The 63,040-nt window shown below is 40.0% G+C and overlaps 1 protein-coding gene across 1 annotated transcript; it reads right to left on the reverse strand.

Annotated features, from left to right (window-relative positions):
* Nucleotides 1-8,235: 8,235 nt before the first annotated feature.
* parvg (parvin, gamma) lies at nucleotides 8,236-60,614 on the reverse strand. The gene is made up of 13 exons (XM_028808962.2): nucleotides 59,659-60,614; nucleotides 59,002-59,098; nucleotides 51,095-51,159; nucleotides 50,904-51,006; nucleotides 48,994-49,137; nucleotides 39,492-39,607; nucleotides 36,385-36,440; nucleotides 36,277-36,302; nucleotides 35,631-35,686; nucleotides 35,469-35,537; nucleotides 33,926-34,027; nucleotides 31,689-31,761; nucleotides 8,236-9,104 (listed from the first exon to the last, which is right to left on the reverse strand). The coding sequence occupies exons 2-13, from the start codon at nucleotides 59,087-59,089 to the stop codon at nucleotides 9,037-9,039; spliced, it is 966 nt and encodes a 321-aa protein (XP_028664795.1). The 5' UTR covers nucleotides 59,090-59,098; nucleotides 59,659-60,614; the 3' UTR covers nucleotides 8,236-9,036.
* Between the last annotated feature and the right edge of the window lie 2,426 nt (nucleotides 60,615-63,040).

A 63,040-nucleotide genomic window follows, 5' to 3' on the forward strand; every position in this document is an offset into this window, starting at 1 on the left:
CAAGACAGTCCTACAACATCCAGAGCCTTGAGGAACTCCGGGCGTATCTCATCCACCCCCGGGGCCCTGCCACCAAGAAGTTTTTTGACCACCTCGGTGACCTCAGTCCCAGAGATGGGGGAGCCCACCTCCGAGTCCCCAGGTTCTGCTTCCTCATTGGAAGGCATGTTAGTGGGATTGAGGAGGTCTTCGAAGTACTCCCCCCACCGACCCACAACGTTCCGAGTCGAGGTCAGCAGCACACCATCCCCACCATATACAGTGTTGACACTGCACTGCTTCCCCCTCCTGAGACGCTGGATGGTAGACCAGAATCTCCTCGAAGCCGTCCAAAAGTCATTCTCCGTGGCCTCCCCAAACTCCTCCCATGCCCGAGTTTTTGCCTCAGTAACCACCGAAGCCGCATTCTGCTTGGCCTGCCAGTACCTATTAGCTGCCTCATGAGTCCCACAGGACAAAAGGGACTCCTTCTTCAGCTTGACAGCATCCCTCACCACCGGTGTCCACCAACGGGTTCGGGGGATTGCCGCCACGACAGGCAACCGACCACCTTACAGCCACAGCTCCGGTCGGCCACCTCAACAATAGAGGCACGGAACATGGCCCATTCGGACTCAATGTCCCCCACCTCCCTCGGGATGTGGTCGAAGTTCCCAGCAGACCCTCACAACACGTTTGGGCCTACCAGGCCTGACCGGCATCCTCCCCCACCATCGAAGCCAACTTACCACCAGGTGGTGATCAGTTGACAGCTCCGCCCCTCTCTTCACCCGAGTGTCCAAGACATGTGGCTGCAAGTCCGATGACACGACCACAAAGTCGATCATCGAACTGAGGCCTAGGGTGTCCTGGTGCCAAGTGCACATATGAACACCCCTATGCTTGAACATGGTGTTCGTCATGGACAATCTGTGACGAGCACAGAAGTCCAATAACAAAACACCACTCGGGTTCAGATCGGTGGGGCCATTCCTCACAATCACGCCCTTCCAGGTCTCACTGTAATTGCTCACATGAGCATTGAAGTCTCCCAGCAATACGAGGGTATGCCCTCTAGCACCCCCTCCCGGGACTCCAAAAAGAGTGGGTACTCCAAACTGTTGTTCGATGCATACGGACAAACAACAGTTAGGACCCGTCCCCACACCTAAAGGCGGAGGGAGGCTACCCTCTCATCCACTGGGGTAAACCCCAATGTACAGGCTCCAAGTCGGGGCGCAATAAGTATGCCCACACCCGCTCAGAGCCTCTCACTGGGGGCAACACCAGAGTGGTAGAGAGTCCAGCCCCTCTCAAGGAGATTGGTTCCAGAGTCCAAGCTGTGTGTCGAGGTGAGCCCGACTATATCTAGCCGGAACCTCTCGACCTCGCACACTAGCTCAGGCTCCTTCCCCTTCAGAGAGCTGACATTCCACGTCCCAAGAGCCAGCTTCTGTAGCCGAGGATTGGACCACCAACTCATACTGCACCCGACCTCCTTGGCCCCTCTCATAGGTGGTGAGCCCATGGGAAGGGTGGTCCACTTTGCTTCTTTGGGCTGTACTTTAGTTCTTTCCATTTTAAGTTAAAAATAATTATTTAACAGACAAATTTAAGCGTGATGACTGATTTCATTCGGTGGTGGTTCATTTCTCACTTGGACCCATTTGAGCTGGCCAGGATCTGACGGGTAACATGTAAACCTCACAGACAAGGGATGCGTTTCTGTAAAATTGTGTTAATCTATTGAAACTAAGAAAACAATTGCGCTGAAGCATTATAAAACTTCTCTGCATTTTCCCAAGCCTCCTTTATTAACTTCACAGATCTAGGGAAGAAAGTGGAGGCTCCTCCATTAACAAGTACAGCTGCTTCATAACAAATGGTATATAACTATAAGTGCTTCTCATGCCAACCCAAAGTTAATTATTTTTGACATATGAGCTCATTAAAGCACATCTGTTAATCTGCATTATAGTACTTTGTATTTTTCTGCCAAAAGGTTCATGTTCAAAATTTCCCCAAATGTACTAAAATCCAATTGATTAACTAACTGTGCTATTTACGTTTTATTTAATGTTGCCATTACATTTCCATCCATTATGAAATCCACCCTTAAGCAAGTTTTACCATGACAGAATAGAGCACAATGCAGGACAGAACTAGACAACGAGTGTGCCACCATGCTACCCATATCACATTTCAAAAAATGTTTTTCAAACAGTAGGTTACCAAGACCTACTTCTTGGCAGCGCAAGTCTACCGTGTCTTTTTTTTAGCTTCACAGGCATCAGAGTGAGGCAGCATCTCTCAAATACAGTCACTTTCAGATGATGCAACAATATTGGAAATTATATATTGACATATTTTTAGTGACAGTACTTCCTACATTTTAAAATATGAATTGCAGAAAATATGACTTTATTTTTGAACTCACTGAAATTTCTGAAAAAAAAATAGCAATGAGGAGAGGTACTAAAATGGAAAGGAAAAGAGTGTGTTTATAATATATATATATATATATTTATTTATATATATATATATATATATATATATATATATATATATATCGTGGACGCTAGGTGGCACTGTTGCCCCTTAAACCCAACAGACAGACACTCCAGGCACCAGGTAAAAGCACGGAGAAGTATTTTTAATTCTTTTTACTTCTTTAAATACTGTTCCCCAAGCACCACAGCCACAATAACACAGGTAAATAAATCACAAAGCACAATACAAAACAATTCTTCTTTTTTTATATATCCGCACCACACCTCCCAGCAAGCATTATCCACCTCCTCCCAACTCTGGCTCGCTTGCTGGGTTTTCAGCAGTCCTTTTTATATGGTCTAACCCGGAAGTGCTTCCATCCTCCTGTCCCACGTGACTTGCCAAGCACTTCCCGGGTCAGATTCAGTTTCTCTTTAGCCCAGAAGTACTTCTGGACTCGTGTCTTGATAGTACTTCCAGGCTATGTAGGAAATAAGAGTCCCAAGGTCTTCTCATAGCATCCCCTGGCAGCACCCACGGTACCCAGCATGGCTGTGATACGGAACTCCAAAGTCCATGATGCCCTGCAGGAATCTGGGGCACTGTTATGCTATAGACAAGCTGCCATCTAGTGCTTTGAGAGAGGCTGTGTCCAAACGTAGCTGCCTTCCACAATCCTTCCATCCTTGGAGCGTCCTGGCCGGCCTGAGCTACTGGCTGTCACTTACAATATATATAATGTATATGAGTCATAAATGGGCTTATGTCTGTGTGAAGTAAGCTTATTAAAGCAAATTGTATTGTTAAAACGTCTTAGACTATTAACGCTGGCCCCTGTATGTATTATAATGAGGCTGTATGTGAAAAAAGGTGAATGCCTTGCTGCTTAACTCTAACCTCATCATTATGAGACATGTGATATAAGATGGGGGCAGAATGTTAGACTTGTGTTAAGCGAATATTAGAGATGTAGCAACTCACCAAGGATTGGTTCCCACCTTGCATCCAAAACTGCCGGGATAGGCTCCAGTATCTTGGACCCTGCAGTGGATAAGTGGCATAGAAAACTGATACACGCATATATAGATTGCAGTACATCTGACCAATTTACTATACAGTGACTTCCACCAATTTAAATGCGCTAAAAGAAAATTAGGTAGAAAAAAGAATAAGTCAAGGAAAATCTCAAAAGGCATTGGAGGTGCTTCATTTTCTTCTCTGTGTGGAAAGTGTGCAAGAAAAATCATTCACTGGATGAATCTGCTCTTTCTGCCACCTCTTACATGCACATTTCAGATGCCTGAAAAACAGCTACAAATACTCTCAGTGGTGATCCAAACAACGACCAAGTGATAAGAGGACTGTGGTGTAGAGCAGTTTTTAAAGTAAACATTTTTAGGGGAAACAGTTGGCACTTAATACCAGCTAGCTCTCAAAAGTATTCTCTCTTGATGTCTCCCCAGACTGAATTAGAATCCAGCATCTTTTCTGGCTTTAACTTCTTGACATCTTACTTACACAATTGAAGAGCTTTGTTCTATTCCAAGAAACAAGGTAGCAAAATAAAATCACAACTAGCCAATGTGGTTAACATCAGTTATGGTAAAAGGTTTGGAAGGCCTGGCTTTTGCTTGCCTCACAGGAAACGTGGTCCCCTAAATCAAGTGTAACAGTAATTAGGCAAATGATTGTATGCATTTTTTAAATCAACTATCAACACCAAGGCAATCCAGAAGAAATTAAAGACAGTGCCATTTTAATTTGAAGATCTTAAATGTCTATGCCTGTTCATATATACTGCTCAAAAAATTAAAGGAACACTTTGAAAACACATCAGATCTCAATGGGAAAAACTGATATGGACTGGGTAATGTGTTAGGAACAAAAGGATGCCACATTGTTTGATGGAAATGAAAATTATCAACCTTCAGAGAGCTGAATTCAAAGACACCCCGAAAATCAAAGTGAAATAATGATACAGCAGGCTAGTCCATTTTGCTGAAATTTCATTGCAGGAACCCAAAATTGTACTCAGTAGTTTGTATGGCCCCCGTGTGCTTGTATGCATGCCTGACAACATCATGGTATGCTCCTAATGAGACGACGGATGGTGTCCTGGGGGATCTCCTCCCAGATCTGGACCAGGGTGTCACTGAGCTCCTGGACAGTCTGAGGTACAACCTGGCGACGTTGGATGGACCAAAACATAATGTCCCAGAGGTGTTCTATTGGATTTAGGTTAGGTGAGTGTGGGGGCCAGTCAATGGTATCAATTCCTTCATCCTCCAGGAACTGCCTGCATACTCTCACCACATGAAGCCTGGCATTGTCGTGCACCAGGAGGAACCCAGGACCCACTGCACCAGCATTAGGTCTGACAATGGGTCCAAGGATTTCATCCCGATGCCTAATGGCAGTCAAGGTGCCGTTGTCAAACTTGTAGAGGTCTGTGCGTCCCTCCATGGATATGCCTCGCCAGACCATCACTGACCCACCACCAAACTGGTCATGCTGAACGATGTTACAAGCAGCATAACATTCTCCATGGCTTCTCCAGACCCTTTCACGTCTGTCACATGTGCTCAGGGTGAACCTGCTCTTATCTGTGAAAAGCACAGGGCGCCACTCGTGGACCTACCAATTCTGGTATTCTACGGCAAATGCCAATTGAGCTCCACGGTGCCAGGCAGTGAGTACAGGGCCCACTAGAGGACATTGGGCCCTCAGGCCACACTCATGAAGTCTGTTTCTGATTGTTTGGTCAGAGACATTCACACCAGTGGCCTGCTGGAGGTCATTTTGTAAGGCTCTGGCAGTGCTCATTCTGTTCCTCCTCGCCCAAAGGAGAAGATACCGGTTCTGCTGATGTGTTAAGGACCTTCTATGGCCTTGTCCAGCTCTCCTAGAGTAACTGCCTGTCTCCTGGAATCTTTGCCATGCCCTTGAGACTGTGCTGGGGGACGCAGCAAACCTTCTGGCAATGGTACGTATTGATGTGCCATCCTGCAGAAGTTGGACTACCTGTGCAACCTCTGTTGGGTCCAGGTATCGCCTCCTGCTACCAGTACTGACACTGACCATAGCCAAATGCAAAACTAATGAAAAAACAGTCAGAAAAGATGAGGAGGGAAAAATATCAGTGGCCTCCACCTGTTAAACCATTCCTGTTTTGGGGGTCGTCTCATCGTTGCCCCCTCTAGTGCACCTGTTGTTAATTTCATTAACACCAAAGCAGCTGAAACTGATTAACAACCCCCTCTGCTACTTAACTGACCAGATCAATATCCCAGAAGTTTCATTGACTTGATGCTATACTCTGATTAAAAAGAGTTCCTTTAATTTTTTAGCAGTATATTTTCCAGAACGCCATTGAAATGTTGATCACATGTTTTGAAAAGTAATTTTTAAGACTTTCTAGTTTATCTTTTCTGGTAAAAGACCTTGGAATGATGAGCCCAATTTGTCTATTTTCAATTCAAATTCAAAATTCTAATTTAAGTCAATTTTTAATGTATAGTTGTTTTATTATTTTCTAAATTACTACTCTATTACATTACTGAATGACAAATAAAGTCAAAAGTTGTACTATTATGAAGCAGGTGTTAACTTGTAGCTGGGGTGCTGTCAAATCAGCTGCATGAGCGTTACCAGAATTTGACAGACACAAAAAGCAACTCATCAGATTTACACTTCTTTCAGTTCCAAGCCTGATTACGATACTCTCCGTCATGTGATCTTAAGGACATACTGTACAGTAGCTACAGTTCTGACTGTATCAATGTGTATGCACTGTTGTTTTGTGGTATAAAAATGTCCATGAAAGTTAGTTTAACCTCCAAGGTTCTTTTAATATTGGTGGACAAGATAATACTGGAAATTCCTAAATTATTTGCCTTGATTTACATGTACACCCTATATCATCCAACCATCACTCCTATCTCAAACACAAAAATCAAATCAAGCAATGCAGCCAAAGCTAATGACCCTACCTTCAAACCACAGCAAGCAAGAATAACCTTTACAAGGGCCTATCACTGCTCCTGGGTGCCTCCTCTGGTAGGGCTACACTTCAGAATACCATTGGCAAAGGCCAGGAGCCACCCAACAGCTGCTCCCCTACCAGATAACCTTTGAAAGGGCTGCAAAAAACAAACAGAGCAGTTTCAAAATACCTTACTAGGGTCCAGAGAGACACCTTTATCCACCTACATCTCTCATTGTTACCCCCTGAAATTCTAGCAGATTGAGCATGGCTCACACCTGAGCAATTGTAAAAGGCTCCAAAAAGGCCCAGATTGCTACCTTTGAAAGAGCTAAACAAATTAAAGAATCACTCGAACAAGTACACGGGGGGGCAGAATGATATCAATAAACAAGGCAGGTAATAGTGAGGAAATATCCATCCATCCATCCATTTTCCAACCCGCTGAATGCGAACACAGGGTCACGGGGGTCTGCTGGAGCCAATCCCAGCCAACCACAGGGCACAAGGCAGGAACCAATCCCAGGCAGGGAAGCCAACCAACCGCAGGACACACACAAACATACACACACACCAAGCACACACTATGGCTAATTTAGAATCGCCAATCACCTAACCAGCATGTCTTTGGACTGTGGGAGGAAACCGGAACACCCGGAGGAAACCCACGCAGACCCGGGGAGAACATGCAAACTCCACGCAGGGTGGACCTGGGAAGCGAACCCAGGTCCCCAGGTCTAGTGAGGAAATATTCAAACCTTAATTTGATCATTAATAATGTATTATTTGCAATGAAACCAGGAGCTAAATCAAAAGTAGAAGAAAAGATAAGCAACTCAAATCAGTGCCCCAAAACAGCAAGCTCTGCTTCAGCTTAACAAGTCAGAGATGTCTGTGTAATTTGAAGAGTCCATTCTTTTTAATCCAACTAAGACATTCCTTAAAAAGATGAGTCATAATGAAGCAGGTCTGCCCCACTTGCATTTTCATTTTGTAGCTGGCACTGCACTTTTCTCCTTAGACAGCATGTCATTTTCAGTGTGCCTTCATAACTCATCTTTTTATATCAGGCATGGTGTTCTCATATTTTTAACTTGCGTCATTACTACATTTTGTTTCCAGGCATGTTCTCTGCCTCACATCCGCCCCTCTCCACAGCTAGATGTACCTCTATGTCAAACCAGTAGGAGCTTGCTGTAATTCTATGGCTTGATGGCTATTTTTAGTGACTGACATTAGCCAAAAACGTTGGATGATTGAGAATTTACCCTTGGTCTTACTCCTCTGTCACCCTAAAGTTACATTAAGCCAACAATAAGGTACAATTTAAAAATGTTCCCAAAACCTCCCATTTTCACATTCCTTTACAAATTTCCCCCAGGGACAAATAAAGTTTGTTTATTCTATCTATCTATCTATCTCATCTATCTATCTATCTATCTAACTATCTATCTATCTATCCTATCTATCTATCTATCTATCTATCTATCTATCTATCTATCTATCTATCTATCTATCTATCTATCTATCTATCTATCTTCAGCTGCAGCATTTGTAAGATTAATAACAACAATTGTAAAATACAGTACTATAAGAAATATGTAAATGCGTGAGAGAAATCCAAGAAAGGGGTTATTTCCAGACTGCCAAGCATCATCGATGAAGCAACACTAAAGAAGATGAATCCTGCCAGCATCGAGGTTGACATGGTGGAAGTGTAAAAACTTATTAAAGGAGATTATTGCAGAGATGAATGTTTAATTAAAATCAGTTTATTATCTATAACATCAGGGCATAGATAATTTATACAAATATTTGAAAATAGTAGTTTACATTGAGAAATTTAGATATGTCTTATAGGTTCCTTATCAGAATAATGCAAATATAATGGTAGTCTGAGCACCACCATATTTCAAGCAAACCTTATTTTGTTTGCGTTAAATGAAGGAAAGGAGAATCATTATTGGTCAGAATGGTCAACTCTCATCAAAATATTTTTGAAACTTCTTAATCTATTTGTATAGGCCTCAGCAGGATTACTTTGTTGAGCAGTACCTTAATCTGGTGTCACCCATGAGCACACCCAAATAGATTCAGTAAGTGGAGCTCAAATCATTCAAATCAGTGTGTCACCTGACTCCTCTGACTGGTACTCTCAATACGGTACAGATGAGAGGAAGTGTTCCTGGGTAGAATGAACTCTTGAGCAGCTATATAATCTGGACTGTTAAATTCAATGGCATTTCCCCAAGGACTGGAGATATTTAAAGGGAAAAATCAGAAGTATGTTCCATAAACAGGAAACAATTGAAGCCCAGGAAAATAGAGTTGTCTGAGGTTAACAAATACCTTAGTTTCAACAATCACCCAACTATAAGACCCATATCCTGCAAGAGTAATCTGAAGAGTCCATAGAAGAAGAAGTACAATAGTGCCGGTTCCTTTAATACAAAAATGTCAGAAGGGATATTATTTTGACCATGTAAGAATCCCACTTCTTGCTGGCATCGATTGAGGGAAGGACACTTGGTCTTGGTTTCCTGGTAAGAAGTCAGGGAGGGTAACTGGCAGATAAAGTGCTGAATTCACTTGTAAGTTCTGAACAAAGAATATAAGACTTTGAGAGTAGCAGTCTCATCCTGGGACACAATATCTGGAGAAAGAAAAATACAAGACACATTAAACTGCAGCAGATACCAAACATGTCTGACTTACGTCCCACAACCGAGGTGCAAACACCAAATTGCAAGTATTTTTAGGGCATGAAAAACTTTTAAGCTTTACACTGTAGGTGCTCAAAGCCTAAATAATCAATCAACTAAGGCAGGATTTCTTAAACTATTATAAACTATTATTATAAACAAAATATTATTATTACCATTACAAACAATATTTGTGGCAGGTTGCTGGGGTAGGTCCTGAGACACAGTTGTATTTAAAGAGAATGGGTCATGTATGTTTTGCAAAGTGCCTTGTGGTAGATTGCCACAGGATGATTAAGCAATCGACATTGCTCAGCTATGACAATCGGTGGCAATTCTTGAATGGTGACTTCACCCACTATGACAACTGGTTGAGGTTCTCCAAGAGGGAATCCCCCCCCCCCCCCCCCCCAACTGCTCTGACAACAGGGTGACAAATCTTCAAGGAGGAAACACCATGATGGTCGTCCATGAATCTTGCTGGGGACCAAGTTCTGATAATCATCAAGGAATGGGTATGAAGACACTACAAAGGGTATGATTGGGTTGTAAGAAAACTAAGATTAATAAACCTTGAACTAAGGAGTACCTGACAAAAACAGATTGTCAAGTATCTGATATTTATTTTGGTGAAATGAAGGCCTCACCAAATCAACTTTTAATGTTTCAAAACATTTGCAGAGAAAGTTAACCTTTCACTGCCTGGCCTTGTTGTATTTCCATGTTGATTTTCTTTATACTGGATCACTTCTTCTGGGTTCGACATTTCTTTATTTGTCACATACTTAGTATTTGGCAGACTAATTTAATGCAAGCTCTGCAATGAAACGGTGCTCTGTCCATGGCTGGTTCATGCTTTGTGTTAAAAGCTCCTGAGTTGAGCACCAGTCCCCTGCATTCCTAAACTGGGATTAAGCAGGTTTAAAAAGTAGGTGCATGGATACCTGATTGTGAAACATATATAAAACTAGTGTGTTGTTTAAGGTTCTGTAAAGTTTTAAAAACTACAACACAATTTTGTACAAACCTAACACTATGCTTGCCTTTTAAAACAGAAAAAACAGTTAAGAGAAGTATTGTATTTAAAAAAAAAAAATCACCTAAAAGTATTTTACATAATTAGTCAATAAAATGAAAAATGCCTCCTAATGAATTGTCAGTCTAATTAAATGGCATTTAAAGTTACATTCTGATAGATGAGCAAATCAAAATTCAAAAAGTGACTCATTCCATACAATTTTAAAACTATGGCTTTCTCAACTTGCTATATCTTATCAATATTTCTGCAAAGAGGCTCTCAGTTCAAATTGCCGGAGAAACTAAATATTTCAAACTGTTTGCTCAAAACTCTTGTTATAGAGACACATTCCTGAAGCTGCTCTGCAAAAATGAAAACGTGACTTTATGAATTTTGCCATATATTTCCACTGTGTTACAAGGACAAAAAGCAAAAGCAAACTGCAGGGTCTATAAGATGAACATTGCTTGACCATAAATTTGCCATTGATTTTTACAGAGTGATATCTCATATCAGCGCATGGCTTGATGGCAACTCCGGTCTGTACCGCGAACAGAGAAGGATGGCTGCAAGGGCTCTGAGGGCAGATAAGGAGGCGTTTGTTAGAGGAATCTGTGAACAAGTGACACACCATTTATGGTCTAGTGGTCCACACCCTGCTGACAGAGGAATGTAAGCATTATGCACATCCGAATCTGTTCCTTGGAGAATCGTGGTCAGGGCAGCTGATGGAACGGTCCTTACGGACCAGTGATGGTAGCTGAGTGCTAGTAATTCTCAGAGCCATTTTGATGATACACTTGGAGGTCTTCCTGTTCTCAAAGGCAGTTAGAGTGCCATGCTGTATTGCAGTACGTGATGACAGACTCTATGGTGCACCTGTAGAAGTTAACCAGCAGTTTTTATGGGAGTTATGCTTTCCCAGGCTCCTCAGAAAATGAAGCCTCTGAAGACCTTTCTTGGCCATTGCTGTCATGTTTGTTATCCATGACAGGTCCTGACCAATGTGGAGTCCCAAGAATCTGAAACTCAGGACTGTCTCCACCCTCTGGACTTTACCGCTATAGGATAGTGACCACAGTAGTTCAGTCTCCTAAAGTCCAGAATCCGTTCCTTTGTTTTCTTGGAACTGAGTGCAAGGTTGTTGTTCTGGCTTCAACTCTCCAGATTCTCGACCAATTCTCTATAGGCTGCTTCATTATTATTAGAGATCAAACCTATCACTGTGGTGTCATCTGCAAACTTCATTATGATATTAGTATCATGGGTAGGTTTGCAGCCATTGTGAAGAGAAAATAAAGGAAAGGCTCGTACACAGCCCTGTGGTGCCCCAGTGTTGCACATGAAGTGCTTAACACATGTGCACTGTTTGTGGTCTGTTAGTGAGAAAATCTAAAATTCAGTTACACAGGTATGAGTTGAGACCCAAGTTGTTTAGTTTCATAGACTGTTTGTTTGGGTGGGGGGGGGGATGTTGAAGACAGAGCTGTAGTCAATGAAGAGCATTCAAACATAGCTCTCCCTCTGCTCCAGGGACAGCATCTTCAGTTGATCTGTTTGCCCTGTAAGGAAACTGGTATTGGTCCAGTTGTGTCTGAGGACAAGTCATCCAAAGCTCTTCATAACAAAAAGGGTCAGGGCCACCAGGCGATAATCACTCAGGGATCTCATCACTGCCTGTTTTCAATAGAACTTGAGGCAAGAGAGGACAGTGGCCTGTTCTGAAGAGATATTAAACAGGATGGGAACACTGCTGTCAGCTGTTCCACACAGTTCTTCAACCCCATCAGGACCATCTGCCTTATTAAGGTTAATGTGACTTAGAGCAAATCTCACCATGTGCAATTCAGAAACTACAGAAGTTAAAATGGATGGAAGTAGCAGACAAATTCACTCGAGTTCTATATGCGCAAAGCATAGAATTATTCAACTAAAAATTATATATCGAGACCATCTGTCTCGCTTAAAACTGTCCAAAATGTTTGCAGGGCAGGATCAAACCGCGAGCGCTGCAACCAAGCTCCTGCCTCACTGGGTCACTGTTTTGGGCCTGCACTAAACTAACATCATTTTGGAAAAAAATTTTTAAGTGCCTCAGACAGCCTTAGTATCACAATCCCTCCTAACCCACTAACAGCTGTGTTCGGTGTTCTTCCAGAGGACTTGAATTGGAGAAGGACAAGCAAAGGTGATTGCATTCACTACACTTTTGGCACGCAGACTTATTTGTTAAATTGGAAGAATCCTAATTCTCCCTTATAAGTCAGTGGGAAACCGATGTTTTATATTATTTGAAATTGGAAAAAATCAAATTTTCAGTTAGAGGATCTGTACAACACATTTTTTCAAAACATGCAGGATTTAATCAATATTATTTTAGAATAAGAGAAATAACTATTATTGCATTTAACTCCTTCTCCATCTCTTATTTACATAGATATTTACTTCTCCCTTTCTTTTGTTTAATGTTGCCTTATTAAAAAGCCTAAAGCAATTTTCCTTTAGCTAAGCTCTCCTTCTCAGGGGTGGGGTTTGATTAGTCTTCAAATTTGTTGGGTTATAAATTGATCTGTTTGTATGGAATGATTACAATGAAAATTAATAAAATAAAATATTAAGGAAGTAGCAGACAAAAGTACTTCATTGTCATTTTACATTCCATACTATGTATTTTAAGCACTGCTATTCATCTGCTTCATTATTTAGCAGTAATGGAGGAATATGTACAAAAACTGGATGAAGCAAATGGCAGCATTGTATCATATCTAAACACTCTGTTCATCTATCTCCTAAATCCACTAAGTCCACTGCAGGACCAATGGTACACAAAGATTATAGCAGCAGCTTTAAGTATAAGGCAGGAGTCAACCTGGACAAGGAACTTCAACTTTTACCTGTTTTTATGTGTTTCTGATATTTTTATAAATTGAATTATGAATTATGGTCGCTCTTTCTTCTTCAGTGACTATTACTTCTTAAAATGATTTCATCGAGAACTGGACAAGCTGACCACCCTCCCCTAATGTTGTCTACATACCACCTAGAACGGCCCCACTCAAGTTGAATCTACCGGATGATTTAGCTGACGGTGATGCTTTAAATATCCTACACATGGGCGAGCATGTGTGTAGAAGATGCTGCTGACAGTAATTCAGTGATTGTCATTCACCCTTAGCATGTGCACAAATGAACATCTGCTTGTCACAATGCTCTGAAAAAATGACATAGTCTATATCTAGCAGGCTGTTTTTGGCCTCAGTTACGGTTACTAAACCACTGATGCCATTAACCAGTCTCAAAGATGAACAGTCGAGTTTAGTTTGAAAGTTGGGAGCCTCCTGTTTTTTATTTTTAAGTACATTTTTTCTCTTAATATTTATGTATCATTAGTATTTAATCCCATTTTAACATTACTAAGTTTTGTTGTATTTTTATAAATTGCATGGTAGCCTATTGTAAGTGTCACACACGTGTGCATGGGAGGCAGCTAAAGGGCTGAATGAGAGTAATTCCATGCTAGACCAGGGGGTGGCAGAGTGCAGTAACACTTTATCTCACTTCTGTGCAGACAGTTACGGGAAATACTGCCTGTCCCTGATGACATCACTTCTGGTTCCAGCCTGATGGCACCACTTCCGGGTTCCGGCCACATTGATGATGTCATTTCCTCTGCTGGCCTTTAAATCTTTTGGCCACAAAGTCAGTTCTTTTCTGGACTCTGATTTGTACACATCTGTACAACAATTATTCCTATTTTTGCAGCCAGGAAACAATATACGGGTGGCTGCCCCGAATCTTTTTTAAGTCTCCGGGCCATTCTTGTGACACAAGTTTACATACATAAACAGGAGGGAGGTCATACAAATTATTATACATAATAGTGCATGAACAGACTAAAGATTCCTAATTCCATAATTCTTTTTTGAACCATACCTTTTATGGATGACTCTTTCCTTTTGCCTTTAAAACAGTCTGATGCAAGTTAAATTTAGAGTAATACTTATAATAATTAATTTTTTTTCATGAATAAATTCTTACAATCTTTGACAAAGGATGAATAGCATTAAATGCTATCTAATGAAGAAATTAAATAATGACTTACCAATGAAAGGTATTATAAAATTATCATTTAATGATATGTATAACTGTTTAAAATACATGAACTAATAATCTGTTTAGTGTTTGTTAATGACTTATTAATGAAAGGTATTATAAATTCAGCTGAGGAATTTCTACCGCTTCTTACTCATCACTGTAGTTTAGCTCTTATTTGTTCTCTTCTCTCACAGTGCTCTACATGAAAACACATGAGATTGTTTAGAGACTAGATATAACTATACATTTATAGTCTTTATGGCGAATGAATTATGAAGGAGGTTGCCTGGGGCAACAGCACAACCAGGAGAGCAAAGGCCAGATGGCACTCCCAAAGGAAACCTCCAGATGAAATTGACACTCACACTGGCAGATAGAGAGCAACTAAACATGCCAGTGTGGGAAAGCCAGGGGCCATTAGACAATGGCATGCTTAGTGTGCCAATGAGCAATGGGCAGGGGTATCTGTACAAGAAAACAAAGTGGCAATTCAGGAAAATATACAATGTACCCTTGAGGTTCTAGAAGGTATGTGACCCAGCAATAGTGGAAAGCTGACAGAGAAATGTTCAGGGTTTATTAGAGGTATTTATTTATTGAGGTACCAAGGTGGCTGTTGCTACTTTGCTTTACCTGCTGTATAAACAATCAATTTTAATATCTCCAGTTCAACTTCTTGCAGAGAGGCTTATTAAAGTTTTTAATTTGGGCCTTAATTTAGTATGTAGCTGACTGACTTTTAACAGATAGGACTAAAAGAGTGAAAGTAAATGGTTTTCTGTCCGACATGCTGTCTTCATTCACAGGATCCCCTTGCACATCATCACACTGGTTGTCACCAGAAGTCCACTACCAGTTAACTTTCAACAACTTTGGGACACACCACTGTTAACATTGCCTAGCAAATATCTGCTGCACTTTTGACACTTTGTTGAATTCCTCACCTGGCAAAAACAGGTTGACATGAGACTAAATGGAGGACCAAGCACATCATTAGGAAGATCTGTGTCTTACACAGGTCACTCAGCATAAAAAACAACATCATGATTCAGAATGTAATTTAGGTGAATGATGTATTCTGTCAATATTCTGTCACTATTCAAGTCAGTAGGTATAAACTTTACATTTTTCTGAATCAGAGCACAACTTAGGTGTTATCATTGACACCAATCTATCTTTCAAAACACACATAATAAAACTACCTAAAACATGTTTTACTAACTTAAAAATATTGAACAATTAAGGCAAAATATAAAAAATACAGAAAACTTAAATCACTACAATTTCTTATTCAAAAGCTCTACAAATAATTCTACATGTAGCTTTCAGTTAATTTAAAATACTACTACGGGAGTCATTACAAGAACTACAAAGTACAAACACATAAATCCAGTTCTTAAAGTCAAGTCTAAGTTATTTCTTCACAAACAAGGTATATATACATTTGCCATGCAAAACTGTGTTCTATAGTTAAGCATTTTCTACAAATTTTTAAAAATACGTAGCCATGGAACACCCTGGAAAGTTAAAAGGCTAAAAGCTTACCAGATACATCCTCTTTGAAGTGAGAAAAGAAATCATACCTTCCTTATTTTCAATGCACATTTGTGACAACAAAAGGATTTTGAAATAACCACTTATTGCATACTCCTGATACTTTGAGGTAAACATATTTTTTCTGTTTATTTTTGTGATACCAGTGACCTTCCTAGCAGTAATTCTCACATAAATGCAGAAGGAAATCAAGACATGGCATGAACAGTTTATTGTGATTTTGTCTTTCGAGAGGAAACCACACCCCCTGGGGGTGAAAGGTTGTTGTGAAACAAGACTAGCGCTGAGCTAGTGCACATAGCTAGTCTTCTTTTAAAATGGCTGAATCTTAAAATATTGGTAGTTGTTTTTCTTTGAAAATGACGGGCAAGATCTGTTTTATAATGTGCGCAATCTCAAGACATAGATCAATGCCCGACAAACTTCTAGACTTTGAAAAAGGAATGCATTTGGTTGTTAGGCTTTTGTTTTTGTGCCAACCCGTGTCCCATAAGACTGTAGTATAAAATGTCAGGAGTGGCTATGCATTCTGTAAAATTTACAGATAATGCTTAACTTGAGCGGCACGGTGGCGCAGTGGTAGTGCTGCTGCCTCGCAGTTAGGAGACCCGGTTTCACTTCCCGGGTCTTCCCTGCGTGTAGTTTGCATGTTCTCCCCGTGTCTGCGTGGGTTTCCTCTGGGCGCTCCGGTTTCTTCCCACAGTCCAAAGACATGCAGGTTAGGTGGATTGGCAATTCTAAATTGGCCCTGGTGTGTTTGTGTGTGTCCTGCAGTGGGTTGGCACCCTGCCTGGGATTGGTTCCTGCCTTGTGCCCTGTGTTGGCTGGGATTGGCTCCAGCAGACCCCCGTGACTCTGCGTTCGGATTCAGCGTGTTGGAAAATGGATGGATGCTTAACTTTACAAAACAACTTTGTATGACAGATGCATATAGAGTACAACATGTTTGTAAAGAAATAACTTTGACTTCAAAATTCCTTTAAGGCTGATTATAAAGTTCTGCTTCTTACATATAAATCCTTAAATGTTCAAGTCCCTACCTACCTAATTGAACGTCTCATTATATATCTCATTATATACTGTACAAACAAGAGTGCGTTTTGAGATCTCAGGATGACAGCCTACTAAAGACTACAAGAATTAAGTAAATAACACTGGGAGATCAATCTTTTCAGGACAGTGTCCTAAACTAAGAATGATCTGCTTGCTTATAAAGAGACTCCCCTATAGTTTCCACTTTCAAATTCAGCCTGAAGACTCAATACTTTAGTCTGGCATACCCTGGCTAAAACAGTTCAGGCTTGAGAAGAACTTGTTATGGCAGCACTGGGTGCAAATTGGAAACCAGCCTTGGACAGAAGGAGGTACTTGGCTGGTGTTTTTCAAAATGTCTGGAATGGATGTTCTACCTAGTACATCTTCTCACTTTCAGATCATTGTGATGAAGTACAAGCTGGTGGTATTCTGAGTTAATGTCAGTTTTGGAAAATATGCACATTAGAGGTTATGAACGATGGCAGAATTTATTGGAGATGAAAGTCTTGCATTACGGCCAGCTGCATTTGACAGGTACAGATCCACACAAATCAATATGTACTTTGCATTGTTTAGTTTTGGTATTGTGTCAATAGAAGAAACCTTTAACATTTCAAAAAAGCTCCCTTAACATTCTAGATATTGCCATTCCTGATGCATCGTCTTGCTGATGTGAAACTGAATAAAGTCAATGCTTGGACATATAAACTGATATGAAGATGAATATGATTGTCCTTTAACTTCTGAGCCTTGTTGTGGTGTCTGAATAACAATCAGTAATGAACTGCGTAGGCTGTTGAATACTGTTGGTACTCAAAACACACATTCATCCAACTTTTCAAGTAGTCTTATGGCTACACAGAGAGACATGTGTAAACATGACTAAATAAAGAAACCTAAACCTAAACCTAAACCTAATAAAAGGCAGCTTTTATTGTTATACCATTTGACAATATGCCTACCCAGAATTTTCCTAGCAGTTGAGTATCATTTACCTTATTGGAACTGCTCATAAATACATAATCTGATAGATAACAGGTTGTCAGATGCACTTCTTCTGTCTAGTAGTATAACTAAGACTCCAGTGCCAATTATGTCATCATTTATGTCACTAGCAAGAAATGGTTCGGTGTCTCACCTCTCTCCATTTTACATCTTTGGACAGATGGGTTGACCAGGGACTCCCAGTCAGAAGTGAACATTTATGTAGTTAAGTAACAGGGAAACATCCCTTTTCTCAACTGGGTAAGCGGGTTTTGACGTTGTCGCCGAAGAGGATAATATTAAACAGTGACAGACTCACTCTCTCTCAGCACTGCTGTTCTTCTCAGCTCTTAAAGTCACAGCTTCACAGTACTATAAGGATGTGACATCAGCCTTCTTCCACATATTGGTTACAATAACAGAATCAGAGTTCTACATAAATTGCTGTTTTATACGGCTGTGTTAAACAATCAAAAAAAAAAAACAAAGCATTAGTGATGTCACTGATTTCCTTTCACTTCACGCTAGTAAAGAAGACAATGCTCACCACATTGTAAACCACTGAAAACACAGATAATGATGTAAATACAAAATTCTTCATATTATGTTTGGTCTGTGGTGCCAGACTACCCAAAGACTTCTGTTTCTTTGAACAAAAAGGCAGTATTTTTGATGAACTCGTATCGTAGTAGTTAGTTCAAAATGTGACCGCTTTACTGTTATTCTGACTAAGGCATTAAAAGATTTAGTGAGTGGCTGGCAACCTGTCATAGGCTGAGTTAATGTGGCTGAATATGCTATTGGAGGGAGAACCCCCTTTCGTATTTTATAGCTGTGGTCACCAGTTTCACAATGCTGATGTTTTACAGTTTAAGTGGCCATTACAACAGACATTCAGTAATATCCATAGGTGGTCCATGCACTTGGCAGTTTCCATTTTTTATATGAAGAATAGCAGACCACATTTTTAAAGGCTGTTAAAAACTTTTACACAAAGCTGTTGGCAGTTCCTAGGTAGAAATTAAGGGATGCTATTTTTTTTTTGTTCAATTCATATATAGAGAGTTGTACATGCTTATTTAATTTTGTTGCCAACTTTCTCTGTTCATCCCCCACAGCCCAAAGATGTGAATGTTATGTTAAATGTAGGCAAATAAACTGTCCTGGCGTGAAATGAGGGTGTATGAGTGAGTGTGACCTGTGACAGACTGGCACCCTGTACATTTGTAATGGAGAAAGAAGCTTCGAAAAGTTTATGAATAAATATTTGCTTATTTTGTTTTCACTTCTGGAATCATCTATCTATCTATCTATCTATCTATCTATCTATCTATCTATCTATCTATCTATCTATCATATCTATCTATCATCTATCTATCTATCTATCTATCTATCTATCTATCTATCTACTATCTATCTATCTATCTATCTATCTATCATTACAAAATTTTCACTATTAAGTTTATATTATAGAAATGTATGCACTAGTGTCAGGCTTCCTGTTAAGTATACTGTTTTATAAAAAGGTTTTTACTTTGTTCTTCATTTTTTTTGTTGGTATTGGGACATCTAAGATTTCTTGGTGTTAATCTGAATTGGGAGTTGTGGTGGGTGTTTTTCTTTCTCTCTTTTTTTATTATTTACTTATGTGGCTGACACCTTTACCAAGGTGACCTACAAAGTTTGAGATAAAATTTGTTAAATTTCTATTATTGCCGTTTTTTAAGTCAGCACACTCTCCCCATGCATGGTGCTTTTGTTTTCTTTCTGTAGCCCCAAAAAGATGCAGGTTAAGTTAACTAGAAACTCTAAACTGGCCTTGCGAGTGATTGAAAGTGTGTATGAGTAAGGCCTGTGATGCAATGAACACCTCATCGTTGCTGTTTCCAGCCTTTCTTAAACTGCTGATGTGGTAGGCTTTTAAGGAGGTTTGACAGTAGCCAAGTGACTAAAAGTCCATCTAACCAGCAAGCTTCCATTTGTCGATATTATGGATATGCTGCAATACATATATACATATATACATATATGGGAGTGTGTACCTGACCTGACCTGAAATGGGATGGGACTTCGACACAGAAAAGTATAAGCAGAAACACACACCAAGAGTTAGTTGTTGTTGTTTGATGTAATATTTAGCTTCTAAAAACTAAATTCCCTTTATTGGACAAATCTATCTATCTATCTATCTATCTATCTATCTATCTATCTATCTATCTATCTATCTATCTATCTATCTATCTATCTATCTATCTATCTATCTATCTATCATTACAAAATTTTCACTATTAAGTTTATATTATAGAAATGTATGCACTAGTGTCAGGCTTCCTGTTAAGTATACTGTTTTATAAAAAGGTTTTTACTTTGTTCTTCATTTTTTTTGTGGTATTGGGACATCTAAGATTTCTTGGTGTTAATCTGAATTGGGAGTTGTGGTGGTGTTTTTCTTTCTCTCTTTTTTTATTATTTACTTATGTGGCTGACACCTTTACCAAGGTGACCTACAAAGTTTGAGATAAAATTTGTTAAATTTCTTTACTTTTTCCCTTTGGAGCACAGGCAGGTGAAATGACTTGCTCAGGGTCACACAGTGTCATTAGCAGAATCTGAACCCACAGCCTTAGGGTTTGAAAGCCAAAGTCTTAACCACAATGCCACACTACTTTTACTTTCTCTTACAATATGCTTTAACCGGGTCAGATATTTTGAAGTATTGTTTGTAAATTCGTCAATTATTTGATTATTTATTATAAGTCTGAGGGAGGCTAGAAAATCTTAAAAATAATCTTGGTCAGTTTTCAGTTTTTTGTTCCTGTACTGCTTAGAGGTTTCCTTCTTGTCCAATGGCACTGCGTGAGACTCTTGGGTAGGTGGGTGGAGTAAAATGATAAAATACTCTGTTTTTTATTCATGAACCAGAAAATATTCCATTGTTTGTTTCAAAAGGGAAAAACACAGTGCATGCATTTTAAATGTGTGCATTTTTGTATCATGCAGCTGTACTGTATATATAAAAAAATAAGGTTCAATTTTCTCATATAGCCCAGTAGGTGTCTGTTAATGTCCTCTCCTAGTACATGTTGCATGAGTGGCCTATGGCAGTTTGCTGCTGTGAAGGCCAATTAAACTTAATTATTATTTTGTACATTATTTGCAGGGTTTATTACATTGACAAGAGTTTTCAGGAAGATTTGGCAAATAATTGGCATTAAAAGTTAAATACAAATGAAACATTTCTGCATTATTACTCAGCTTGCTGTCAGTGAAGTTGACTGCTTTATGGATTACATCCAGTATCATGGGTGCTGTAATGTAGAAATGACAGGTAATATGGAGTTACTGCACTCCCATGCCCAGAATACACGTATGTTACAGTGGCACAGTGGCTAATGCTACTCCCTCCATGATTCAGCAACCTGGGTTTCAATCCTGTGCCAAATTATTGCCGTTTTTTAAGTCAGCACACTCTCCCCATGCATGGTGCTTTTGTTTTCTTTCTGTAGCCCCAAAAAGATGCAGGTTAAGTTAACTAGAAACTCTAAACTGGCCTTGCGAGTGATTGAAAGTGTGTATGAGTAAGGCCTGTGATGCAATGAACACCTCATCGTTGCTGTTTCCAGCCTTTCTTAAACTGCTGATGTGGTAGGCTTTTAAGGAGGTTTGACAGTAGCCAAGTGACTAAAAGTCCATCTAACCAGCAAGCTTCCATTTGTCGATATTATGGATATGCTGCAATACATATATACATATATACATATATGGGAGTGTGTACCTGACCTGACCTGAAATGGGATGGGACTTCGACACAGAAAAGTATAAGCAGAAACACACACCAAGAGTTAGTTGTTGTTGTTTGATGTAATATTTAGCTTCTAAAAACTAAATTCCCTTTATTGGACAAATCTATCTATCTATCTATCTATCTATCTATCTATCTATACTATCTATCTATCTATCTATCTATCTATCTATCTATCTATCTATCTATCTATCTATCTATCTATCTAAAATAGTAATATATTGTGTTTCAAATCTATCTGTCTATCTATATATATAAAATTCTTTTCGTGTTTGAAACGGAAATTACATATGACCACGCGATATGGAAATTACGTATGAAACGGAAATTACGTATGACCACGCGATATGGAAATTACGTTGAGAACAAAGTGGACGCTGGGAAGCACGGAATGTCGGGCTGCTCTGCCGGGTCCAGAGCTTCACAGTTTCAGGCAGCGTCCTTTCTTCTCGCACTGTTTGTGACACTTCAAGTGCCCCGTCGGCTCCTGGGAGAGTGGAAATCTTTGCGAATGAGTGTAATCGGCGCCATCGAAGCAGGACTCTGTTTGTAAATTGCCCTGAACGAACTTACTGTCCCTTTAGGTGAGTTCAGGTCACTAAAACCCGCAACATTCAAGGTTGCTTTTGTAATCAATTATTTTAAGAAGATGGAGAGTTTACATCTAAGAAGATGTACAGACTTCTTCATGTAAAGTGTGGGACTTAGGAATTGTTTGGACCTTCTTCCCGTTAAGCACGGAAGGGCAGCGTCCACATTTATCAGAATTATTTTTCTCTTGAATCCCATGCACATAGTGAAAGGTTGTCAGGCGCTGTAATTCCTTTTTGTATTCGGCGCCCCCGCGCCGACCAATTAACCTTTTCTACATCATCCCTCCATAGGCACGCGATGACGTGAACGTGTCAGCAAAAAGTGGCGTCTCCTGCCCTGCAAAAATACTATAAAAGTCGATCAGCTGGCGCGCGTAGCTGTGCCAGCCTTTGAGACAGTGACTGCGCTTCTGTCTTAAGTGAAAGTTAGCACTTTTAATTTTTTTCCTCCTTCCCCTGAGCTATAGCCCAGACAACTGCAAACACAGGATCCCTTTTCTAGACCGCGGCAAACTAATATTAAGGCGCTTTGCACTTTCTTTTGCATGTATAGGGTTATGAGGTTGCGGGAGGCACGCACAGGAGTGGAGGACCGACAGTGCCATCCCGGCCAGTTAATGGCAGGGCCGTCTCTCCAGTCTACACGAGACACACCGCAACGCTCCCTAAAAGGTGCTCATATCGTCAGTGAAGACATCTCTCTACACTATATAAAAGAAAAAGGCAAATTTCCTTTCTTTATACCTTTTTTCCTTTTATCCCAAACTAAAGCCTTTCTCTCTTAACACTGCAGAGGACACAAAACTAATTTTCTTTAATTGTTGGTAATGCCAGTAAGGCACATTACCACAGGCAGAAATTTGGACGTTCACATAGAAAATGTAATTTCTATACCACAGCCGTCGTGTAGCGCCTTTCAAAAGGTATCTACTGAGAGAGAGATGATCCAATACATTTTAGCTGCTGTTAGTACTACTTACCTGTTGTGTTATACCGCCTTTAAAATGTAGTTTACCTGAAACCACTCCAGTAGTGCTCAATGTATCTTTACTTCTTAAAATGTTAATGTGTTACTGTTTAATAACTTATAGACTACATTTTATTTTTTTCCCTTGCACTTAGTGAGTGAAGCCACTGGGTAATCAGCTAGTCTATCTATAATAGTAATATAGGTTATATATATATATATATATATATATATATATATATATATATATATATATATAAAAAACCTATCTATCTATCTATCTATCTATCTATCTATCTATCTATCTATCTATCTATCTATCTATCTATCTATCTATCTATCTATCTATCTATCTATCTATCTATCTATCTATCATTGCAAAATTTTCACTATTAAGTTTATATTGTAGAAATGTATGCACTAGTGCCAGGCTTCCTGTTAAGTATACTGTTTTATAAAACGGTTTTAACTTTGCTCTTCATTTTTTTTGTTGGTATTGGGACATTTAAGATTTCTTGGTGTTAATCTGAATTGGGAGTTCTGGTAGGTATTTTTCTTTCTCTTTTTTATTATTTACTTATATGGCTGACACCTTTACCAAGGTGACCTACAACGTTTGAGATACAATTATATAATAGTGATATAGTGCCTTTCAAATCTATCTATCTTATAATAGTAATATAGCGCCTTTCAAATCTATCTATCTATCTATCTATCTATCTATCTATCTATCTATCTATCTATCTATCTATCTATCTATCTATCTATCTATCTATCTATCTATAGCAAATTGCTTAAGTTCAGTGTGTAACAATTCCACATATGTTATCTTTAGTATTGTTGTCTCTACTTATTATATGTCTGAGACTATTCTGACACTGTGAAAGAATGCAAAAAAAGAAAAGGTGCAAGGATGGGAAGATGAGAGTAAAACTAGCAACCAAAGCCCAATATGCAAGACAAAATCTGTTAATCATGCAGTCCTACCAGATGATTCAAAGGCACTAACTAACAGAAAGAACAAAGTGAATATTGTGTCTCCATCTTAAATAGTAGCAGGTTGGCAGCCCAATGATATTGTGCATTGCAACCTCCAACCACCACATAGTGGCAACAGGTCATCATTGCCAACAATAACACCGCTCAAAATAGTAGAACCCATCAGATAATACAGCAGCACAATAAATAAAAAAGATTAAATAAAGTTTAAACAAAAACAAATTACAAAAGGGTAAAAGAGATCATTTACTTAATTGAATCCTTATATTCAGAAATCAAAAATCATAAAAAGACTATCTATCTCTGGAAGTTGAGGTGGGGACCGGACCGCTGTGGAATAATGCACCTATGGAGTAGCCAATGAGGTAGCTCTAAAGTAAGAGAATTTCTGTTTAATGAAAAAATGAAAAAGACATCTGAGAGAGACTTATTGGTGGCACTCAATGGGAGAAAACTTCAGGGCCAGGGTATAACAGCTTACTGGGCCAGGAGTCCTGTGCTGCTATTCTGGGATTTACCCTATGTATCCTTTACTGGAGAGGTGTCTCTGTTGACAGTCTGGAGAACTGGGACACTGACAGGCTAGAGTTCTGATAGGACTCAAACTGGTTTTACTTACTCTGAAGTGCTTTCTTCTGTTAATCCACCTCTTTCATCTATTTTCCCATTTTACTTGGAATTACCCTGTATACATAAAGCTGAAATAGTCTTTAGGACCTTAATTGATTGTGTTTTGTAGTTAACCTGTAACTTGTGTGTCTTGTATTTGTACATTGCACATGTGTATATTGATTTTCTATTCTCATTTTGGATACTGTTCAGTGCAATTTTCCACTTTCTTCTAATAGCTTTGGGTTTCAAGACCACTTACAATATGAAATGGGTAATGGTGTAGTGCATTGTAGGTTCCATCTACTTGTAAAGTATGAAGCCTTCAGCAGGTAGTGGACTCTGATCTTTTCCTCTAATTGTTGTATCTGAAGTTTAGTAAAAGTAGCTTAGGTAAAATGTAAATTATGAACAAAATGGAAGCCTGTATCTAACCTGGAGAAGTAGGAAACCTCAACAGAGTCAAGAAATGGTTTCTGAACTGTGAGGAACCAAGAGGACAACAAGCAATAGCGTGACATTTTAGAGGTTGCTAACCAAGATGAGACTAAAAGTTTATCAAGTACAAAATGGCCGAAAGTTGCTAAGCTAGAAAGTATTTGTACATGACTCAAAGACAGATTTGGGAAGAGAGGTGACCCGTAGCCTACACACCAAGAGTTGGCAGTCACAATTGAAACTATGAGAAAGGAGCTAAAACAGTAACAATCCAACCAATCCACCTATTTTACAGCCTTTTAGCAGACTAGTTTATGTCCAGATAAGTGAAGCCATAATTTGCATAATGGCTGTCACTACAGAAGTGGCCAGTGGAGTCTTTCATTTGTGAAGTGACTGAACCACACACAGGGGTTAAACTGAATGTAAGCAGACTATAGCTGGGTTTCAGATATTGTTGGGACAGAAAAGTGTGTTTTTTCTATCATATTTGATTAGCCTACAGTTATCTTTGCCTTTTTTAAACAGTATTTCAAGTCAGAGTTTGGGTTTTCTTTAACCGTTGCACATTTAAGAAGTCACTAATTTTTATCAAGGATTACTGAGCCTGTATGAATTGGGAAATTAGGTGGTTTGAACAAACTGGCAGTTAATTCACATACACTAGCAGTGGCTGAGTTAGGCTTGGAGCTGGATTCAGATCTCCCAGCTGCACAACAGTTTAACATAAATTTAACTTTTTTCTTTCGGCTGCTCCCGTTAGGGGTTGCCACAGCAGATCATCTTCTTCCATATTTTTCTGTCCTCTGCTTCTTGTTCTGTTACACCCATTACCTGCATGTCCTCTCTCACCACATCCATAAACCTTCTCTTAGGCCTTCCTCTTTTTCTTTTGCCTGGCAGCTCTATCCTTAGCATCCTTCTCCCAATATACCCAGCATCTCTCCTCTGCACATGTCCAAACCAACGCAATCTCGCCTCTCTGACTTTGTCTCCCAACCGTCCAACTTGAGCTGATCCTCTAATGTACTCATTTCTAATCCTATCCATCCTCGTCACACCCAATGCAAATCTTAGCATCTTTAACTCTGCTACCTCCAGCTCTGTCTCCTGCTTTCTGGTCAGTGCCACTGTCTCCAACACATATAACATAGCTGGTCTCACTACTGTCCTGTAGACTTTCCCTTTCACTCTTACTGATATCCATCTGTCACAAATCACTTGTGACACTCTTCTCCACCCACTCCACCCTGCCTGGACTCTCTTTTTCACCTCTCTTCCACAACCCCCATTACTCTGTATTGTTAATCCCAAGTATTTAAACTCATCCACCTTCGCTAACTCTACTCCTTGCATCCTCACCATTCCACTGACCTCCCTCTCATTTACACAAATGTATTCTGTCTTGTTCCTACTGACCATCATTCCTCTCCTCTCTAGAGCATATCTCCACCTCTCCAGGGTCTCCTCAACCTGCTCCCTACTATCGCTACAGATCACAATGTCTTCAGAAAACATTATAGTCCACGGGGACTCCTGTCTAATCTCATCTGTCAGCCTGTCCATCACCATTGCAAATAAGAAAGGGCTCAGAGCCGATCCCTGATGTAATCCCACCTCCAACTTGAATGCATCCGTCACTCCTACCGCAGACCTCACCACTGTCACACTTCCCTCATACATATCCTTCTCTGCCACTCCCGACTACTTCCTCATACAATACCACAGCTCCTCTCGAGGCACCCTGCCATATGCTTTCTCTAGGTCCACAAAGACGCAATGCAACTCCTTCTGGCCTTCTCTATACTTCTCCATCAACACCCTCAGAGCAAACATCGTATCTGTGGTGCTCTTTCTTGGCATGAAACCATACTGCTGCTCACTAATCATCACCTCACTACTCTTTCCCATAACTTCATTCTGTGCCTCATCAATTTTATCCCCCTGTAGTCCTGCACATCCCCCTTATTCTTAAATATCGGCACCAGTACGCCTCTACACTCCTCAGGCATCCTCTCACTTTCCAAGATTCCATTAAACAATCTGGTTAAAAACTCCACTGCAATCTCTCCTAAACACCTCCATGCTTCCACAGCTATGTCATCTGGACCAACGGCTTTTCCATTCTTCATCCTCTTCATAGCTGTTATTACTTCCTCCTTGATAATCCATTGCACTTCCTGATTCACTATCTCCACATCATCCAACCTCTTCTCTCTCTCGTTCTCTTCATTCATAAGACTCTCAAAGTACTCTTTCCATCTACTCAACACACTCTCCTTGCGTGTGAGTACATTTCCATCTTTATCCTTTATCATCCTAACTTGCTGCACATCTTTCCCAGCTCAGTCCCTCTGTCTAGTCCTTTTCTCCCTCCTTAGTGTCCAACCTCTCATACAACTCATCATACGCCTTTTCTTTAGCCTTCGCCACCTCTCTCATCACCTTGCGCCTTATCTCCTTGTACTTTTGTCTACTTTTTGCATCTCTCTGACTATCCCACTTCTTCTTTGCCATCATCTTCCTATGTATACTCTCCTGTACTTCCCCATTCCACCACCAGGTTTCCTTTTCCTCCTTCCTCTTTCCACATGTCACACCATGCACCCTTCTTGCCGTCACCCTTACTACATCTGCTGTAGTTTCCCAGCTGTCTGGTAACTCTTCACTGCCACCCAGTGCCTGTCTCACCTCCTCCCTAAACTCAATCTTGCAGTCTTCCTTTTTCAACTTCCACTATTTGATCCTTGGCTCTGCCCTCACTCTCTTTCTCTTCTTGATCTCCAACCTGATCCTACAGACCATCATCCTATGCTGTTTAACAACACTTTCCCCTGCCACTACTTTGCAGTCTTCAATCTCCTTCAGGTTGACTCTTCTGCATAGGATGTAATCTACCTGTGTGCATCTTCCTCCACTCTTGTACGTCACCCTATGTTCCTCCCTCTTCTTAAAATACATATTCACCACAGCCATGTCCATCCTTTTGGCAAAATCCACTATCCTCTGACCTTCTTCATTCCTCTCCTTAACACCATGCTTACCCATCACCTCCTCGTCTCCACTGTTCCCTTCACCAATATGTCCAATGAAATCTGCTCCAATCACCACTTTCTGTCCCTTGGGTACACTGTTCTGGGTATCTCTTCATCCAACTCACTCCAAAAATCTTCTTTCTCATCCATTGCACACCCAACTTGTGGTGCATATGCACTAACAACATTCATAATCACACCTGCAATTTCCAGCTTCATAATTACTCTGCCTGACACTCTTTTCACCTCCAAAACACTCTTGACATACTGTTCCTTCAGAATAACTCCTACTCCATTTCTCCTCCTATCCACACCATGATGGAACAATTTGAATCCACCTCCGATCCACCAGGCCTTACTCTCCTTCCATTTAGTCTCTTGCACGAACAATATATCAACCTTCCTTCTCTCCATCATATCGGCTAACTCTCCCCCTTTCCAGTCATACTGACAACATTCAAAGTTCCTACCCTCAGTTCCACTCTCTCTACCTTCTTCTTCTCCTCCTGCCTCTGGACACGTCTCCCCCTTCTACTTCTCCTTCTTCTTCTTCGGCCAACAGTAGCCCAATTTACGCCAGCACCCTGTTGACTAACAGTACTGGTGGCAGTTGTTGTTAATCTGGGGCTCGACCAATCCGGTATGGAAATTTGTATTGTTGTCGACATATTGATTTGGCAAAATTTTACACCGGATGCCCTTCCTGACATAACTCTCCCCATTTATCCGGGCTTAGGACCGGCATGAAGAAACGCACTGGTTTGTGCATGTCCTGTGGCTGGGTTTTAACATAAATTAAACTATGAATTTGAAATTATTAGCTAAGCAGTTTGCCACAAATAAACAAGTGAATGAAATTCATTGCGAAAGCTCTGTTAGTGCACAAACTGATCATCTCAGATGTTCACAGAACTGCAAAGACATGTTTATTTCTGGCTCACCAAGTCTTTTAAAGTTGTACCATTCACAGGCAGCATTGCAGGTCACCGAGCTCTAGGTGAGCCGCCCACGTCAGAAGCTCAGTCTGGCATGTGGGAGGACTCGGCAGTTGAAAATGCCACCTATGTGATCCACCCACAAGTTAAGCTCCATCTGCTTTGAAGTTATCAAACACATCATATCTCGGGCTTTGCATTCGGAAGGCTCTAGTAACGTCTGGTTTCTCTCTAACAAGTAGTACACATCTCTGTATAAAGTATTCCAGAGGAAAAATTGAGGGCGATATGGTAAAGGACAGCAGCAGGCAGGATGAGTCAAAGAAAACATCCTCTGGTGGATTCAGGCTCTCAGGAATGTCTGTAAAATAATTTTAATTGCTTATGTACCAGCTTTGCCTTCCTTGCCCTACTACCCTGTCTCAAATGTGATTTTTTCTCATTTAGTAATGCCTTCTACCACTGAGCACCTGCTGCCTGTGAGAACACCACACTGTGAAAGCAGAGTGTGAGGGTTTTAAAATTCTAAATCAAACATCTTATTATCCAGCATTCTGCATAACAATACCATCAGCCCAAGTAAGTTTGGGGAAGGAGTCAGTCAGTGGGTCAAAGGATGCTACAGTATCTTCAGAAGCAATGTCACTGACAAGAGCTAAACAAGCAGCTCATTCTACATTTAACAGCAATACTTAAGAGAAAACACCCATTTTCAGACACTGCTCATTACAATTCTTGGTCATAGTAAACCAGAGCCTATCCTGGCATGGGAGCCAGTCGAACACAGGATACACTCCTACACACAGCCACACACTCACTTAAACCTGGAAAAAACAGAGTCACAGATGAGCTCTTCCTTGTTTGGGATGTGGAAGAAAAACTATGGTAGATGTCAAAAAACCCTGTGCATACAAAGGAAGAATGTTCAATCTCCACTCAGATAGTGACCGAGCCACAATTCACACCCCAGCCACACTAAACACAATATTTAACAGGAAATTGGAAATCATTAAGGATTGTCTCAAATAAAACTGAACTCTTCTAGCATAGGAACAGAAAAGAGATTATGTAAGTGAGGTAAAGCGGAGATGATTACACTGTACTCGAATTTAAAAAATAACTGTGTAGAAACTCAACTTTCTCTCTAATAACTGACTTTACCTATATTGTTCGTCTCCATCTGTAGAGTCAACCACACTTTTCTAGGCTTAATGAAAATAATAAACAATACATGTTATTTATATAGAACCCTTTATGACATCTCCTTGTCTTTAAACTTCAAACCAATGTCTAGATATGGGCCTTAGACACCACCATGTATCAGAGACTCCCTTGGCTCTTGAGCTTTTATAGCCATTCACCACTTAAATATGACAGGCTTTGCCCCATTTCATTAGACCCCACCCCATTTCAATAGGCCCCACCCCTATAAATAGTTTTCAGTTATACTCTAAAGCGGAGTGGTGCCTGTGAGGCCAGGGGATCTGCACCAGTAATCAGAAGGTTGGCGGTTCAATTCCTATAAATGCTAGAAGTGATTCAACTTCGTTGGACCCTTGAGCAAGGCCCTAAACCTGCAATTGCTTTATCCTGGATATGACGTTAACCTCCATCCAGCCCTGCAGGTCTTTCAGCTTGCAAGGAAAACTCACGGGTTGGTGGCAGGATTGCCACTCCAGCCACTGTAAAAAAAAAAACCTCATACTCTTCCATTCCATTCTAGCTAGTGTGGTGCTGAGGGTGTTGCACTGCTGCGCTTTTTGTATTAAGTGTTAAGAAAAACTTTCAGACTGATGTTTTCATGGAGAAGGGAGATCAAATAATTCCTAATACAATGCGCCTTATTGGGAATGCACACTGAACAATAGCAAACAATAGCTAAATTCTCAAAAAAACTCAAATTATTTGTATCACATATTTCAAATATCAAGTTTTCACTCGTTTACTTCCAATTTTCCAAATATACTTTTTGGCTAAAATATTGTTAAGTAAACTACTTTCGAAAAATCCACTCATGGATGACAGTATAGCTCGCAAAAGCTGAAAAGCAAGCCATTGAATTGAAGATCTGCCTCTCCCTTTGCAAAAGTATTAAATCTAAAAAGTTTCCCCTAAGCCATCACTACAAACAACATGTGGTAAGTAGGTAGATACTGTAGATAGATAGATAGATAGATAGACTAGATAGATAGATAGATAGATAGATAGATAGATAGTAGATAGATAGATAGATAGATAGATAGATAGATAGATAGATAGATAGATAGATAGATAGATAGATAGATAAGGGTTTACTAAGGATAGATAGATAGATTTATTTGTCCCCAAGGGAAGTAACAGATACAAAAATGTAATTTTAGATGTAATATTCCTTTAAGAAAATCTGACAAATAAAGCAATTTTGCAAAATGAATAAACTCAAGTAAACAGAGCACATGGATGATACTGTCTCTTCTATCAACAGCACTAACCTTGAGGTCCAATGCCAGCTGGAAGAAGCCCATCATTGCTTAGAAGATCCAGAGCAAAGGTTACATTTAGCAACTGTAGAAATAAATGTCACAAAGACATTAAGGATGCAGAGTGAACAAAAATGTGAGACTGGAGATGTCCTCCAAAAGACAAATTTGACCTGACGTCACCTCACAAAATGGATGTAGAGTGCTTGTGGTTAATCTTCTGTCTTAAATGATTATAGAGTACTAGTCACTTAGCCCATTACAATAACGGGCGCTAGAACAGTTGTGCATAAACATTAGCAGGAACAGTCTATATTAAATGGCAAGGGACTTTGACCTCATTCTTTTTGTTGGTCGTATTTTTCTTTCTTTCAGCCTTTCTTTTGTTGATGTTTACTTGCTGAGCTGACCGTTCTTTGTGGGCTGCCGCTGTGTATTGTGTGTCTTTAATTTTCTGTGACAGTAATACTGTCTTGTGTGTCCGCTGGCTTGTACGTCTGTAATATACCTTTAATTTTCTCTGGCGGTAATACAGGCGTGCGCGTCAGTAATATGCCTTTAGTCTCCTCTGACAGTAATACTGGCTTGTATGTGGCTGTAATATGAGTCACTGTATTGTGTACCTTTAATTTCCTCTCACAGCAATACTGGGTTGTATTTCCGTAAAACACCTGTTACTTTCTCTGACAGTAATATCGCGCATCGCACCGTGCCCCGCGCATGCGCACTTCACCAGAAGACACACACACATGGACACCTGGACGCACACAGGGATTTTATTAAAGAGGATATCAGGTGGATAAGGCTACGGGTTTCAGTCCCAACCGAGCTTCACTCAATAGATTGCTTAGCTTTTGTATTGTACACTAGAAGCAATTTTTGTGGCAGGGAAGTTTTGTTAAATTGCATTAATTCATTCAGTTGCCAACCCCATATGTTGCAGGGGACCTCGGTCTATCTAAGTAGCATATTTAGTACAAGGTAGAAAGTAAACCTGGGCAGGATTATCAATTAATAAATCAATCATCTCTCTAAACAGGCATTTTCAAAATAGCCTAGTCCAGTTCAGATTGCGGGGGGCAAAAGTTTATGCCAGTAGTATAAGGCACATCCCTGGATGGGATGTCAATGAATTAACGTGTATTTCATATAATGCCATTAAAACCCTGCAATATCACAAGTCATATTAAAGAGAAAACAAGAGCTTTAGGCATGGAATGAAAGGCACTATACAAACTGAATTCTAAAATCTAGTTACACTTTAAAGTAACACCACCACAGATCTATGTGCTTCCCTGACAATTTATTTATAAATTGCTCCAATCCACCCTTCTTCAAACTCCTGAAAGTGGGTCAAATGAGTATAAACCAGCATTGCTTTTAATGGCCTTATATTAAATATGGACTGAGTATTATATATATACTAAAGTAAATAACAAATTATCCCACCTTGCCTCTAGTGTTGCCCCTGAAATTGGGTTAAGTGGGTCTGTGAATTGATAAGTAAAAAAAAAAAAAATTTTCAAAAACTTTGTTAGCACACTGAGGACCTCTACTGTCCTAAATGGTTTAGGCATAGTGGTGAAATAAAAATAAAACAGCTCTTTATTATTGTAAGTTGTCATTACTATTTTGGATTGTAGGCAGGTTTTAATATAAATAAATTGTCACTCATAATGTTGGCTACCTGACCCACACAGACTGTAAATCCAGGCTACTATAGTGACTACCCTAGTGTTTCTGACGGTGCTGTATTAGTACGCAAAAGGCACTATATGAATAAAATGTATTATGATTAGTGCATCTTTTAAACAAAGACTCTTCTATGTTGCCTGATATTAACTGGCACCCTTTCCAGGGCTGCTTCTTGCCTTGTACCCAGTGCTGCTGGGATAGGTTCAGGCCACCCACAACCCTGATTTGGATTATGTGACTTTGAGAATTTTGTATTATGGTCTCATTATGTGAACATATCAGGGCATGCAGGGATAAAACATACATTAAGGGATTGTTAGCTGATGTCCTTATAGTGCCAGTAGTAGTGGATGCACCATATTAAATTTATATAGCAACTTTACAGAAGCACTTGAAGAAGGCACTTCAAACAAGAGCAGGAGGAGATCATCTACTGGGGTAGATGATGAAGAAGTGAGCCTCTGAGGTGCCAGAAAATAGCAACTGTCTGAAGCCTTTATTTCTGCATCATGTGTGCTGTGCTCAGTTGCGGAGTTCGTATGAGGATCACTTACCATTTCAGAGTTGGAGCTTGGGGTCAAGCAGTATTCATTCAGATTGATAAAGTAGCCTCCTAGTTGACCAATAAGCAAAATGAGCATCACCCCATCAGCAAACTGTGAGAGGGAAGAAGAGCAATCAAATTCCTGACATAGTTTGTTCTAATGACAGCATGCAAGAACTATCACCAAAGGGTGATTTGTGGAATAATTTAAAATATGAAAGAAAGACAGAAACAAAGAAAGAAAAAGAAAATGACATTCTCTCAGTTATATTCTGTCGCCTGCCATGGCAGTTCTTCAGATCCTTACCTGCTCTCAAACTGTCACTGGTTCACCATCCCACATACCTCTAATTAAACATCTCAAATCAAGCATTTGAATCCCATCATTAATATTGTGGTATTCATGTAGTCTAATACTGGTTGAGCATTGAACACAAAACCAGTTGAGAACTCAAACGTTTTAATAAGTAGCATTTAAATTCTTAATCAAATGATCTCCCCCAAATTCAGCTGGTGACGAACATCACATTCTTATGCCAGTGAAACCAATGTTACACCGTTCATGTTGGACCAAGGACACTTTTTGCTTCCTATCCTGCTTTTTTATCTGAGGGGTTTAAATGGATTAAACGAAATTTCCTTTAGTCAATTTAAATAGATATGGGTTACCATGGTGATTGGTGGTGAGCCTTATTGGCCCATTCTTGGTTTAAGTTGTAGTTGCATCAGGATATCAAATCTTTTTTTCTAATCCGAGAAGTCATAAATTCAATGATCCTATTTATTCAGAGAAGTAATTTCTTCTGTTATATGAATTTTGGGATGCGGTTATGAGTTGCCTTCTCACAAAATTCAAACCAGGCTTTACATCAAAAGTAAGTCTCAAGGCTCCGAAGCAAGCCTCACTCCTAACTCAAGAAACTAGCTTTTAACCTGTTCAGGAACAACAAAATAGGTACAAGATTTAAAATTCAAAACATCAGAAAGGAAGAGGGGAACCATGAAAAACACCTGGTCCACAAATATCAAAACAATGGTTTATCAGAAAACTGAGCTGAATTAGAAGCAAAAAGGTGACAAAAAAGGTTAAGTCTAAAATATAAACCTAAACAACCAAAACAAGCCCATAGTCCAATAATCTTAAATTAAATAACATTAAATAAAGAATCAAAACACTTGCAATAATAGAAATCCGAAAGATAAACCAGACAATAGATCTCAAAATGCCACCGAGCTTTCATAAGACTTTTAAAGTCCTGGGGTGGTTGTACAGCTGCAGCATTAGGGGCCTCCTCCCCGTAGGTTTAATATAAAAGGGACTTGGAAGATAAACAGAATAAAATACTTTGTAACACTTACATAATACATAGCAAACAACATACAAAATATACATTAAATAACAACTAGTTTTTGAAACTTAAACCACAACAGAATACAGAAAAGACAATAAAATAAGTAAAACGGAAAACATTTGAGCCAGAGTATGGCATGACAATGGCCAGTGTTGGTTATGTGTTACAGCTCTTAACTGCCTCTAAATGAAAGGTACATACCTGTGTGTTCATGTCAGTCACTCGCAGGCCTAACCCTTCCAGGTTCTTATTGACAAAATGCAGGATAGCCTGGAAATTAGGGAAGAGTACAATCAGGAGGCAGGGCCGGCATGCAAACATTTGTCCCTTCATGCCCACTCGAGTTGTGTGCAAGTAACCTACCTGCTTCACTGTGTTCACTTTCTCTGGGGCCAGTTTTAATAGCTCCTCAATTGGATCTAAATAACAAAGAAAACACCAGTCGATATACTGAAGTGGGCTGCTATTCCTCCTTGCCTCGCACCTGTGACCCTGAATTTGATTAAAATGGGTTGGGAATGTTACATTATAGTAAAACCGTACCATGTGGTTCTGAACCCTTGCGCAGTACTGTAAGTGAATCACTCTTTCTTCATATGGCATTTTTAATGTATGATCAATTAAAGGAAAAAAAATGAAAAAAGGAAAGAAAAAATACTGCCATCCGTTAAAACCCAAAGTTTAAATGTAAGATACAGTACAAACATACACTCACACACTTCAAATGCTTGGCAAGGTCAGACTACCAGAGCCAGGCTTGGCACACAGCAGACACAGTAACTGTCTATCGGGGCAGCATCACAAAAAATGACAAATAAGACATCTTAAAATGCTTTGAATTATTGAAGAATATGTCAGGAATGGCATGACAGGTAAAGGTTTGGTGACATCCCTCAGGCTCAGTCAGCATGTGGAAATGAATAAGAATGAAGTAGCAGTGAGGTGACAGGTGCCCTCCTGCAAAGGGACAAATCAAAGTGACATGCACAGTCATGGTCTTGCAACATACCTTTGAGGGTCTCATCTGCTTCAGCGCTGTAAGCGAACAATAAAATGAGGTCAGTCAGGAGCTGTCTAGTCTGTCCCATAGTGACCAGTCACAGTGAAAATCTCCTACCTGCCACCAGTGATACACTCTAAGATTGTGTCTGACTTGATTCCATTTTTGTTCACCTGTTAGAGAAAATAAATTGAAAATACTGAGTGGTGGGCTTCCCAGGTAGGTTCAGTCTAAAGCATCTTATGGTGCATAAGATGGTGCTTGAGATGCTCTGCTGATTGCTATTCAATGATGCTTAGCTTTTGCTTAGCTTTATTACTCAAATTTCCCCCTGGGCACATCTGTCTGTCTCTGTCTCTCTCTCTCATCTACCTCTACCTCTACTGACTGCTTGCTATCCACAGAATACTGTCCATTTTACCCTTACAGAGTACAGGACCTTTTTTACCACAGAAAGCTCACTGCTTCCCTTTAATCCTTACGTAAAGTTCATTATGAACAGTTAACAAGTTTCTCCATATACAAAGAATGCTGGTCACTTCCTAAACCTGCAGTGCTGATCAATCTCTAACTACAGTGCACAGGACTGGCTACTGCCCATGAATATAGGGTTTCCAGCCTCTACCCAATGATTGCTGACCAGTGCCTGCCCAGCATGCTCACCACTTCCTTACCACATTGTGCTGACTGCTTTCGAAACCATAGAGTGGTGACCATTCTGTATGCAGATCATTGTGCTTTCATAGAGTAATAGTCATTTCCTAAATACAGGTTTTTGCACTTGCATAGGAAAAAGTTTGTCATTCTTGAACTATGGATCATTATTCCTGAAGGAAAATAGTAGTGATCATACAAAAAAAGTCACATGAAATCTGCAGTGAAAGCAGTAGAATAAAAACATGACTGTGACCTTTCCCCATCTGAGTGTAGCTTGGTCATTCTCGACTCAATATCAGCTGAGAGTCCACCAGATAACAAGAAGAATCTTTGTGGGTTTTCACAGTTAGCCACTGAAGATGGTAAGAGAAATATATAAAGATGTGATAAACTGTCGACTTGCTAAATTGAACTCCGTACTCTTTACATTCATGCACCTCCATTTGATTATCAGGGAAAGCATGGTGTGCATTTGTGTCTGTTTCTCAGCATTCAAAACTCTGCTCTTGTAAACTTTGTGCACTCATTCAGCAGCAAGTAATCATTGGCTTGCCTACTGTTGAGAGAGAGGAACGTCAAAAATCTGAATACTTTGAATCCTTTTCTCCTGTACTATTGCATAAACCGAACAGCAGCTACCCACTAGAAACAGTCAGTTGTGTGTCACTGCCAAGACTTTAAACTGTCACTTGCGCTGTAGAATAAACACAAAGGCCTTCTGAGACATTAACTGTATTTTTAACACAGTCACTCAGAAATTGCTTGCATTTGGCTGGCCAATAATTAGGATGGAGTCTCTGCTAAAGACTTTACTCAGGATGATGCTTCTCCCCTCCCAACGACATGTCCATCATGAGACTGGTCACTGGAATTATAAGTAACAAGTTCTGTCATTCAGTTAAATGGAGATCTCCATTCAACCAAGTGGTAAAACTTGCTGCTTGTAATTCTGGGGGCCTGTAGTATTTGATCCTCATTGCTACAGTTTCGGGGTGGACATATCACTAAAGTGGGGAGAAACTCTGTGGGGGATATAGTTTGATTTTCAAAAAAGAGGATGGTAGTAATGGACAGCAGGAATGGACACTCGACAGTTGCCACCTCCAAAGTAATGCATCTTTATTTCTTTTTCTAAACAAAAAATTTGATTAATTTAAACTTTTTAGTTTTTATGGAACTTCATAGGAAACTAGATAGCTGCAGGGGTGCTATTTCTTTCCCATAATGACAAGGAAGGAAAGCAAAAACAAAAATAGCCCTATTTTCATAATATTTTTTTTACTTTCAATACCACAAAAGTCTTAACATCTGAGGGCCCATAAAACATTTAGTCACTTTTACAGACAAGCTTTCTGCTTTAGAGAGTGAACATGAGTTGCTTACATCTTTATTTGCTAATGACAATTATATGTCTGCTCTAGAGAGAGTACATTTGGTTTCCAAATCGTTTTGTAAAGGTTCAAAAATGCAGGCATTTATTCTTAAACACCTCTTTAATATTTGCAATTTAGCTTGGGTGGAGTAATTTGTGACAGACGGGTATCAGCAAGAGTGAAAGGGAAGGTCTATAGGATGGTAGTGAGACCAGCTATGTTATATGTGTTGGAGATGGTGGCACTGACCAGAAAGTAGGAGACAAAGCTGGAGGTAGCAGAGTTAAAGATGCTAAGATTTGCATTGGGTGTGATGAGGATGGATAGGATTAGAAATTAGTACATTAGAGGATCAGCTCAAGTTGGACGGTTAGGAGACAAAGTCAGAGAGGCAAGATTGCGTTGGTTTGGACATGTGCAGAGGAGAGATGCTGAGTATATTGGAAGAAGGATGATAAGGATAGAGCTGCCAGGCAAAAGAAAAAGAGGAAGGCCTAAGAGAAGGTTTATGGATGTGGTGAGAGAGGACATGCAGGTGATGGGTGTAGCAGAACAAGATGCAGAGGACAGGAAAATATGGAAGAAGATGATCCACTGTGACAACCCCTAACGGGAGCAGCCGAAAGCAGAAGAAGAAGTAGCTTGGGCATCTTATTCTTATGATTTGGTGTTCAATTATAAAGTGGCTCTGCCCTGTCCCAATAGCTAGCAAATTCCCATCCGGTGTTTCCATTTCCTAGCAACATCTGCTCAGCAGTATGCACAAGTATAAATTTTCACTGCGTACAAATTCAGAACATCTACCAGTAGAGTACGGAACAAAGTAAAAAATATTGCACAGCAGGTCAGGTTGGCCATTGGCATAACAGCTCTCCATTTATCTGAGCAGCAGAACTTGCTGCGTGCAATTCCAGTGATCCATGTTCGATTTCTATCTATCTATCTATCTATCTATCTATCTATCTATCTATCTATCTATCTATCTATCTATCTATCTATCTATCTATCTATCTATCTATCTATCTATCTATCTATCTATCTATCTATCTATCTATCTATCTATCTACCTACCTACCTACCTACCTACCTACCTACCTACCTACCTACCTACCTACCTACCTACCAACCAACCAACCAACCAACCAACCAACCAACATTCCACTTTTGTACTCTGGTAACATGAAGGAAACTTACCTCAAGTACAATAATTTTCAGACATACGTTAGGTGTCAAAACCAGGTCAGGCTGGAAGCATCTGGCCATGGCAATTAGTAGGTGTAAGTTGGCTAGCAGATTACAACTGTAAATTGCTAAAATTGTGGAGAGAAGTGGGGAAAAAAGACATTAGTGAGATGTTTACAAAGTAAAAATCATTTTCCTGACAAATGCTTCCAGTTCAAATGCTGGTTGCTCAGGACCTTTATGGGAACTTCTCGTGCACATTCAAATGCTTTATGAATGCGCTCCCTGTACCATGATCCAGTGGAGCAAACAAAAAAGATGACAACTTGTAGTATGCCACTCTCCCCTGTTTCTTCCCTGTTGAAGTATATTATATTATTTTTTGCTATTGTCCCATACCTTTTCTCACAATTACTTGTTTAGAGCTCTTCATTACCGCAAGATCCTCTTTAAGTCACCTGAAGCGTAAAATGATTGGCAGTGCATTGCTGATATCTTTGTCTAGTTTTGATCTTTTTGACTTTGGCTCTTAGCATTAAATTTTGGGTAGCAATCTGACATTTCTTTCTGGATTGCCTTTGTTTTTATTTTGTTCTATGTATATTTTTGGGTATCTTTTGAAATCTAATTAGGTTTTGAATTTTTGAGTTTTGCACTGCTTTTTTTAATATTTAGTTTTTTTTTATATTTGATATATTACTGTTTCTTTTGGAGTTTTGGAAATTTTTTGATTTGATAAAGTAAATTAAACATTAATAGTGTTTGTGCTTAGCCAGAGTTTTTTATGTTTCTCCCCCTATCCTTTTTTAGGTAAATCATAAGACAGAAGTTAATCAACTAAGCGCTGGAAAAATACAATTACAGATTCAAAATACTTCAAGGTATCTGCTTGAATGAGACAGGCAGTTGCATCCAGACCCAGGTGAAGAACAGAAACAGTCACTTCCTAATAAGCAAGAAACCTCTGGCGCTCCACTGGGTTGGGCCAGAATGATAGTAGAACTAAGACAGCTGGCATGTAGTTATGGATCAGGCAGCTGCACTAACAAGACAAAGACAAGAGAACCACCAACTAAACAGACTGTGCAGATTCTAGACAGACACACAACACATATACAAGCAATACAATAACACTGTTGTCTGAAGGTCACAGGAATTAGACAGCCACCACACAGCAAGACTTGGGAAGCATCCAGAAATAAAAGCAAAACAATTATCTTTCTTTACACAGTCAAGGTGTTAAGGCAACATGTCAGAGATTTCCTGCTTGCTGAAGATGTAGCTGTCTACTTAAACTGTCCAGGATTTACAAGCATTCATGATCCTCTTCACAGAAGCCTGAATGCATTTTGGCATCACCATCAACCTGAAGATGCTGCAGGTGATGGACCAAGATGTAGACACTGACCCTTCCATTAGAATTATTGATTATAAGCTGGATGCCTCCATGTGTTCACATACCTGGATTTAACAATCTCAGAGAATCTGTCACTCAAGAGCGAAATCAACAAGTTCATTGGAAAGGCATCAACAACCTTTCTAAGACTGACAAAGAGAGTATGGGCCAACAGCAAGCTTACAGAGAACACCAAGGTCCAATGTTCTGGTCCTTGTGAGAACATTGCTGCATGCTAGTGAGACTTGGATGCTGGGCACAAAACAAGGACAGTGGCTCAGCTTCTTCCATAAGTGTTGCCTCGGGCGTATATTTGGCATCACTTGGAGGGAGAAGATCACCAACAACACGGTGCTGAAAAGGGCAGGAACCACCTCTACCTTCACCTTCATCAAGCACAGATATAGGCGCTGAATGGATCATATTTCACATATGGTTAGTGGTCCTATACCCCAAGACCTCCTCTTTGGAGAACTGGCATCTGGCAAGAGGCCAACAGAAACACCCCAGGTTCACTACAAGGATGTCTGCAAGCATGATCTCAAGGCTCTCAGCATCAACATCAACACCTTGCCTTGGACAAGAGTGCCTGCAGTCAGGAGGTCATGAAGAGTCTCTTGAGATGCGAGGTCAAAGTGATGCACAAAGCTGACAATAAGAGAGCCTACAGGAAGCTCCATTAACAATTTGTTAGATCTCAGTGTTCTGCTGTAAATGGTGTGGTGAGGACTGCCACTCTTGTAATGGACTCCACAGCCACAGCTGTGAGGGATGCAAATGCATGATCCTTTGGGATCAAAGGCTGCCTGCTACTACTACTATTACAACTAGTGGTCAATCTAGATACCTAGATCCTAAAAAGTGACAAACACAACAAAATATTTTCAATTTTATCTTTTTTACAACTAAACAAGTTAATGGTCGTGTACTTTTTTTTTCTTCAAACAAAACAAAACTTGGCATACGGTATTCATTTCTTTTTACCCAGCCTGTTCTTGCCTTCTTCAAAGGCAAGTATATGTGATTTTAAACAATGACATCCAAGACATCACACAAAAGCACATTCATGCATGCACACAGAAGGTGGCCTGGGGCATAGTAGTGCACAACAAAGGAATATCATCATGACATCATCACTCATAACGCAATACCACAGATATTAACACACAAACAAAACAAAGTACAGAAAACAAGCACAAGGTAAAAATACCAGTGGAAAAGAACCAAGAAACCACCAAATCCAGGTCACCTGAGGTGGCTTCCAAACAGAAGAGTTAGGTATACTTTCTAATCGATCACACATCTTAGTGTTAAACCTGCAGAATGATGCAGGACAAAACTGCTATGATGTTAATAAGTCACAAAAGCCCAAGCAGAGCTGACAGCTAGAAGTCTTTGAATTTGTCTGTGAGCCAAAACTAGGAGATTACACATCTCTAAAAATAGAGATTAGCATCACAAGGAAGTCAAAGGGGTTTTCTCTAAAAGGAAGCCTGTTGTTGCAACTTTATATTCTCTTTTGTTAGCTAAACCTTATTTACAACAAAAGCAGAAGTCATGGCTTTAGCAGCTGCTTGAAGAAAAGCTTGACTCACTTAAAGATTTTTTTGAGTACGCCATGGGTCCTCTGAGGAATGCCTGTTTTAAATTTTATCGGCACACTTCATATTATATTTAGAATGGTGTGTATTATTAAGGCATACACACTACAGATTGTCATGATTGGGCTTCACATTTAGCCACAGACAACATACAGATTTACAACAAAGTTAAACTTTAATATAAACCTCATTCACTTTCTAGATGACACCGATATCTCAAATTAAATGACTTGGCTGAGATAGCACTGGCTTGATCAAGGTGGGACTGAGCTGACTAAACTTACAAAGACCAGGCTGGGAGTGACATGTGCTAAAAGTACACTTCTGTTTTTGGGCATTTTTATTTATTTATTTATTTTGTGATTTATGCAATTTTGCTCTGTTCCCTTGCTTCTTTGGCTACATTTTTTTGTATTGTTTGCAACTTTGTCCCAGTCACTTTCCTCACTAGCGTGTAATTAGTATCTTCTGGTATATTCTCAAGACCTCCATGTATTCCATCTACAGTGGTGTGAAAAACTATTTGCCCCCTTCCTGATTTCTTATTCTTTTGCATGTTTGTCACACAAAATGTTTCTGATCATCAAACACATTTAACCATTAGTCAAATATAACACAAGTAAACACAAAATGCAGTTTGTAAATGGTGGTTTTTATTATTTAGGGAGAAAAAAAAATCCAAACCTACATGGCCCTGTGTGAAAAAGTAATTGCCCCCTGAACCTAATAACTGGTTGGGCCACCCTTAGCAGCAATAACTGCAATCAAGCGTTTGCGATAACTTGCAATGAGTCTTTTACAGCGCTCTGGAGGAATTTTGGCCCACTCATCTTTGCAAAATTGTTGTAATTCAGCTTTATTTGAGGGTTTTCTAGCATGAACCGCCTTTTTAAGGTCATGCCATAGCATCTCAATTGGATTCAGGTCAGGACTTTGACTAGGCCACTCCAAAGTCTTCATTTTGTTTTTCTTCAGCCATTCAGAGGTGGATTTGCTGGTGTGTTTTGGGTCATTGTCCTGTTGCAGCACCCAAGATCGCTTCAGCTTGAGTTGACGAACAGATGGCCGGACATTCTCCTTCAGGATTTTTTGGTAGACAGTAGAATTCATGGTTCCATCTATCACAGCAAGCCTTCCAGGTCCTGAAGCAGCAAAACAACCCCAGACCATCACACTACCACCACCATATTTTACTGTTGGTATGATGTTCTTTTTCTGAAATGCTGTGTTCCTTTTACGCCAGATGTAACGGGACATTTGCCTTCCAAAAAGTTCAACTTTTGACTCATCAGTCCACAAGGTATTTTCCCAAAGTCTTGGCAATCATTGAGATGTTTCTTAGCAAAATTGAGACGAGCCCTAATGTTCTTTTTGCTTAACAGTGGTTTGCATCTTGGAAATCTGCCATGCACGCCGTTTTTGCCCAGTCTCTTTCTTATGGTGGAGTCGTGAACACTGACCTTAATTGAGGCAAGTGAGGCCTGCAGTTCTTTAGACGTTGTCCTGGGGTCTTTTGTGACCTCTCGGATGAGTCGTCTCTGCGCTCTTGGGGTAATTTTGGTCGGCCGGCCACTCCTGCGAAGGTTCACCACTGTTCCATGTTTTGCCATTTGTGGATAATGGCTCTCACTGTGGTTCGCTGGAGTCCCAAAGCTTTAGAAATGGCTTTATAATCTTTACCAGACTGATAGATCTCAATTACTTCTGTTCTCATTTGTTCCTGAATTTCTTTGGATCTTGGCATGATGTCTAGCTTTTTGAGGTGCTTTTGGTCTACTTCTCTGTGTCAGGCAGCTCCTATTTAAGTGATTTCTGGATTGAAACAGGTGTGGCAGTAATCAGGCCTGGGGGTGGCTACGGAAATTGAACTCAGGTGTGATACACCACAGTTAGGTTATTTTTTAACAATGGGGCAATTACTTTTTCACACAGGGCCATGTAGGTTTGGATTTTTTTTCTCCCTAAATAATAAACACCATCATTTAAAAACTGCATTTTGTGTTTACTTGTGTTATATTTGACTAATGGTTAAATGTGTTTGATGATCAGAAACATTTTGTGTGACAAACATGCAAAAGAATAAGAAATCAGGAAGGGGGCAAATAGTTTTTCACACCACTGTAATTGCATCTCTTCTTTGCTGAAGCCTTAGCTGTTGCTTGCTTTAGTTATTTTTCTCCCTTTTGTGCTTTCCTCCCTGTCCACTTTTTGAGTTTTTTTGGCTTTTGCATTTTTTTTTATTTGTGAATTATGGACTTGACTTTTGTAAGATTTGCTTTGTTTTCTTTTAGGGTCTTTTGTAGGGCTAAGCAACATGGACTTAAATGAAAATTGTAATTACTTTGAGGGCAGCACGGAGGCGCAGTGGTAGCGCTGCTGCCTCGCAGTTAGAAGACCCGGGTTCGCTTCCCGGGTCCTCCATGCGTGGAGTTTGCATGTTCTCCACGTGTCTGCGTGGATTTCCTCCGGGTGCTCTGGTTTCCTCCCACAGTCCAAAGGCATGCAGGTTAGGTGTATTGGCAATTCTAAATTGTCCCTAGTGTGTGTGTGTGCCCTGATGTGGGCTGGCACCCTGCCCAGGCTTTGTTCCTGCCTTGCGCCCTGTGTTGGCTGGGATTGGCTCCAGCAGACCCCCGTGACCCTGTGTTAGGATATAGCGGGTTGGATAATAACTGACTGACTACTTTGACCCCAATTGCAATATTCAATATTTCTCAATATGTTCTCAAAGCACTTAAAGACTGAATATCAGCACCATACACCCCTGTATGTAAAGTCGAAAATCTGGTATATTCTGCTACAATAATTTTTTTCAAAATGTAATAATTTTATGAATAGCTGTGGCTCAAAGAAACAGCTTAAATTACATTGAACAAAAATGTTTGCAAAAAAAAAAAATCTAATTAACTTCTATATAGCACCTTGAAAACCCTGTTGGCACCCTGTCAAGTGAACCTGGCGCACTCTCTGTGTTTGACTTTTTTTGAAATAAGTAAAGATGCAATGAGAAGTCAAGCAAATTGACACCTTTTATTGGCTAACTAAAAAGATTACAATATGCAAGCTTTTGAGGCAACTCAATCTTTTTTTATTAGCCAATAAAAGATGTCATTTTGCTCGACTTCTCATTGCATCCATAATGGCTAACATGGCATAACACCCTAGTACTACAAATAAGTAAAGACAAACTCTTAAATGATTACCGTGCTAAAAACATATGTATATTATACATATCTTTTTTTTATGATTTACATCAATTGTAACTTTTACAAATTGTGGATTGGCATATTGTTCTTTTTCTGGCCTGTAACTATCTGTATGATATGTGCAGGTTATTAATTGTATAACATTCACCAGCATACAAAGTATTATGTATGGGGACAGATAAGTTGTATTTTTTATCCAGTGTTCTAAACCGTTTCTTGACTTCTTATTTCTCTGTGGCAGGGGTTCTGAAACTTTTTAACCTGAGGACCCAATTGAGAAAACTGGTACCATACTGGGACCTAGAGAGAGGATTATTTCTATAACCATAGCAGAGCCATATACAGACAAATAACAATGGCCACTCTGGTTGTCTCACTTTGGTTTCGCAATTGCAACATGTTTTTTCTCGAGTTTTTTTGTTTGCTGGCATTCATATTATCTAATCCAGGTTGTTGTCTAGTCTATTTGCTTTTGTTTGTCTTTCCCAAATAGTCAAAACATGATTATAACTGATTTGCTGCATGCACACATCTTTATGCTTTCTAATGCATTCTAGCTGCGTTTGTCAGGAATTTCTAAATTAGTTTCAAATACGGTTACTGGAAAGGATTGAGCATTACATATGAGGCGCATACACAAAATTCCATAATCTAACTGTCTTTGTTTAAAATTAAGTAAACATTTATGTGAGTTTTACCATTAATATCAACTTGGCTGTTATATGCATTCTAAGTCCATTTCATTCTTGCACCCAATGAGTTTCCTCTTTATTTTTTGCAGGGGATGTCTTTTAGCTGTTAAAATTGCTGAAACAGCGTGCTGTAGTATTTTTTTGATAGGGTACCACAGATCGACAGACATAACTGTCGATTTGTGCTACAGTAGTACAATTCAACAAAACAGGACGAATTGATATGACAACAGCCATCTCTCTTCTTGTGTGATGTGAATTAAAGGTTAGTGTAATTATCTGACCACTGACAAAGTATTTTTAGGGCTGAAGTTAAGTAGACAAAACTGTGCTTTGCAGTGCAATGCGATAGTCCATCCACCTGCTGTTTGTATGCTCATGCAGTATGAAGCAGAACAGCAATTACTTTATTTAGCCAGTGTTGCCGGTGAAACGAGAGGGAAAGTTGCAGGCACTGGCCACTTCTTTTGTACTAATGTGCTTTATCTTTAGATGTTGTGCTGCTTGAACTGGTATCCAAGTTAAATCAAACCATTTTCACAAAGCACACTAAACTCTTCCTCTTCTGTTCCACGCTCCGTTTTTTTTCTTCACCATATCATGGGCAGAGTCAATGTAAACATGCTTAGAAGGAGAGCTTGCAGATTTTATTTAACATTCTGGAGATGTTGTGGTGAATGAAAGTGCTAAACTTTGTGATATTAGTTTTTGCCTATTGATACTTCTTAAATATCAAATTGAATTGAAAATTTGATATACTGCTTAGCCCTAGTCTTTTCTTTTGTGATCAACTTTTTATTAAGTAAAGACAAACTGACAGGATATATCAGTAAACAGACATAGTATACAAAGTAACCAAAGTTCGGTTTCCTCTTTTTTTGTATGTTACTTTTTAGGTTTGATTAGATAGAAAGGTGGTACATAATAGATAGATCGATCGATCAGTGCCTGAAAGTCCTCAGTGTTAGAGTGTCAGAGAAGATGTGCAGCATTGGCCATAATGGCACTTGGATTTGTTTCCATTCTCTCCTCCTCTACTACCTGCAGCAGGTCGAGAATACATCCCATAAATGAGGCTGCCTTCTTAATTTGCTATTTGATTCAGTGAGCATCTCTGCCTGCTCTGCCCTTTCTTTTGTAGCTCCTCTGTGTTATGAGAGCAGTCCAGCCTGTCAAAGTCGACCCTGAAGTACTTGTAGGAGTGCACTATCTCTACATCCACTCCTTTAATAAGAGGCTCTTTGGTGTGACAAAAATCAATAAGCAGTTCCTTGGTTTTACTAATGTGAAGCTGCAGATTGTCCTTTCTGCACCACTGAACCAAAGTTCTCCACTTGACTCCTATACTCATATCCTTTATTGATACACCTCATAAGTGCAGAATTTAATTATTAATTCTTTTGCATTTATATAGCGCTTTTCTCACTACTCAAAGCGCTCAAGTGACAAGAATCAAGTGACATGATCTGGTGTTATATTTAGAGTCTGAGGTGTACAGTGTGAACAGATAAAGGAGACAGGTCTGTTTCTTGTGGTGCTCCAGTGTTGCTCACATCCGTATCAGAAACAAACGCAGTTCTCGAGTCTCACAAACTGTGGTCTGCCCCACAGACAGTCAGTCCATTATCCAGGACACCACCGGCTCATCTGCTTGCATACTTCAGAGTTTACTGTTTCACAGGGATGACTGATTGATATTAAAATTTATTATTTGGATTATTTGGTTTTAGCGCTGTTTATGTAATTATTATTGAATTTTTGTATTTTTTTTTTATTTTGCTTTTTTTCTTTATTTTATTTAATACACTAAATAATTTATAGTTTTGTTGTTTGGGCCAGGGGTTTGAGCTTTTTTTTTGGGGTTGGGTTTTGTCTATTTAGGCTCTGGGTGTTTTGTGTTTCAGTTTTAGCCTTTTCTAGAGTTAGTAGGTGTAAATCATGAAAGAATTACTTTACTACAATGGAAATTAAAGGACGTTAACAGGGAAAGACTTGGCAGAGCTGCTACTACTTTGATTACATTGAAAATGATCTGACTGAGCTGGGGAAGCCTAAACATAACTAGGAAATCACTGGACTTGGACAGAAGTGAGATGAATAACTATGGCAGATTTGAGAAAAACAGAATTGGAGCTGGATTGACAAACAAATCAGGTAACGAAATAACAAGAACAAAAAAATGAAGTAGGATTGATTTGCCCAATCTTATAGAACATGGAACAACATGGTTGATTTGAGAATAATAAGTAAATAACTGAAAAATACAATGAACTCCTACAACTGTAGCAGAATGTCACAACTGGTGTGACTTATTTAATTTTGTCACTTATCATTATGTCATTACTAACAGATAAGCACTATCTAGTGTTTATCATTTTAATAATAATCTGATCCTAAAAGAACAGATACAAGGAGCTCATAGACAATGTTTCAGTTTTCCCAACTAACCTACAGTATATACAGACACAGACTCTTGTTCACTAGCCATTTCCATCTACCCTATGCAAGTGTCTCATTGTCACACCTCCACAGGGCAAATGGTATGATCTTCTGATATAACCGTGTGGCATACTGGCCCATTGCCTGCTGGCACAGATTCTATCCGCTGTTTTCACTCACCATTTACACTCCATTTAGACAATTCATCAGATGGCAGATTTAGCTTCTCATTCACAGCTTCCAGGATGATAGTGAGTTTGCGCTTCTGTGCATTTTCTGTAAGGGCAATTTCTTCCACTTTCATCTCGACACCAGAAAGTTTTACTGTGGAACAGTAAGCAACAAGTCATCCCAAACAGAGTCAACTTTTTCCATTTTGGTTTTCAGAATGAGACTTGATCTATTTTCTTCAAGTGTTAGGTTAGTTGTTCAGAGGGTGGAGAGTTTTTCATCTTGGTTTCATCAATTCTACTCTCCCTGTGAATGAGGGACAGATGCACTGCTATCAACAGAGGTAATCTACAGTGGGTACGGAAAGTATTCAGACCCCATTCAATTTTTCACTCTTTGTCATATTGCAGCCATTTGCTAAAATCATTTAAATAATTTTTTTCCCTCATTAATGTACACACAGCACCCCATATTGACAGACAAAAAAAAGAATTTTTGAAATTGTTGCAGATTTATTAAAAAAGAAAAACTGAAATATCACATGGTCACATTGGACAAGTGATGAGCAGTGCCTGGTTGTCTCCACACATACCTCAGTGCAACACACATGACAGCCCGCATGGAGTTTGCTAAAAGACACCTGAAGGACTCTGAGATGGTGAGAAATAAGATTCTCTGGTCTGATGAGACCAAGATAGAACTTTTTGGCCTTAATTCTAAGCGGTATGTGTGGAGACAACCAGGCACTGCTCATCACTTGTCCAATACAGTCCCCACAGTGAAGCATGGCGGTGGCAGCATCATGCTGTGGGGGTGTTTATCAGCTGCAGGGACAGGACGACTGGTTGCAATCAAGGGAAAGATGAATGCGGCCAAGTACAGGGATATCCTGGACAAAAACCTTCTCCAGAGTGCTAAGGACCTCAGACTGGGCCGAAGGTTTACCTTCCAACAAGACAATGACCCTAAGCACACAGCTAAAATAACGAAGGAGTGGCTTCACAACAACTCTGTGAGTGTTCTTGAATGGCCCAGCCAGAGCCCTGACTTAAACCCAATTGAGCATCTCTGGAGAGACCTAAAAATGGCTGTCCACCAATGTTTACCATCCAACCTGACAGAAGTGGAGAGGATCTGCAAGGAGGAATGGCAGAGGATCCCCAAATCCAGGTGTGAAAAAACTTGTTGCATCTTTCCCAAGAAGACTCATGGCTGTATTAGCTCAAAAGGGTGCTTCTACTAAATACTGAGCAAAGGGTCTGAATACTTAGGACCATGTGATATTTCAGTTTTTCTTTTTTAATAAATCTGCAACAATTTCAAAAATTCTTTTTTTTGTCTGTCAATATGGGGTGCTGTGTGTACATTAATGAGGGAAAAAATTAATTTAAATGATTTTAGCAAATGGCTGCAATATGACAAAGAGTGAAAAATTGAAGGGGGTCTGAATACTTTCCGTACCCACTGTATCTGCTTAGAATAATGCCAGGTCCACAATCAGGAATCCAGTTAGCCTCTTCTAGTGATTCCTGGTGGTACTCGGCCTCCCTTCTGTAAAATCATAAGGTCCTATAGTAGTAGTACATCAACATGTACAGGGTAGAGCAAAATTCCTGCTTGTCTGTCTGATTAACATGCTGCCACTCTCTATTATAATCAAGAATACATTAACCCTTCTCAAATACCAAGAGACCAAATAACATCTGTCCTGCTCTGAAAAGTGGAAATTTGCCTTCAGCATTACTACAGGTGATGTGGTGGATTAGTCAGTAGGCCCTCCTGAATCTGAACATTTTTCATAGGTATTATGTAGATTCTCATTATAACTTCTATCTTCCCACACCCACTCCTTTCAAGATTCCCTAACCAATGAATGAAAGACCATGGGCTACAGCCATCTACCCAAGAGGTCTACTCACCAAATAGGTGATGCAGTATGAGTCCATCATATAAATCCTTTTCAAGGCTCTGGATCACAATGTGCTCTTTTTTCAGTTTATCATTGATCCATGAAATTAGAACCTACAGAAAGGGAAAAGAGTGACGTTACCCAAAAGGGCAGAAGTCCAGTGTCTGTTAGAACATCCGAAAGTATAGCACAGCAGCTCACCTCCTTCAGTTGCTCAAATTTGGCATCCTTGAGAGACTGCGGGTGAATTAGTTTGTTCTTTCCACCTGCGCAAAGCACAAGAGAAACTTTTCACAGTGAGTGCAAGCAGAGAGCTGGGGAAGTTCAGCTGGTCCCAAATCCAACACACAGACACACTCACGCACAGTAACAGTGCACATCAAGGCAAGTTTAAGACCCACATGGGCACCAGGGTGTTGAAGCTCAAAATTTCATTATTTTTGAAGCAGCAGTGAGCTCTTCTTTTAAATTGCTTTTTAAATTTATTTTGTGGCATGGTAAATAAATAAATCTCATAAATGTGATCTATTGGACAGCTGCTCTGATCAAGCCAAACTCATATCAGTCAAACAGAATTTGCATTTGTATTTTCAAAGATTTTAGTTTGTCTTATTGGACAGGTAGGCTCCAGCAGACCCCTGTGACCCTGTGCCCTTTGCAAGCAGGGCCCCAGGGTATCCACCCAAGTCACCCTGATGGTAGATCTGGACATTTGTAGCGGGGCTACGTAATAATAGTATGTTCTGTGTTTGTGCTAAATGCGTTTTGTTTTCATCATCCCATTTACTGTCCGTTATATGTGTGACAGTAAATGTTGTCCCTGTAAGTGCAGAGGGGGAGAGACAAGGAGAGAGAGAGAGGGCACCACTTATCCAGACCGCCCACTACACTACCAAGACTTATTCCTTGGATAACCTGAGGTTTCTTGCTCCAATAACAAAGCCGTACTCCTTACAAGTTGTCTTATTTTTTTCCAGACACGACGAAATAATCAGAAAACAGTAAACAGATATGTAAAATCAAACACGGATATATTGGAAAATGAAAAGACAGACAAATATTCAATAATATATGTGTGTTTGTGCGTGCACGCAAAACACAACTATCCCACTATCCCAAACACCAGTGACTAATTATTATATGAGACACGAATATACAAATATTTACATTAACCCTCCCTTGCCCCTAAACAATAAACAAAAGCATGTAACACAACTACAAACATTAATTGGATAAACACACCAATTGAAAATGTGGTGAACAGTGAGTCCAAAATAAAGTCCGGCGGAATTAAAACTCCTGAAAACAATATGACCTCACCGTGAAAAGTCCTGGCAATGGCTGGAATGAATTCGAACCCTGGGGTTTCTCGGCTCTGGCTGTCGTGATGTAGAATCGGTTGTTGAAAAAGCAGGCAGTGGAATGATGCAATAAACGGCAGTAATGAGTTTGTAAATGGATGGTTATATTGTCTTCTTTTTGCTCCTCAGTTTGTCTCCTCTCTCTGTCTCTCTAAACATCTAAGAACAGGCCAGTCTTAAGCATCTTCTAAAAAATAACACATGCTGCATTTTGTTATTCTATGAAGACGTAATTTTCTTTTCCCTGCATTACTCTTTCTGTTCAGCAGAGGTTCAATATTCATGATCTGCCTGTCTGTGTATTTCTAAAGTGGCTCATTAAACACACCATCATAAACGGATAATGCTTCAGGATATGTTATAGGAAAGAATTATTATTAACAAGCTAATTGTATCCCCCAATAAACATCTTACCGACCTTCCCCATTTCACCATACAGATTAAAAGCTAAACTTTGAAACTAATAAATTAGAGAGCAACTCAGAATTGAGGGTTTTTTTTATCCCATTCATTTAACTTTCGCCTAGAATCAGCTTTAGTCTCACCTGCAAAAATAAACGACCGAGTCAGTTGACAGGTCTCTCAACACCTGTGCGAAACCACACAAAATAAATGGCACATAAGAGGGTGTGTCCCTGAGACAGGTTAGGCCTTGCTTGGGGTGGAGCCCAAATGCAAATGAGCCATCAATCATGAAGCCAGCGATTGACACCAAACGTCAGAGTTGGAATTGGAGGCTTCTGCATGGACTGAGCTGCCGTTTCGACAGGAGCTGTGCCAGAAGGGCCGCCTGAGGTTAATTGATTTTTGTTGTTGTAGCACATTTTGCTTACGCAGAAGTGAAAAGCTAGGGAAGCAAAATGTGACAAATGCGCATGATGGATCGTGCTTCTTTTCAAACACTGCTGTCTTCACAAACAGTAAAGTGGAAAATGCTTAAGGTAACAAATACAAATAGAAAAGTAAAGAAAACTTGTTTGGTATTAATACAATGAAAAGATGATTTTAGAAGAACATTTGGGACCTGTGATTTAAACGTTTTCTCTTTGAGACATGGCAACGTTAGCACACTACAGTATATACTGTATGTGTCATATTAGCCTGTCACATTTTTCTACTCAGGGCTGCCAGACTGGGATAAAAATGTTGTTTACTGGTCAGTATATACAGCCAAGTTAAATTTAGAATCATCTAAAATAAGCATTTTTTGAGTTTTTCCAGTCTAGTAAGAGGCAGAGATTGATGTCCCTTATGTTTGCCGATTATATTTTTCTGCCCTGAGATAAAAATTCTGTTAACTGCCCAGTGTAAACAACAAAAAAAGAGAAATAATTGTGCTTTTTTGCATTTTCTAATATGGTTAAAGAAGAGATGGTAAAGGTGATTGTGATAACTCACATTTTTCAAGCTGGAAATGCTACAGAGATGAATAGCATCTAATACTTAAAACATCCATCCATCCATCCATCCATCCATTTTCCAACCCGCTGAAATCCGAACACAGGGTCACGGGGTCTGCTGGAGCCAATCCCAGCTAACACAGGGCACAAGGCAGGAACCAATCCCGGGCAGGGTGCCAACCCACCGCAGGACACACACAAACACACCCACATACCAAGCACACACTAGGGCCAATTTAGAATCGCCAATCCACCCAACCAGCATGTCTTTGGACTGTGGGAGGAAACCGGAGCGCCCGGAGGAATACTTAAAACAAAGAAGATAAAATAAAAATGCAAAGCAGTATTTTACACATATAAAAATTCTATGAAGTCTAATAGTAGAGAAGAGAGAAAGCCATGATGTTGTAACGAGATGGAAAAACGACTTGAAAAACTTGTAAATATGATACAGAAAATTGGAAAGGCTGAAAATATCAAGTTGCATAAAGCAAATGACTTTGCAGAACAGAAATCTGAAATGAAAATGCATTCAAGATGCTGCCTACATTTTGCACATTCCACAAACAATAAGTTCTGTTGAAACCAGTAATGAATGTAAAAAAGTACCAAACAGAGGTGCATACGTGTGCTGCATTCTCCAATTAGACAGGACAATGTGTGGGAAGCAGAAGTGCAGCGTTATTTGATGGGACGAGACATAGAAGAGACCACTGGAGCAGATTTAAGGGATTGTGTTGTCCATGGCACTGATATTGACATCCCCTGTTAAATGAGGGTTCTCTTATTCAGCTTCACCTATTTTAATTATGGGATTTTTTTCCAATATTTTATAAAAGGCAGTCCATTCATCAGCAGAATTGCTTCAGGAGCTTTTTTCTTGAGTGGAACAATTATTATTTTTCAATAAGCATAATGAATGTTATATTGTATCACAGTTATTCTTATTTTGAATTCACTTTCATGTTTGATAATTATTTTGCTCCTTGCACTTTGTGAAAATGAAGCCAACAGGATAATGTGCTTGGTCCAAAGGAGTGCAGAGTCCTGGTGTGAACAGGAGTCTTGGTAACTACCTGCTGTACTGTGCTGCTACGGGAGGTACAGTGTGCTGTTCAAGTTGTTCAGTGTGTAAAGATCTGTGTGTTCTGTCTTGAGGCTTGTCGTTTTTCTCCACAAAGCCAAACTTGTGGTGTTGCTGTTCTTCTTCTTTCAGCTGCTCCCAATAGGGGTTGCCACAGCGGATCATCTTCTTCCATATCTTTCTGTCCTCTGCATCTTGTTCTGTTACACCCATCACCTGCATGTCCTCTCTCACCACATCCATAAACCTTCTCCTAGGCCTTCCTCTTTTTCTCTTGCCTGGCAGCTCTATCCTTAGCATCCTTCCCCCAATATACCCAACATCTCTCATCTGCACATGTCCAAACCAACACAATCTTGCCTCTCTGACTTTGTCTCCCAATCGTCCAACTTGAGCTGACCCTCTAATGTACTCATTTCTAATCCTATCCATCCTCATCACACCCAACGCAAGTCTTAACATCTTTAACTCTGCTACCTCCAGCTCTGTCTCCTGCTTTCTTATCAGTGACACCGTCTCCAAGCCATATAACATAGATGGTCTCATTCTTTTCTGTCATCTCAGCCATATGAGGTACAAACATACAAACTGATGTTAACTCTGGGATCATGGTGCAAGACACACAGGGATATGTGCAGAGACAGTGCCACCGTGCCGCCCTGTGTGTGTGTGTGTGTGTGTGTGTATATATATATACACACAGGGCAGCACGGTGATGCAGTGGTAGCACTGCTGCCTCGCAGTTAGGAGACATGGGTTCGCTTCCCGGGTCCTCCCTGCGTGGAGTTTGCATGTTCTCCTCGTGTCTGCGTGGGTTTCCTCCTGGCACTCTGGTTTCCTCCCACAGTCCAACGACATGCAGGTTAGGTGGATTGGCGATTCTAAATTGGCCCTAGTGTGTGTTTGGTGTTTGTGTGTGTTTGTGTGTGTGGGTTCTGCGGTGGGTTGGCACCCTGCCTGGGATTGGTTCCTGCCTTGTGCCCTGTGTTGACTGGGATTGGCTCCAGCAGACCCCCGTGACCCTGTGTTCGGATTCAGCGGGTTGGAAAATGGATGGATGGATATATATATATATATATATTACTATATATATATTTATATATATATATATATATATATATATATATATATATATAGCATCATGCAAAGTGCAAAGGACATGAACAGTCTATTGTAGCAGCACTAATGTGAAGTACTGTATGTAATCTACTAAAATCCAGCAAGTGTTTGTGAGGGTCTCACTTTACTTAGCATTAAATCTACATTGTCGTATTTGGTCAAATGATGACAATGTTAGGATAATTGCAATGAGTGAAGGCAGATCAGGATATTGTTTGATTTTCTATTTTCTTTGGTGATGTGAAAGATGCAAGAATTTGCAGATTTCACCAGTCATTAGGAAAAAAGGGACAGATATTAAGTTAATGTAAATGGTATAGAAGTCTGCACACTTATAGGAAAAGGTCCTTCCAGAATATTCATGCCAAAGTGCCATTTAATAATAGAATATACAATCAGGTCCATGAGTATTTGGACCATGACACAATTTTCATCATTTTTCCTCTGTACACCACCACAATGGGCTTGAAATAAAGAAATCGTCATGTGATTGAAGTGTAGACCTTCAGCTTTAATTTAAGAGATTCACCAAAAATACTGTATGAGCCATTTAGGAATGACAGACATTTTTATACATGGTCCCCCTGTTTTCAGGGGCTCAAAAGTATTTGGACAAACTAACATAATCATAACTATAATGATCGTTTTCAATACTTGGTTGAAAATCCTTTATAGTTATAACTGCCGGTAGTCTGGAACAACCCACAGCCATCTCTAAATGCTGGGTTTCCACTCTAGTGATGCTTTGCCAGTCCTTTACTGCTGCTGTCTTCAGTTGCTGCTTGTTCATTGGACTTCCTGCCATCAGTTTTGTCTTCATGAAGTGAACTGCATATCCAATTGGGTTGAGGTCAGTTGATTGACTTGGCCTTTGAAGAATATTCCACTACTTTGCGTTGAAAAGCATTTGGTTTGTGTTAGCAGTATGTTTGGCTCACTGTCCATCTGTACTGTGAAGCATTGTCATATCAGTTTTACAGCATTTGGCTGACTCTGAACAGACAGTATAACCCTGTAGATTTCAGAAATCATCCTGCTACTTCCGCCAGCAATCATATCAATTAAAAACCAGTGAATGACTTCAATTCATAGCCAGGCATGATCATGCCATAAGACTGTCTCCGCCAAGTTTCACAGATGATATGGTATTCATCGGATCAGGAGCCATTTCTTCTCTTTCCATCATTCTGGTATACTGTATATTGATCTTAGTTTCCTTTGCCCAAAGAAAATTATTCCAGAACTGGACAGGCTTTTAAAAAATGTTTTCTGGCAAAGTCTAAGCTGTCCTTCCTATGCTTGAGATTTACCAGTGGTTTGCACCTTGTCATAAATCCTCTCTTTACTTTCATGAAGTCTTTCTTCCCTTAAATGTAGACTTTGGGAATGATAGGACTGCCTTCTGGAGAGTGTTCCTGGTTTGGCTATATTTTGTGAAGGGGTTCTTCTTCACCAAACACAGAATTCAGCAATCATCCAGCACAGTTGTCTTCTGTGGTTTTCCAGACCTTCTGGTGTTGTTGAGTTCACCAGTATATTCCTTCTTTTTGAGAATGTAGCAAATGGTCGATTTGACCACTCGTGGTGTTTCTGCTATCTCTCTAAAAGGTTTGTTTTGTTTTCTCAGCCTAATGATGGACTGTTTTTATTTGCTTGGACCTTATATTGAGAGTTCACAGTGACAGCTACCAAATGTAAATTTCACACTTGGAATCAATTCCAGACCTTCTAACCAGCTTAATAGTTCATGTAATAAGGAGGGAACTGCTCCAACCTGGCTATGGAACAGCTTGTCAGCCAAATGTCCAAATACATTTGAGCCCCTGAAAATAGGGGAATATGTATAAAAATGGCTGTCATTCCTAAATGGCTCATACAATATTTTTGTTAAACCCTATGAATTAATGCTGAAAGCCAACATTTCAATCATTTAATTATTTCTTCATTTCAAATCCATTGCGTTTTCATACAGAGCCAAAATTATGAAAATTGTGTCAGTGTCGAAACACTTAAGAACCTGACTATTTAAGGCCTCTTAAGATGCCTCAAGCTGGAAGGACTGTTGGCGCAGATGTGGTATCAACTCTGTGCCAAGAACCATGCCTCCTTGTCTACTGACAGATGAAACTGCAGTTTGTCCAAAACCCCACAGAAGAAGTACCAGACTGTTGGACTGTTCTAATTTTTTGTCTTCGGCAGTATTTGTATGCATGAATATGCAAGCAAAAGCTGAATTTTTAAAGCAAGTTAAGTATATCCTTTATTGTGGGCCACATTTCACTTGTCTTATTTATGCCATGCTTACTAAAAAAGGGGATATATATTTATAGAGTTAAAGTATGAGCTGCATTTCTAAAAGAACACATTCCCAGGGAGCATGCATCCCCAGCTGGACACACCCAAATACTAATTTTATAGAAATATCTCCTAAATAAAACTCACTCACTTACTTATTACAATGCAACATTTAGTATTTTCATAATAATAATGTATAAAAAGTGTGTACAAACAAGCAACACCTAAAATCATTAAGTTTATCCATCTATCCATTATCCTACCCGCTATATCCTAATTACAGGGTCAGGAGGGTTCTGCTGGAGCCAATCCCAGCCAACACAGGGCACAAGGCAGGAAACAAACCCCCAGCAGGGCGTCAGCCCACCGCACGCGCACACACACACACACACACCAAACACACACTAGGGACAATTTAGGATCGCCAATGCACCTAACCTGCATGTCTTTGAACTGTGGGAGGAAACCCAAGCAGACACGGGGAGAACATGCAAACTCCATGCAGGGTGAACCCGGGTCTCCTAACTGCGAGGCAGCAGCACTACCACTGCGCCACCTTGTTAAGTTCAAATATATGCAAATATTTACTTATTTTTTATTTAAATATTCAAACCTTATTTTTGGGCTAATTTGACAGCCTGCATAAGTATGGGACTTCACTAGAGCTACATTTTACCAGTCTACAGAGGTAAAGTTATCAAAAGCTGTTATTAAGTTAAGGGTGTATCGTTTCATGGGGCCAAACCTCTCTAGTGGGACCCCTGTAATACCAGCACACATTTTCAGCAGCAAAAAAGCACTGCACTAAAACAACAACAAGTATAGACTCTTCGTCACAGACACACTTACCCAGGAAATTTGAATAGTCTTCACAAGGACTGGCCTGCAGGGAGGCCTGGGCGAAAATTTCAGCAATCTCTTGGTCCATTCCTTCCATTGTGGCCCACTAATGAAACACAAGAGTACAGAGCTGTTATTATTTCGTGTTGCTCATGTATATATTAGGCAAACTGATTCTCTGGGTTTGTCATCAGCCATCATTAATAAATGTACATACAGAGAGGAAAACAGTGGGCACTATGGGGAAATAAACTGGCATGAAGCACAGAGAGAAGGCTGTTATTTAAGTTTAGGCCATACACTGTATGCAAAGCAAAGTATGGAGGTGTAGTCCAGTATACCTAAGGATGGTAAATATGCCAGACCATCTCCTGGGAAATGACAGCGAGATATTGACCTCTTTGAATAATGAGTCTTGTTAAGCCGGTGTTATAAATTCACAGAATTTGGCCAGTCTGGGAATAAAAGGTCTGATATGGGATGCACAGACAGGCTGATCTACAAGCAAGTGACTCAAGTGCTGCAGTGCAAGTAAGCCAGTGAACTTGAAATAGGCTCCTCAGTCATTTATTACAACTGTCAATATGCTTCGACGCCAGGTTCCTTGTATGCCACCCATTCCCTACAGGGCATACACACACACACACACACACACAAACCACTTACCTCACCCACTAGCTAGAACCTTGAAAATGATAAATTCCGCCGCCTTCTTCCCAATAGTTGATAGAAGGCAAAGTACCAAAGGAGACAGCCAAGCTACATAAATCGAAGAAATTGACAAGCAGGCACACTGGGCTTATGTGCTGTGGCACAGTGAGGAAATGAGAGCTTGTCATCTCCTGCGACTTCCTGCGCGGTGGCCAATGTGACTCAGGAAGGAAGTGTAAAGCAACAAGACGTTAAAGACTGAGAGCGGCCTCTTATGCCAGAGTCTCAATCCCAAAGAGTTTTGAGGCTCGTGCATCTCGAACAAAGCAGAAGGTGCCGCTGAGGAAAGTGCATAGGTAACTGAAGAAGGACATAGCACCAGGGCAAATTAACACCAAAATGGGAGTTTCAGCACCACCCCAGTAAATATTCAAATAAATCTGGAAAGTCAGCCACTTTACAAATGCTCTGCCTGTCCATGAGGGCCCAAATGAAAAAATGCAATAAGTACCATTGCAGCAGTAGAACAATAATCCCATTGCGGCATTTCATACAGGGCCTCGGCAAAAATCAGATTCTTCATATGTCAAGTAGTTATAATATGCTAGACTGTAAACCGCAACGTTACCAGTTCAATCCTGTCTCATTGGCTGACCCTGAACAAATAAATGAACTTAAACTTGTGCTTGAGATGTAAAAAAATATCTATTGAAACTACCTGTGTGTGCTTTCTTCCAAGTAGTTTGGTTTTCCTCCCACATTTCTAATATTTAATAACACCAAAATGGCTTATCATGGGTGAAAGAGGGAATATGCTCAGTGAGAGGCTCATACTCCATCCAGAGATGACTTCCATATTGTACTGCTAGGATATACACAATGACTCTAAACTGGATAAGCAAATTAGAAGATGGATGGATATGGAAACAAGTGTAGTGTGAGCTGATCTTTTAAGTCACCATGGGAATGGACACCAGCCAAACTTAAAATAATAATAGAATTTAATATAGACTCTCTACCTGCCTGCTCAGCCAGTGGATGAAAGATTTAGTTCATCTTCCCTTTCAGATATCAGTCTGGGATCAAACCCAAATTCTCGCAGACTCATTCTGGTTCATTTAGTGACAGCCAGTGGTCACCAAGTCACTTTATCTTTCAGTCCAGTTGCTGACAGAAATGCCCTTCTAGTTCTGACAGCAGCTGCTTGTCACAGAGTTAGGACACTCACTTAGTAGAACTTGAAGAAACTCTAGCAGTACAGTTAATAATTCACATGTTGTGAATCACGTCAATTTCCAAGTACATGAAGAGCACAGCAAAATGTTTAACCCTGGCTCTCTAGTGCATGTTATATAAAAGCAGCACATCAACTTGAACTCTCTAGATAAGCAATCACATCCAGCATTGATTTTCACACATGCTAAATTACTTTGTGACCCTGCACAGGTTAAGGGGGCACAGAAAAGGGATACAGGGGTGCCCTAGGTTACTGCTTAATTCTACATTTTTTGGCTAGTAGGCAGGCCCCAAATTTCACGTGCTGTTTGTCCCCCCGCCCCATCTGTGTGGCTCTGTTGCCTGGCAACACTGGCCTAGAAGCTGTGACGTGATGGAAAGAACAAGAGAAATACAAATAAAGCACTGGTTACAGTCAGTGATCTAGTGCTGGAGTAGTATTGTCAAATATACAGAGTACAGCGACATTCTTACTTGCAACATATCATAACTGTATGGCACCATAATAAACAAGAATGCATTACAATACAGAATGTCATTTTAATTAACAGAAAATGCAAACCAGCTTACCTGGTTTCCAATCTTTTTTTCTTTGCTCCTAATACCGGTAGTGCAGAATTGCTTCTGTTAGCACCATTTAGAGTTTAGATTTAACTGTGTCTTAGATTAGCTGGTGATTTCAAATTGGTGCTATTTGAGTATGTGCATGAAAGGGTTCTACAATGGTCTAGCACCACATCCAGCAGTGATTCCTGCCTCGTGCTCAGCACTACTCTGATAAGCTCTACCTTTTGTAATCCTGTATTTGGATTAACCAGATATGAAGATAGTTTGCTTTAATATGGTAAAAGTATGGTCTGTAGGTGTTCATCACTTGCTGCACTCACACTGAGCCAGTATGGAGACATCAGTTAACATAACTGACACCTCATTGTGAGGTGAGAGGAAACTGGCACGCCTGGAGAGGAAAAAAAAGGGAATAAAAATATAGAAGTAAAAATTCTACACAGGTAGTGACTACACTGGGAACATGTCTGCTAGGGTGTTTCTCAGGATATTCAGGTTTATTTCCCCTCACACCCCAACTGCTGATGCTAATTTGCCTTGTTTGCATGAAAGTGAGTGGATGTGTAAGTGTGTGGTGCCACAGGTCCCTCTAGAGCTGGATGCTGTAAGGATAAGCTTCAGATCTCCTTGGTCCCTTAATAAGATTAAACAGATTAAAATTGCAGGGATGTCTAGATCTGAATCCATTTGTCGCTTTCAATGAACTACACTGTACCTGTGGCACATGGACATATCCAGCTACTCAATCCACCCATCCATTCCTGCACTGTCCAAACCTCCTGAATGCATTACAGGTTCACTGAGTTGATGCAACCAGCTTTTTAACATTGGGAGAAAGGTAAGCAGATGCTTGAGATAACGTAGATTGCCTACAAGAAAATTGCAGCTCAACACACAGGTAAAAATATGCAAATACAACAAAATATTTCAAAATTTAAAAATCTGAAAAAACGTAACAATACAGTGTTATGATTGCATTTCATTTTTATATGCTGTCATTTTGTTATTTCCTAGTACTGTTGTTTAATTCAGGAGGTTTGTATTATGGAGAATTCACCTATATCAAGGGTCCTCAGTCACGGTCCAGGAGGGCCATAGTACAGCTTTTCATTCCAGCTAGTTTCCTAATTAGAACAGTCCTTGCTGATAATGAAACTTGGTAGGTATTTAACTGTTTGGTTTGATAGTGTTTTCGTTCATCAACCCAGCCACAGGGGATGCACAAACCAGTGTGTTTCTTTGTGCCAGTCCCAAGCCCGGATAAATGGGGAGGGTTACATCAGGAAGGGCATCCAGTGTAAAATTTTGCCAAATCAATATGCAGACAACAATACAAATTTCCATACCAGATTGGTCGACCCCTGGGTTAACAACGACCGCCACTAGTACTGTTAGCCAACAGGGTGCTGGCGGAAATTGGACTGCTGTTGGCCGAAGAAGAAGGAGAAGGAGAAGAAGATGGGGGAGACGTGTCCGGAGGCAGGAGGAGAGGAGGAAAGTAAAGAGAGTGGAACTGAGGGTAGGAACTTTGAATGTTGGCAGTATGACTGGTAAGGGGAGAGAGTTAGCAGATATGATGGAGAGAAAGAAGGTT

This window comes from Erpetoichthys calabaricus, chromosome 1, assembly GCF_900747795.2.
Source record: "Erpetoichthys calabaricus chromosome 1, fErpCal1.3, whole genome shotgun sequence".
Classification (NCBI taxonomy): Eukaryota; Metazoa; Chordata; class Cladistia; order Polypteriformes; family Polypteridae; genus Erpetoichthys; species Erpetoichthys calabaricus.

Coding starts and splice junctions, on each gene's coding strand:
- parvg (XM_028808962.2), bottom strand. CDS start 59,089: ATGGAAGGAATGGACCAAGAGATTGCTGAAATTTTCGCCCAGGCCTCC. Junction 39,608..48,993: donor GTCTAAATGGAGTGTAAATG/GTGAGTGAAAAC, acceptor CCACAATTTTAG/CAATTTACAGTTGTAATCTG. Junction 9,105..31,688: donor AGCTGGCATTGGACCTCAAG/GTTAGTGCTGTT, acceptor TTCTTTCTCCAG/ATATTGTGTCCCAGGATGAG.